Source organism: Sminthopsis crassicaudata, chromosome 6 (genome assembly GCF_048593235.1).
Source record: "Sminthopsis crassicaudata isolate SCR6 chromosome 6, ASM4859323v1, whole genome shotgun sequence".
NCBI lineage: Eukaryota > Metazoa > Chordata > Mammalia > Dasyuromorphia > Dasyuridae > Sminthopsis > Sminthopsis crassicaudata.
Window position 1 is genome coordinate 219166578 of NC_133622.1, and position 72089 is coordinate 219238666.

General features: G+C 35.6%; 1 pseudogene; it reads right to left on the reverse strand.

The window, feature by feature from the left end:
* Positions 1-48058: 48058 nt before the first annotated feature.
* On the reverse strand, positions 48059-50806 carry LOC141547336 (small ribosomal subunit protein eS1-like; annotated as a pseudogene).
* Between the last annotated feature and the right edge of the window lie 21283 nt (positions 50807-72089).

Genomic DNA, 72089 nt, shown 5'->3' on the forward strand with positions numbered 1-72089 from the left:
GGCTATGTGGTTTAAGGATTAAGATGGAATAAATCTTGAAGTATGGCAACCAACCAATTTGACAATTTGCATTAGTCTAGGTAAGCAATGTTCTCATAAAGTGGTAACTGTGAATGGAGAGGAAGGGATGCATGCAAGCAAGGGATCATGGTGAGTTGGGAATGGTTGGATAGTATAAGTGGGTGCTTATTTATGTGTAGGTTAAACAAAATGACTTGCCAAATCTTCCCAATCTGAGCTTCAGAGATTATGGATAACATTTAGAAAATGGTGCTTTCTACACAAAATCATATATACAAATTATAAATATATATGTATATATATATATATATGTATCCATATATACACACATGCAAACATGCATACACATATATGTGTGTGCATATGTATATGTCTATTTAACATTCTCTTAATGAGACCCAACTATGACAAATCATGGAATATGATTTCAAATAAAGTTACAATTGAAGGTGACCCAAAGAGCAACAGATTGCATAGACTGTGACCAAGGATGCCTTGAGTAAAAGACAAAGATGAGCTGTCCAAGAAAAATTAAAAGCATCCAGGACATTGATCTTCTAAAGAGAATTTTCCCCAAAGATCTGAATACAAAGACTTGCGTGAGTAGAGATGCATATCTATGACAAGAACACACATCATCAAAAGATCATGTGTTTATCAAGGTTCTGAAGTTAATTTAATTCTTGAATTGAAGTAAGATCAAAAAGCAAGAGATCTCAGACATTATCTCGTCAAATTCTTTTATTTTATAGACAAGAAGTCTGAAATTCAGGGAAGGAATTCAAAATGTTACCCTTCTCTTTAGTCTCACCTATTATGCAGCAGAAGTTACCTAATTAAGAAACTTTATATATGGATGGATGGCCTGATCAGAGGGAGGTGGTGAGACCATTGTACATGGAAAAGAATATAGCTATAACCAGGCAAGGTTCCTACTTTCAAAGAACATAAATTCTAATATGAAAAAAGTCATGCATGTCAATACATGAAATTAGGTGCTTGGTAAAACAAAGAGGAGGGTGAATTATTTTATGATGAATTCTATATGTAGGAATTAGTTAAAGAAGAAGACATTGTAGTTAAATGAGCATCTTACAATTTCAGAAAACCTAGACTACAAATTCTACCACGGCTATCAAGTAGGTCTTGAAACTGTGGATATCATTTTCTTCCAGACAGGAAAGAAGGAAGGGAAGGAAGAATATGTTTCTTCCCTATGAAATAAGAGAGTTGGACTTCTTCTATGTCTTCTAACTTCTGTTCTAAAATTGAATGTTGTGGCATCCTTCAAGCTTTTACATTTTTACATTTTATATTATATTTTGCATCACGCAAATCTTTCTATTAGAACTTAATCAATCAACAAACATTTATGCTCAAATGATTAGATGTTTTGCTTCCTAAAGTTCCTTTTATATTTTATGTCTTACATTCAACATGCCTTATGATTTTGACATCCTATTTTTTTGACCTAAGGTCTTTAGGTTTCTGAGTTCCATTGCCTATATTCTAAGGTCCCTATAATTCATTCAGTGTTCTATGAATTAAGATCCCTCCCAGATCTTGTATCCTAAGATTAATTTTTGCTTTGTTGTAAGGTTTTCATATCTCGAACATTCTATATTTTATTCTCTGACTTCCTTTCTGCTCACATATTCTATATTCTGTTGGATGAGGTTCCTTCGTTCCATGATTCTGTGCAACAGTCAGAAAATTCTACAAATTGTAGAATCACTATTTTACAAAGCAACTAGGTTCAGAGCTAAGACAGAGCTAGAGTTGCCCTCACCCTCTCTGAAACAAACATCAACTATATCTTCTAAAACTATCTAGAAAGCCCTTATAAAACTATGATTAAATTACTACCACTTTGACATTCTCCATGTTGGGCTGTCTGCTTAAACTCCAAGCCCTGCAAAATGCCAGAGCTTCATGAATATATTTTTGACAGTGGATGTATTTGTATGGGAAAGAATGGCAACTAAAAGTATTAGATTCAACTGGATGACTGTAACTCTATCATGAGAGCTCATTTCACAACACTTGAGTTAAAGCAGCAAGAGCTTAATTCTGGGATCACAATCTAAACAAAGTTTCTGACAGCACAACCTGCTCTGTAGCATGTAAACAGGATTAGGAAAAGTACTCTTTTTAGAAAAAAGGAAAGGAAGGACAAAGGAAAGGAGGAAGGGAGGGAGGAAGGGAGGGAGGGAGGGAGGGAGGAAGGAAGGAAGGAAGGAAGGAAGGAAGGAAGGAAGGAAGGAAGGAAGGAAGGAAGGAAGGAAGGAAGGAAGGAAGGAAGGAAGGAAGGAAGGAAGGAAGGAAGGAAGGAAGGAAAGATGGAAGGAAGGGAAGATGGAAGGAAAGAAGGAAGGAAGGAAGGAAGGAAGGAAGGAAGGAAGGAAGGAAGGAAGGAAGGAAGGAAGGAAGGAAGGAAGGAAGGAAGGAAGGGAAGATGGAAGGAAAGAAGGAAGGAAGGAAGGAAGGAAGGAAGGAAGGAAGGAAGGAAGGAAGGAAGGAAGGAAGGAAGGAAGGAAGGAAGGAAGGAAGGGAAGATGGAAGGAAGGAAGGAAGGAAGGAAGGAAGGAAGGAAGGAAGGAAGAAAGGAAGGAAGGAAGGAAGGAAGGAAGGAAGGAAGGAAGGAAGGAAGGAAGGAAGGAAGGAAGGAAGGAAGGAAGGGGAGGGAGGAAGGGGAGGGAGGAAGGAAGGCAGTGTTGTGCCCTGAAAAAAGTGATTATGGCCACTCCCTGACCATATGGCCTGGAAGAATTGAGTCAGGAAAAAACCTTGAAACTCTGGCCACTTTACATATCATCCTGTCATAAAATCTAGGTGCATTATCTGGATCCTTGCTAGAATAATTCTCCTTCCTTTTGAGTATTGCCCTTGGACTTGCTATCTCCTGCCCTAGGCCTCTTTATTTTAACCCCCATCCTATTAGGATTATATATATATAATCCTTTTGTTGTCTGCCCATCCAATGTCCTCACCCCCCTTATTTGCCTTTGTTTCCCCTATAAGATCTCATACTCAGGTTATGTATTCTGTTTGCAAACTCTTGTCAGCTAAAACCCCTATATGAGTTCCCTGCTTCAGTTCCTTGTGGACAAATGATTTTGAACATGAGTTCCATTCCATGGGCAAGTCTAATCTCTCCACATTAAAGCTTAAATATCAGTCTCTGACTTGCCTCAGTTTCTCTAGCATTACAGGAGTGAAGAAGGAACAAAGGGATATGGAATGAAGGAAGGAAAGAAGACTAATGGCTTAATATATTTCATAATAAAGAAAATTTTCCTTGCAGTGAAGATCTATTTCAGAGTTATAACTTGAAATTCTGATTTGGGGGCAAACTCAATTAAGTGAGATTAGCCAGTGTACCAGGCAAAGAATGGAGCTATAGCTATACTAAGTAAGAAAAGCACTCTGTTCCCTCAAATGTCTTATCCCTACTCTTATGAAAAAAAAACATCCCTTGATCCTCTGAACCCCTAATCATGAGAACAAAGATAAAAGGATTAACAAGATGCAAACAAGAGAAGTGGCAGTTCCCAGAAGCTAAACAAGGTTTTTGGTGTTGACAGTAAGGAAAAAGTAAAATTGGATGGGTCAGGAGAAATAGGCAATGGGAATGAAATCTCACTTACTATGTTGATGTTCTGCAACATATCTCTAAGTAATCCTGTCCTAGGTTAATTACGGTTTGTATTCCAACTGATGAAGCATCTATTAAGTGTCTATCATATGCTAGATTATGGATATAAAAAACCAAAATGAAGTGTTTGAGGTCCTCTGGGAACTTATTTTCTAATATACTAATGGAATACATGGGAGCCTACTGTGTATGTCATAACTCTATAAGAGAGATATTATAAGAAGTGTATTGTTGTTCTGTTTATATATAAGAAAAAAAGAGTGAAAGTGAAATAAAATTAAAGAGAAAAAGAGAGAAGGAGAAAGAGGAGGAGGAGAAAAAGGAAGATGAAGAGGAGGGTGGGAGAGAGGGGAGGAAAGGAGAAAGAAAGAGAGAGGGAGAGGAAGGAGAGGGAAAAGGAGAAAGAAAAGGAGATAGGAAAAAAGAGAGAGGAGGGAAGAGAAAGGGAGAGGGAGAGGGAAAGAGGGAGGGAGGAAGAGAGAGGCAGATTTTGGATAATAAAAAAGTGTTTTCATGAAAAGAGTGTCATCTGAGATTTGCTTTGAAGGAAAATTGAGATTGTACAAGGCACAAATGAGGAGAGTGTGCCAGTTGGACTTGATAACACACCACAGTTTATTCAATTTACATTCACCACGTGTTAGGCTGTGGTCCTTTGAGATACCTTCAATTCTGCTACCTTCTGAAATCATAGTATTCCATATTTTATAGCCAAATAACATCATTATGAGAATGTTGAGCTGAAGATATATTCTTGATGGAAGAAATTTCCTCAGGATTATTGAAAACAGTGTGCATTTTTCCAAATCATACCAAGCCCAATCATCTGCTCCTATTCCAATTTTTGCCCAGCTCATTTTCCTTCTAGATATTTGTCTATATCTATTTTTCAATCTATCTACCCATCCACCTATTCATCTACGATGGATATATGTATAGATAGATGTATGAATATCTATATCTATCATGTACATAATTTTGTTCTGTTTCTCTACTTATCTATCCATTCATTCAACTATCATCTATCTCTTTACCTATTCATTTTATTCTGTCTTTCCATCCTTCCATCCACTAAATGTTCTTTATTCATTAGGATTTTCTAGTACATATGAAATGTTTTGACAATTAAAAAACCAAATTTGAAAGACATCCACAAAAGTCTTTCTCACTGATGTATCATGATGACTAAAGGGCTTCACTAGGGTGATTCCAATGAGCCAGAAAATTTTGGAAATGGTCTTGACAAAAAGAGTATGCCTTTTGCTGAGACCAGATTAGCCAAAAAAGAGTGTGTCTTTTGCTGAGACTCGACTAGCTAAATGAGGAGAGCTTCACCATGAGCATGTTAGCTGTTAGGAGATAAATTGCATTGTTTTATCAAATCATGAAAGAGATGATAAACTGATGACTTTCATTTGGAGTCTTTCCATTTCAATTGGTACTCGTGATAATGTGGCATAAAAAGGGGGGGAAAGATTTTTGTGCAAATCCTCATTTTAGATCATCTATGAGCATTTATCTTAGTCTGGATGAAATGTTTGCAGGATACAAATAAAGTATAATATTGAAGAATCTGAATTATGTCAATGTTGAAATAAGATTTAGAACTATAATGCACCTCAGAGGTCAGCTAGTCATTAATCATTGAGCAAGTCATTTAATTCTATTTGCATCTGTTACTCAACTATTTAAAAAATAAGCTAAAGGAGGAAATGGCACTCTATGTCTCTGCCAAAAGAATTCCAAAATGGTTTCACAAAAAGGTGGATACAATTAAAATGACTGAACAAAAATAAAAATGATGGAGATGTGAAAATAAAAGCACAAATTAAAAAAAAAAAATCAGCCCCACATCCCTGGTTATTGAATCCAACAAGATGGAGTGCTCTGTGGACTTCTTCTGACTTACTAATTTCAAATGAAACAATGATATAAAATTAAGAGGATGGGAAGCTAGATGGTACAGTAGAGAGCACCAGCACTGAAGTCAGGAGAAGCTGAGTTCAAATCTAGCCTCAGACACTTAATACTTCCTAGCTGTGTCACTTAACTCCTCAGAATAATAGGAGGACAGCTTGTAGGTTCTCCTCAAAGAGGCAAGCAAAAGTATTGATTTTATTATGTGCCTAAAGATTACCAGAAAATACATTTAATAAGAAATTTGTTAAGTAATATAGCACATTCACAAATGAGATGTTATTTGTTAAGGACTGGCACATAGTAATCACTACATAAATGTCATCGTTATTGTAGTCATCATTATCATCCACAATGATTATCATATAATAGACCACCATGAAGGTAACAGTAGCCTACACACCAATAAAATCTGTTTCAGTGAATAAACAATCAAGCAATTAATTAGCAATTGTCTTTAAGTGCCTATGGCCACTGGAACTACATTCAATGCTAGCAATATAAGCAAAAAGAATGAAAATATTTCTACCCATAATGGAGAAATGGAGAAATTCTATAAAAACCTTGGAAATATAATTCAGTAAAAAGTAAGACTCTCAATATCAGGCTGGCAAATATGATACAAGACAAAATTTCCTTTAATTTAAGCTTTTAGTATCATAGAGAGGAATTTCACCAATAATAACTGGCATGCTGAGATTAGTATTGAGGCTAGTGTGGTTTTTGTTATTCTATGTCATATTCTATGAAATAATTTTTTTAAAAAAAGGACAAGAGATCTATGCTCTCAGAGATAAAGCTATTACCTTCAATGAGGAAATTACCACCCATACATACGTATGCATCCTCTTGTTCATGTCCTATTATAATAGGGTACAGGATCCTCAGCAGGTTGAGTCATTCTCTTTGGTTTTTTGATGGACATTAATGCAGCTTGTGGATTGTAGATTGGTTATAACCCCATCTCATTTCATGACTGGACCCTTTCTTAACTACATGTGTCTCTCTCATAATATTATTTCTGCAATTTATTCCAATATAAATTCACATTTCCACCACTTTTGTGAAAACATTTTGTTTTCTTCTAAATTGGGCTCAATTATTTGATAAAACATACCTCTTCATTTGAGTTATTCAGACAGCGTAAATATCACCATCTTGAAAATGAGTTATTTCTCTAATATCCTTGCCTAAACTATTCCCAACAAGTTATAGGGAATCATTTGCAATGTGTAAAACATACTTTCAGTAGAATTAAGTTTTTGAAGGAAGCTTATATATCTGTCACATTTGATTGTGTCAGAGACTTTATTCCTTCCTCATTATAGAAGAAGACCTTGACCCTCTGCAATAATCACTGGAGGGCAGGGCATCTGCATTTGTGAGGATTAATCCTGTTAGTTACCCACAATTCATAACTGTCCGGTACAAGTATCCATCTTGGTCTAGTATTAGTCACCTTAGAACTCAGCATTTAGAGTCTATACATACACATATACACATAATACACATATATACACATAATGTACATATACACATGCACACATATATACACATATAGCCATATATATATACATATATTTGTATATCTACATCTATATCTATCTGTATATACACATATATCCACACATGGAATTTAAAGTTAGAGGGAACCTCAGGACTCATCTAGTTTAATACCCTGATTTCCACAGAAAAGGAAACTCTAGCTCATAATATTCAAATAATTTCCCAAAGATCACATAGGTAATAAGTGATACATTTGAGATTCTAGCTCCAGGCTTCTGACTCCAGATCCAGAGAGCTCTCCATGGTACCATTCTGCTTCTTTAGCTTTTTTTCCCCTTAATTTCTTTATTAGGAACATAGCAGTCATGAGAAGATACAATATTTCAAAATAGAAGTAAGAAGAAAGGTAATTTAATATACATTATCCATCTTGAAATAAAATACTTCATTATGGCAAGACTCTCAATTTATGAATAGAATATCCTGTCAGATTATACAGCATCCGCATCTTCCATCACCCAACCCTTTCCTTTGGAAACTCAAACTGAAAGTTTAATTCACTTATGCTCCAAATTTGATAAATTGTACTAGACAAAATCTGATATTACAATTTTCATCATTTTTCACTCGATTCAGTTAAATTCGGCAAACATTATTAAGTACCAATTATGTATATGTGATATGCAATTAATGGAAATACAAAGACAAGAATGAAACAGTCTCTTCCCTCAAGGAGTTTACACTTTTGTAAGTGGGGACATCACTTTCTACACTATTTCATACATGAAAGTTATTAGTCCCTGACAGTGATGAAGGCCAGCCATGATTTCACTCTAAAAAATCATGAGGAACATCTAGCAGGACCATGATATCTAACTCCTCTGCATCTCTCTCTGCTTTGTCTCGTATATATACTCTATACCAGACTACAACAAACTGCTAGCCATTTTCAAAATCTACATTCTTTTTTCTTGCCATTGTATTCTTAGCACAGTAGCTGGTATTTAGAATAGCCTCTTAATAAATGTTTATTGATTCACTGTTAAAGCACATATTCCCTCTACCCACAGTTTTCCTTTCCAAGCTCAAGAACTCGCTATACCTGCCTAGAAGTATTTGACACATATAACAGATTTTGTCCTACCTCCCTAACACGTTCCTAGCAAAATATCTGAACTTTTAAAAACTGTATGAGTAGGACATAATGTTAATATCTGGAGGCTATGCAGGCTATTCATTTACATGAATCCCAAGTTATTCTTCTAATAATCTTGAAGAGTGCCATCAGTGCAGACCAACACCACAACTGTATTGCTGTCATTGTTGTGATTCAGGTGTTTCAGTTGTGTCAAACTCTTTGTGACACCATTTGGTATTTTTTTTTGACAAAGATACTGGGGTGGTTTGCCATTTCCTTTTTCCAGCTTATTTTACCAAAAAAAAGGAAACTGAGGCAAACAAAATGAAGCAACTTGCCAGGGTACCAGATAAAAACTTTGTAATGTGCCCACCTGGCAGTTACAATTACTAGTCTGCCCTAGGCCCAACAGAGTACCTTTGACCAGGGACCTTTGCAGTGTCAACTCTACCCGGCTCGCCTCCTCTGAGGACTTCAAAGGTCTCTGGCCACGATCTCTTGAATAGTAGTTTAATAACCGGTAGTGCACTCAAGAACAGCCACATGTAATCTTAAAATCCTTTATTATACCTACTCACATAATGCCCTGACTTGATGCCCTAACTTGTTGGTTCCCGAGTGAACACCTGGTCAGAAGACCCACGTGGCAATAAAACTGGCAAGTTTTATGAAGCAATGAAGCAATTTGCCAGGGATGCCAGATAAAAAATGAGGCCACATTTGAACTCAGAGCTTCCTGACTTCAGGCCTAGTATTCTATCTTTTGTGCCACTTAGCTCCCCCAGGTAACTTTATTACTAACTATATAACTGCTACACATTTATTGGATAATATATATGTGTATATGTATATATATATATATATATATATATATATATATATCTTTCAATTTCCTAATCTATCTCTTTTCTGTTCTTTGAATATTATCACATGTATGATTATTGGTTTTCGCATCCATAATCAAAAAGAAAAAGAGGAAAAAAAGACAAACAGATAATTTCTATGAAGGAAGATGAAAGAATCACTGATTTAAATCTGAGAGGGACTATTAGAAGTAATTGAATCCAGGTAACATTTTGATCTTGTTCTTCTGATTCCTAATCTCTATCATTACAGTCATTAAAATTATTTGTTACTTTTCTCAGACCTTCCTCCTCCCCCATCCCACTTCCACACATACATATGGAGATGAGAAGGGACTCTTCCAGCAAAAATGCTAACATCTCAATTTCTCTCTTTTTCACTCCACAGCATCCCAATCTCCTTTCAAGGAATCTCCAGCAGGTAAATGTAGCAGAATACTGGCAACCATCACATTCCTTATACAAAATTATTCCCAAGCTATCCCAGTTGACATCCATTGGTAATTCAAAAGGTTTACTTGTCTCAACCAACACTAACACTACTGCACATGAGAGGCGGTTTAATTAGGTTCTTGAATACTTGGTCACATTCCAGTGATTAACAACAAGATCAAATCCATTCTCTATCTGGGGAACCATTGCTGAATTTCCCTCCAACCTTCTTTTTAGGATTTTTTCCTCACAAGATTCCCATGAGCCATATGGGCTTTCCACAGAACTTCTGTAGTAATCAGTAAACCCCAGCGATAGTTTCAATTCATGATAGCTCCTTAGCTGTAGACCGAAAGTAAGTTCTTCTCTTTTTTTCAACACCAGAACTTATTATATATTGTAATAATATATTGCCAAAAATTTTAGTTGATGTTCAAAAAAGTAGAGCTACAAATAAAGAGCATTAAGCAAATTATTTCCAATTTATATATCACTTTTCTTGATTTTTTTTCATTTTTGTTGAAATTCCTTTCAAACACAATACAATTATCCAGGAAAACTGACATCTATAGATAAGGCTTGTATAGAGACAATGTGGTTATAGAAAAGAGTGCTGGCACCCACACAAAAAAGGACCATATATTTGAACATAAAAACCTCACAGTTAAATGAAGAAAGTCAGAAAGAGAAAATGCATACTTTTCAGATCATAATGTAATAATAATTACAGAGAAGAAAGGATTATAAAATATAGATGAGAATTAATTGGAAACTAAATAATTTAATGCTAAAGAATGAATGGGTCAAACAACAAATCATAAAAGCAATCAATAATTTCATCAAAGAGAATGAAAATATTGTGACAAAATACCAAAACTTCTGGGATGCTACAAAAGTAATTCTTAGGGGACATTTTATATTTCTAAATACTTACATGAATAAAATAGAGAAAAAAGAGACCAATGAATTGGGTATCCAAATAAGAAAAGATAGAAAAAGAACAAATTTTTAAATCCCCATTAAATACCAAATTAGAAATTCTGAAAAATCAAAGGAGAGATCAATAAAATAGAAAGTAAGAAAAATATTGAACTAATAAATAAAAGTAAAAGTTGGTTTTATTGGGGGGCAATAAAATATATAGTTAATTTAATTTAAAAAGAAGAAAACTAAACTACCAGTATCAGAAATGAAAAAGGATGTATTCTCCACCCATGAAGAAGCAATTAAAGTAATAGTTCAGAGTTATTGCACCCAATTGTAGGTCAATGAATTTGATCATCTAAGTGAAAAAAAATGAATATTTATGAAAATATAAATTAACAGAAAATAAAATAAAATACTTTTAAAAACCTTTTTTTAAAAGTTTTTTTAGAAATTGAACAAATCTTCAATGAACTCCTTAAGAAAAAAATCTTCAGGGTTGTTAAGGACCATGCCCAAGTGTGAAGGGGAAGGTCAGTTCTCCTAAAGTCCCTATAGCTATGAATAATAACACACTTGAAGGAATTGAAAATCAGCTTTTACTGATGCTGATGTTGCTTGTGAATTGGGAATGAAATAAATTGGAGGCAAGAGGGAAGAGGAAAGAGCTCAAAGAATGCAATTGCCTCTCAGTCTCCTTGTATCATTATCATCTCACATGAAGGAATCTATTCTGCTAGTCAGCCACTAGTAATGACTCCCATAGCACCCAATAGTCACTAACTAACAAGTTGCACCTATAACATAGGGCCAGATAATTTAAAGGTGAATTCTACCAAACACTTAAAAAACAATTAATTACAATATTATATAAACTATTTGGAAAAATAGGGGAAGAAGAAGTCCTGTAAATTCTTTTTATGATATTGGTACTAACCCAGAAAGAGCTAAAACAGAGAAAGAAAATTATAGGCCAATTTTTCTAATAAAATTGAAGCAAAATTCCAAATAGCATATTAACTAAGAGATCACAGAAATTTATCACCAGGATAATACACTATGACCAAGTGGGCTTTATATCATGAATGTAGGGCTGATTTAATATTAGGAAAACTATCTGAATAATTGATCATATCTATAAAGAAACTAATAGAAATCATTTGATTATCTCAATAATTGTGTAAAAAGCTTCTCACAAAATATGGCATCCATTCTTATTAAAACACTAGAAAGCATAGAAATAAATTGAATTTTCCTTAAAATTAATAAGCAGCATCTATCTAAAACTAGCAGCAAGCATTATATGTAATGGGGATGAACTAGAAGCATTCCCAATAAGATCAGAGGTGAAAAAAGGATGCCCAGTTTTTGCTACTATTGCTCAATATTGCACTGGAAATGTTAGTTTTAGCAATAAGAAAAAGAAGTCAGAGCAATTAAAATAGGCAATGAGGAAGCAAAATAACTCTTTGTAGATGATATAATTGTATACTTAGAGAACCTAGAGAATCAATTAAAAACTACTTGAAAAAATGAACAATTTTTAATAAAGTTTAATAAATGACAATTTAATAAATAAAAATAAAAATAAACTTTAATAAAATCAACCCACATAAATCATCAAAATGTATATATATATATATATATATATGTACATATAAATTTATACAAATATTACCAACAAAGTCCAGCAGCAAGAGATAGCAAAGAAATTCTATTTAAAATAACTAGAAAAAAAAAATTGAGAATCTACCTGCAAAGACAAATCCAGGAACTATATGAACACAGTTAACAAAACATTCTTCACACAAAGTCAGATCTAAACAAATGAAAAAATGTCAATTACTTGTGAATAGACTGAGTAAACATATTTTTTTAAATTATTTTATGGAGCTAGAGAAAAATGAAGACAAAATTTATCTGGAAGAACATAAGATCATGAATCAAGTACAATAATGAAAGAAATTGCAAAGAAAGTGGATTAATCATATGCAATCTAAAACAATATTTTAAAGAAAAAATCCTCAAAACTATTTGGTACTGGCTAAGAAATAGAGTGGTAAATCAATGAAATAGACACAGTAGTTACCAAAGTAACCTACTCTTTGATAAACCCAAAGACTCCAATTTCTGGGACAAGAACTTACTATGTGACAAAAACTAGCAAAAAATGGAAAATAAGCAGAAGGAGACATAAGTCAACATTTCACATTCCATACTAAGATAAGATAATTTAAATATAAAGGGTGATACTATAAACATATTAGGAGAGCAAAAATAGTTTATCTGTCAAATCTTTGGAGAAGGGAGGAATTTATGACCAACAAGAAATAGAGAATACTATGGAATGCCAAATGGATAATCCTGATTACATTAAATTTAAAAGGTTTTGCACAATCAAAACCAATGAAATTCAGATTAGAAAAGAAAGCATAAAGATGGGAAACAATTTATTCAACTAATATTTCTGATAAACGCCTCAATCCTAAAATATTTAGAGAAGTGAGTCAAATTTATAAGAATATAAGTCATTACCTAATTAATAAATGGTCAAAGAATATGAATAGGTAGTTTTCAGAACAAGAAATTAAAACTATAGGCATATAAAAAACTTTAAATGACTATTGATGAAAGAAATGTGAACTAAAACAACTCTACGGTACCACCTCTTATTTATTGTATTTACTAATATGACAGAAAAGGAAAGTAATAAGTGCTGAAGGGGATATGAGGAAACTGGGACACTAATGTACTGTTAGTAGAGTTATGAACTGATTCAACCATTCATGAAAGCATATTGGAAGCATACCCAAAGGGCTAAAATTTGTGCATATCTTTGACCTATCATTTCCATTATTAGGTCTACATCCCAGAAAGATCATAAAAAGTACATATGTACAAAAATATTTGTAACATCTCTTTTTGTGGTGGCAAAGAATTGGAAATCAAAGGGATGTCCATCAATGGGGAAATGGCTAAACAGATCATGATATATGAATTCAATGAAATATTATTGTACTATAAGAAATAATGAACAGGTGGATTTCAGAAAACGTTGGAAAGCTTTGCATGTACCGATATTGAGTGAAGTGAGCAAAATCAGGAGAACATTGTACAAGAAATAGCAACATTATATGATGATCAACTATGGTAGACTTAGCTCTTCTCAGCGATGGGATGATCCAAAATAATTCCAAAAGATTCATGGAAAATTTCATCTACATAGAGAGAAAGGACTATGGAGTCTGAATGCAGACAAGCATAGTATGTTCACTTTTTAAAGAAAATGTTTTGTTTTTCTTTCTCATTTGTGTTCTGATTCTTCTTTCATACCATAACTAATGTGGAAATATGTTTAACATGATTTTACTTTTACAGCTTGTATCAGGTTGCTTGTTATCTAGGGAAGGAGGAAGAGAAAGAATGGGGGGAGAGAAATTTGGAACTCAGACTCTTACAAAAAATGAATGTTGAAAATATCTTTACATTTAATTGGGAAAAATAAAATACTATTGAGTGCAAACATAAGAAAAGAAAAGAGTGCTGAATCTGGAATCTGGAAAATCATAGTAGAAGTCACTTTAGAAGTCATCTAGAACAATCCCTAATTTTGCAGATAAGTAAACTGAAGCCAATAGAGAAGTGACTTATCCAAAAATCACAAAAGTAGCAAGTTGTATGGTACTAAATTTATAGCTAGAAGAGACCTTAAGGTGATCTAGTCAAACCAGCTCACTTTACAGATGAAGGGATCAAGATCCATTAGACTTGAACATTAGAGTTCATTAAGAGAAGGAATTGTCTTTTTTTTTTATCCCCAGTATGCAGCATAGTGTACATAGTATGTACTTACTAAATGTCTACCCATTAACTGCTTGACTGAAGTCAAGAAAAATGAAATCATTTGCCTCAAGTCACTCATGTAGTTAAGAGACTGAACTGGGATTTGAAGACAGGTCCTCTGACTTCTTTTAGGCCACCAAAGATTTAAATCTCATCTCCAGGACTTATGGTTATGTCATCCCAGGCACATCACTTAACTTTTTGATCCATGATACAACACTATTGTGATATGATGATAATGATGATGATGGTGATATTATGTGTAATTATGCATCCTTACATATGAGAAAACTGCATGAGCACAAATGTTGTGGCAAGAGGGAGAACAGGAACAATCTAAGGAGAGTTTGAGATCAATGACCTGCAAAATATCTAAAAACTCTAGATTTCTTTCAAAGTGGTTTATGTGAAAAGTAATAAAGTCAAATATGTCAGGGGTACAGATGAAAAAAAAAATTATCCTATCTTTTAAATCTTTTTTTAAAGCAGATTTTTTGCATTTACAATAACCAACATACATAAATTACCTCTAGGCCTGCAGCATACTTTAGATGCAATATCATACTGGAGCTCTTTAATAACCTGTGAGTTAAGAACTGTTATTGCTGTTAATTGTCAAATGAGAAACTGAGGTACAATAATATTGAATGACTAGCCCAGTCCTTACACAGCTAGTAAGGATGTAAGGAAGGATTCTGCCTTAGCTATTTCTGACTCTCAATGTTAGGTAACTTCTGTTAGAAATTTTTTTTGTTTGTTTTGTTTTGTTTTGCCACCACTACTACCATTATCATCCATCCTCCAAAGCAAATGTAATCTCTTTAATCTTTTTAGTAGAGTTACTACTAAACTTTTCTAACAGTAGTCCCTAATAGCAGACATTGGGTATTTGGGTTTTATGCATTGAATATTTTATAGTTATTGGGTTTTGGTTTGTTGGTTTGTTGGGGTTTGGTGCTATTTGATTTTATTGATGAAAGAACTTTTTTCCCATAGCTAAAGATTAATTACAACTATGAAATTTATAATTGCAGGGAGATTTTTGGGCACACTGAAAAGTTAGTTATTTGCTTAAGGTCACATAACCGGTATGTGTCCATGTATCAAGTTGAGTTTAATTCAATGATAATTTTAATTATGAAATCAGTTTTAGTAACTTTAAACAAAAGAGAATGTCTGTCTTGGCTTATAATTTTTTTTCCTAAGAGCAAATCTGTTGGAGTCTATTGATAATATAACAACAGGAAGCAATGAATTTTTTAAAAACCATTCCTATAGCCACAGAGTCTTCAGCTATGAGAATGATCCCACTAAAGAGAAGAAAAGTTGGAAAGAGATACCTACCTTCATCTTTTTAAAATGTTTTGTAAAACAAATCTTGATATAGATGAACCTTCTTTGCAAAATATTTATTTTTATAGTCCTGCTTGAAATCCAGAGAAGTGCTTTGATGAGTGGATCAAAGATGATTTGGTTTCTGTGGCATGTACTAGTTCCAATTATGCCTGTGTATGGGTTTGTGGCTTCTCTCTGCAATAATCTATTTTTTTTAAAAATCCAGTTCCAAAAACAGTATTTCCAGTGAGCAGCAAGCAGAGAATTTGTTTTGTTTTTATTTGCTCAATGATTATCAATGGAACATTTTAGAGGTGTAAAATTGAGAGACTCTAATAAAGCCATCTACCATCTTTAAGGAGAGATTTAAGAGAGATGGGAAAAATGTGTTGTGCCAAGGCCAATGATGGAATCTACATTTTTAGGTACAGTTTGGGTTTTAAAAGTTATCTTTCAAAGATGCTCTTATGACTTTAGTCATTTTCATTTTTACAGCTTGGTTCTGGACCTTTTTTCAAGGTCCAACTCAAGCTAAAACTCCTCCATGAATAATTCTTGAATACATTAATTAATCAATTAACAGAACCTACTATATATCCTAAACAATGGAGATACAAATTTACAAAAGGAAAATAGTTCCTACCTTTCAGTTTACATTGTCTCAGAATTGACAACATATATATATATATATATATATATATATATATATATATATATATATATATATATATATATATATATATATATATATATATATATATATACATAAGTATATAAAAATAAATATGAAATACTTAGGATATTAATTCCTACAAGGTAGGAATTGTTACTACCATTTACAAATGAAGAAATGATGCTATATCACAAACACATAGTAGAAAGCAACAAAGGCAGGATTCAGTTGTAGGGGCTTCTGATGATTGGGTCAATGTTCTTTCACCTCTCCTGTAGATCACTCTGGAGCTACAAATAACCTCTTCCATATAGGTTAATGATTCCCTCCTTCTTATCCGTTATAAATGCAAAAGTGGTACTAAGTAAGACTACATTACAGTTATTATTGTAGCAAAGATCTACATCCAAATTCCTCATTTTCAGGCAAAGAATAACCCCAAAGAAGGTCAGTTTTGTTATCAGTAAAAATCCAGAATCGATACAACTGAAGTACAGTCTTGCTGTTAAGGCAAACTAGATAAAACACTTAACGGAACACTGGGCTTTGAGTGAGGAAGACCAAACTTTAAATTTGAGCTCAGACACTTTTTAGCTATGTGATATTTGACAAGCCATTGCCTCAACTTTGCATCAATTTGCTAAACTATAAAACAGGGATAATCTTAGCACCAACTTCCCAGGTATTTTTTTTCCCCCTGAAGCTGGGGTTAAGTGACTTGCCCAGGGTCACACAGCTAGGAAGTGTTAAGTGTCTGAGACCAGATTTGAATTCCGGTCCTCCTGAATTCAGGGTTGGTGCTCTATCCACTGCACCACCTAGCTGCCCCCCAGGCATTTTGTAAAGATCAAGAGGTTAACATTTGTAAAATGTTTGGTACAATGCTTGACAAATAGTAAATGCTTAACAAAAGTTTGGTGGTTGTTTTTGTACAGTCATTTTTTAGTTACGCTCGACTTTTGGTGATCCTATTTAGGATTTTCTTGGGTTATTATAGTGATTTGCCATTTCTTATTCTAGCTCATTTTATGGAAGAGAAAACTGAGACAAGCATGGTTAAGAGACTTGTTCAGGACCACACAGCTACTAAATTTCTGAAGTCACATCGGAACTCAGCTCTTTCTAACTTCAGGCTGGTTTCTCTATCCATTGCACCATCTAGCTGCCCTAAAAAATATCATAAAATCAAAGTGAAACATTCTAGGTAGAGAGTTATGGGTTCCAAATGTTGCAAACCTTGTCCAATGAGATTGGGATCTCATTAATTGTTCAATTGTTTATTTTAATTATAAGGGAAAATGTCAAGGGAGAAAAAGGAAATATAAAGAAGGAGCAAGAACAGCAAAGCAGGAAGAGGCACATTTTTTAAAGTGAGGAAAGCTGATTGTGTTCTAAATGGAACAAAGATACTGAGTTTCAGAATTTCCAAGAAGATATTATACACCTGGCATCACACAGCTGGAGTTGGCAATCTTAACAATTTTGCCTCAAAGTCCTATGGGAGATTGGGACAGGATGCTGTCTTATTGGCAGTAAAAACCGTTTGGTCTGGCTGAAGTGAAATGAGAGTTGGGATATTGTCTGCTGGTGATAGTCTTAAGTTACAATCATAAGAAATGAAACCTATTCATAGAAACAAAGTTAGAGGTAAACCAAGTAGGCTAATGAGGCCAGATGTACTCTACAATTTCACAGCAGATAAAAGATAGTTATAGGCATCCCTGGAAGGGCATTTATGATTTACTAGCCAGATGCCATTAGTTGATTGCTATATTTTAGATGAAATACTGCTTTTTACTGGAGGAATTCACTTGAAGAAAGGGAAAGGCCCTAAGGTAATCCATAACAATATCATTACTTATTTCATTAAAACCTAATAACTCCTCAGCATGGACTCTCAACAATCACTTTCCTTCCCACATGTTTAATAAACGTGAGCCCACAAAGTATTTATGTGACCACATCATAGACCTTTGGGGCTGGAAGGAAGCTTAAAGATTGCTAAATCCAATATCCTCATGGTGCAGGTGAGGAAACAGCCCAAAGGGGGAATTACTAAGGAAATGATGCTAAGACAATGGAGTTGAGAAGCCAGCTAGTTCAGTTCCCTGTTAGTTGTGATACAGCTTTAAGGACCTGCCCACAAGATATGTGTCTGATTCACTATTTAAACCCAGGCCCTCTGGCTTCCAAATTAGGTGCTCTTTTCACTGTGCCCAAGATTTAGAGCTTTCTAGATGATAAGACATCACATTAGTATTTATATGATGCTTGAAAACTTGCAAAGTATTTAGCATATATTATATTCTAACACTGGCATCATCTTTTACATGAAATTTTGCTGATCATCCAAACTGCTATGTCCTTCCTAGTCTTCTTGAATTTATCTTATATTTGCTCTCATTATCTGTATTAAGTTGTGTTTGTTTTGTTTTGTTTTTTTTTAACTGAGTCTCCCTCTCTGACTAGACTAGAAGTTCTACCCAGAGCTACCCAGAGGCTCAATTTCTAACTGCGTTAGGAGATTTGATCTGCTCTATTTTCTGACTTGGGTTATTTAGCCCCTACTGCCCCAGAAGCACACATACACACACACACACACACACACACACACACACACACACACACACACACACACACACACACACACATTTCTTGGAGAAAAAAGTTTTTAATACAAGCAACTGAGTCCATGCAGCTCAGAACTCCAGAGGTTAATACATCCATTAATCTTGGCATCTCAGGAAACAAAGACTATAGGTGGGGCCCACTGAACACACCTATTAAGATTTATTCTGCATACACTATATACACTACACATACATACACACACACACACACACACACACACACACACACACTGACTAATAGGATCATTTTCTTCTTTATATTGTTAGAATCTGATAGTGAATTGATGGGACAGCTACATGGTACCAAGGATACAGTGCTGGGCCTGGAGTCAATAAGATTCATCTTTCTGAGTTCAAATCCAACTTCAGATATTTATTAGTTGTGTGAACCTAAGAAAAAAAAAAAATCAATTTCCTCAACTGTAAAGTGAGCTGGAGAAGAAAATGGCAAACCATTCTAGTCTTTGCCAAGACAACTCCAACTATGCTTATGTAGAGAAGAACATAAATGAGCAACAACTGAGTGAACTGAGTAGATACTTTAAAAATGCTAGTTAAATTGAATTGAATGACCCTACTGAGGTAGATAGTTTCATGTTCCCCATTTGACAAATTATGAAACTCAGGCTAAAACATAAAAAGTCATATCCCAAACCCTACAGCTAATGAGAGTCTGAGGTAAGATTTGAACAAAAGGCCAAGCTTTGTCCTCTATCCATTGCACCACACTGCCTCGTTATTTACCCCTTTTCATTTTACAATTGAAGAAACTTGGGCCCAGAATGATCAGAGGCAGCTGGCAGTATAGTGAGTAGAGCACTGAGCCTGGAATCAGGAAGATTGCTCACTTCTTTGCCTCAGGCCCTTTAACTTTAAAATAGAGATAATAATAACAACCTGGCAGGGTTCTTGTTAGTATCAAGTGAGATAATATTTGTAACAAAAAATGCATACCATAGTATCTGGCACATAGTGGGCACTTTATTCCTTGCCCCTTCACATATTTATTTAAAACCCCAAACTCCAAAATGGTAGACATAGGTCTACCTAAGGCCAATCCAGAGCTCCTTGTTCTATGTCCTATCTATCACATGATTTCTTATCATTTTTCTAATCTAGTTTGAAATAGTATCTACATTCTCTATAATGTTTCACAAATCCTCCAGTGTGGGCCTTGGGCGAGACACTTAAATTCAACATCCATTTCCCCAGACATGAAATAGAGATGGTGATGTCTGCTTTGCCTGCCTTGCAGTGTTATCCCGAGGCTCCACTGAAATTATGAATGTGAAATAGTTTTGGAAAAAAACAAATGCAAATAACTGTCAGCATTCCCAGGGTGCTTGATATTATACCAGATATGAATTCCAAGGAATTATACAGGGTAGAGACCAGCATTTCAGGTCACTTTTGTTATCGTTTAGTTATGTTCAATTCTCTTTGGCCCCATGAACCACAGCACACCAAGACTATCCATGGAATTTTCTTGACAAAGATACTGGAGTGCTTTGCCATTTTCTTCTTCAGGGCATTAAAGAAAACAGGATAAAGTGACTTGCCCAGGACTACACAGTTAGTAAGTGTCTGAGGTCAAATTTGAACTCAGTATTTTCCTGACTCCAGACCTAGTGCTCTACCCACTGTGTCTTGAGCATTTCAGGCCTTAATCTTGTTTCTACTCCTTCAATATCATGTAGGTCCAAGTGGACCTACTCTAGAACCCTTTTGATGTTTGAAGTGACCTGAAGTTAGAGAGAAACAAGCAGGTTCCAATACTCTGATATCATTCACTCACTTTATTCCCTTTATCCATTTCCCCTTTTAAATCCCTTCCACTGTGCTTGGCAATTCCGGTGTTTCTTTACCATGCTTACTCCATGGGTGGAGACAGACTATGTAAAAAGACAGACTCCAAATAAAATGTGGTTCATCGGGGACAGATTTTCAGCTAGTTTGTCTGGAATGTAGAATGCAAAAGGAACAATAATCCAAAGTACGGCTGGAAAGGGGGCCGGGAATCTGACCATTGAAGGCTATCACTGCTGAGCTAATGAGTTTGTATTTTATTCTAGAGGCAATAGGGTGTCACTTAAGGCAATTATTTTAATTAACTTTCAATTTAAAAGATTTTTGAGGCAGAGAATAGGATGGTGAAAACTATATTTTAGGATGATTGATTTGGCATCTGGGTTGAGGTTGTATTGGAACCAAGAAAAACTGAAAAAGAGAGGCCAATCTATTATATATTGCAATAGTAGAAAATGAAGTTTTCAAGATGTAGTGTAAAAGTAAGAATCAGCAAGATTTGGAAACTGGTTAATTGTAAGGATGGAGGGAGACAGAAGAATCAAGAAGAATCCTGGCCTTTCAAAGCTAGGAAATTGGAAGCAAAAATGATGTATATCCTTAATAAAAAGGAATAAATTTGGGAAAGAATTATGGCATAGTACTTACCTGAGAGAGAGAGGAACTAGACTCAAATCCCAAACCTGAAAGGGTGTTCTAATGGAATCTAAAGTCAGGAAGACCTGGATTCAAATCCCACCTTGATCACAGGCTGTGCGATCATAGACTAGGCACTTAAAATCTCTGGGTCTCAGTTTTCTCATCTGTAAAATGGTGGGGGTGGATTTGATTATCTTTGATTCCCTCCCAACTAAAAATAAGTAACTTTAGCATCCTTTAAAGAACACTTGCTGTATGTGTAATCTGAGGCAAATTGTTTAATCTCTGCAGGCCTCAGTTTCAATCATAAAAGAGTTGGACTAGATGATCTCTAGTAAAGCTTTACATGTCTAATAAAATGACATGATAGATTGAAGTAATGCAGTCTCAAGCTTCCCCTGCTGCAGGTGAATATCACTTTTAGAATGCTGGCAGGCTGAATAATATTTCCCATGCTCTGCATGTAAATACAGTTCAGTGCCAACCTGGGCCCGATCCCCAGACAATACTTCTAATGAAAATGCAACCATAGAGGGAGAAGCCAACAATCAATCAATAATTCTGTGTTTATTGGGCACTTTCTGTAGGCCCAGCACTGGGCTGGGGACCATAATATAATTTAATAGTTCCCTACCTAGTCATCAAAACAAGACGTTCAATCCTTCAGCTGAGTTAATCAGTGCTTGAGGTCAAGGTGAAAGATGACTGGGAAGAGCCAGAAGACCCAGCAGTAAGAAGATACCCAAGTAGCCTATCAGTGTAAAATGCCCTGAGCACATTCCTTTGATGAGGAGAGATCCCCAACCAATGGTCATCCAACCTCTCCCTGAAGACCTTCAAACAAGAGAAACTCACTATCTCCCAAGACAACTAATTATATATTTTTAATATCTTGAAAGATTAGGCAATTTTAAAAAATTCAAATGTAGTCCATATTATCTATCCTCCCAGCTTGATTCTGCCTTCCAGAGGCAGGCAAAACAAATCCCTGTTGTCAAGAAAAGCCCTTCCAATACTTAAGACAGCTAGTTTGTCCACCTTGTGCTTCTCAGAAACACTTACTAGCTGTGTGAGCAAATCATTTAACCTCTGCCTGCTTGCCACAGTTTTCTCCACTGTACCTACCTCCCAGGGTTGATATGAGAATACAATGAGAGAATATTTGTAAATATTATCACTCCCCTCCTCTTTCCTTCTTTTCCTTCCTTCTTTCTTTCTTTCTCTTCTTCCTAACTTCTTCCTTTCTTTTTTTCTTTCTTTTCATCTGTTCTTCCCTCCCTTCATTCCTTCATCCTTCTATCTGAACATCCCATCCTCCCTTCTTTGATTTCTTCTTTTCTTCATTTCTTCCTCTCTTTTTCCCCTCTTTCTCATATTCTTTTCACCTTTCCTTACTTTCTCCCTTTATTTTTTCTTTTCTTTCTCCCTTCCTCCATTCCTCCCTCTTTTTCATTATTTCCTTTTTTTCTCCCTCCCTCCCTTTTTCCTCTTCCCTCCATCCCTCCTTTCCTTCTTTTCTTCATTCCTTTGCTCTCTTCTCTTGCTTCCTTCATCCCTTCATCCCTCATTTCCTTCCTTCTTCCTTTCCAACAGTTCTTCCCTTTCTCTCTTCCTTCTTTCCTTCATTCAGTGATGTAGAAGACCCAAACTCTGAAAAGGTATACTTGAATCTAGGTCAGCAAGATACTTATAGTTAAGCATATATATACTTAATACTTAGAATGGTGATGTAATGGTTCTATGGAGAGGTACTCAGTGTGTAGTAATGTAATAGTACTGAACTATTAAAAGGCTGGGAGAACTAGGAATGGGCCTCTTTCTTTCAGCTACAGACACTCCATCTTTGACCAGCCTTGTGGCGATTGTCTTGCTTTCATCATTCCTCCACTAAGACTGGTCCCGATATCCTCCAGAGAGCTAGTCCAGACATTACATTTCTCCCCTCCCTTCCTTCTCTTTCTCTCCTTCATTCCTTCCCCCTTCTCTCCCTTACCTCTTCAGGTGAATTAATAAGTCCTTAAAGTCATATGAAAGCTGACTTACACCAGTTCTCTGAAAAACCTTGGGCTCCATCATCAGTTCGAATAGAAGGCCAGAACAGTACAAGTAGCACAGAAAATGGATTCATATCCTGGTTTTGCCACCTACTTCCTATGTGACTGTGGACCTGCCACCTAACTTCTCTGGGACTCAGTTTCCTTTTCTGTAAAGTGAAGGTTTGAGCCTGATGACTATTAAAGTTCTTTTTCACTCCAACTCTAACTTCCTAATATATAGATCCCATGTGCTTTAAGGAGAAAACTCTATGTTCCCACTGCCAGCTCCTGGGTCTCAGCTGCCAAAGACAAACCCAATTGAGAGCATTACTAGATTAGGCAGGTGGACAGCCAGTTCTTGGCACTGGTGTCTGGAGAATACTCTTGGGTTTTCCTAATGAATTAAAATAAGTATTTAACTTCATCCTCCCCAGAGACCTGAAAAATGTCCCTTTCTCTCTTTTAGAATTGTTCACTGCTAGAAGGGGAGGAGGTTATATGTGTCATTTTTCTTTCTTTTTAAATTAAAAGTGTAAAAACATAACATAAACAGGGCCCTGGAAGTGTCTCTATTCCAGAATTTGCTAGTCTCTCCTTTCTTAATTAATTCCCCAAGTGACAGGTTAGCCAACTTTAAACCAGAATTCTCTCCATACCACTGGAATGATGATTAAAAATAGGTCATTGTTCTTTGGAAAAACAGTTGACTCCAAGGAAGGGATTTTTTTTTTCTTTAAATGAATTTTTAAAAATGCAGCTGCTGTGCTAATTGGATCTTTTAACTGTTGTGAAAATAAGCTATCAGATATGTAAATGTAGTTTATGAATCTGGCAAATGAGCCCTCCCTATAACATCTCTGGCTGCCTCTCCGGTGGGGCTTGGCCATGAGATTGCTGTTCACCTTTTGGTTTTTGGATTCCTCGAAGTTGCCTGAGCCTGCCAATTGAGGTTGCATTTTGGGCTCCCTAAGGGTGGCTTCTTTCCCTGTCTCCCTGGCTTACAGGCTGCTTCTGATCTCCTCTGAGGGGAGGCAGATTGCCCTGATTTTGTGGGGGAGGAAGCTCAGTGCCAGCCTGCCACACATGCTCATCCCCCACTGAATCTGAACTTAATCAATCAATGATCCATTTATAAAATGCCTACTATGTGGTGGGCATTAGGCCAAGTGTTGAAGATCCAACTATATAGAATACAGCAATCCCTATTCCCAATAAGCTTACATTCTAACAGGTGAGACAACAAATTGAATATTACATTTGATTCTCATACTGACAATAGGGATGATCGCACCCATTTACAAATGAAGTATATCAGAAATCCTTGCCACATAGATTACTGATAAAATCAAGGAGATAGCATATGTAGATGATTTGGAAGACTACAAAAGAAATGGTAAAAAATAGAGAGGGACAACTCGCATAGTGGATAGAGGTTAGGGCTTGAAGTCAAATCCCTTTCCAACTTTCTATCTTTGTGATCCCAGAAAAGCCTCTTAATTCTGATTGTCACTTCAAACAAATCTTCAAAATAAGGTATAGATGAGTAGTTAATCTGCATGAAGGTGGGAATTTCCACACTGGAATTATGGGATCAAAGATCTGACTCCCTCCAAGACCACCATCCTCCCCCCCACTCCACAAAAAGACTATTATTGTTGCTCTCATTATTTCTCACACACCGAATTGCTATTTGATTGCCATTATATATCACATTGCATGCGTGAAATGAATGGATGTTTTTATATGAATCAGAATCATTTCCAAGAAATTCCAGAGTTCTTCCAAACAATGTAATGGAAAGAACACTGGCTTGGGAGGCTAAAGAACCATGTTTGAGAATTTTGGATAATAGAATATTGAATTTGTAATCAGAGGGAATTAGTTCAGATCCAAGCCTGACACTGACTGTGAGACCATGGGCAAGTTGTTGAACATTTCTGTGGCTGTTGTCTTACCTGTAGAATAAGAAGGCTTTAAGGCCTATAGAAACAAAGAGAACTCCCAAGGTAACAGAAACTTTAGTGCTGATGGAGGAAATAATTAAGTTCTACTCAAATCTCAAATGTTTGGGGGAAATGGGGGATTTGGATCAATTTAATTTTTTACAGTTTCATTAAGGCTTGGGAGTTAGGGGGGAAAACATAGTTGACTTTTGAATCACAAAGATTCTAGGATAAAAACTTTTTAAATTTGGATCAGGAAAGAGATTAACTTAGAATCCACTGATTTTACAATTGAGGAAATTGAGTTTCAAAGAGTCTAAATGAGGTGGTTGTTGTTTGTCCTTCCTTCTTGAATAGGACCATGCTTTTAGGGAGGTGATGCATGACATGCAAGTGAATTGGATTTAAATGACAGAGGGCTGTGCAAGATCACATGCCTCACATTTCCCTCCCATAGTCATCTGGGTCTAGTCGAAAAATATAGATCAGGATAATTGGAGTTGGCCCTGGATGAAATGGGAGACGTTGACTTTTTTTTTTTTCCCCCTGAGGTTAGGGTTAAGTGACTTGCCCAGGGTCACACAGCTAGGAAGTATTAAGTGTCTGAGACCAGAATTGAACTCAGGTCCTCCTGAATTCAGGACTGGTGCCCTATCCATTGTGCCACCTAGCTGCTCCGAGACGTTGACTTTTTTAACCTAAGGTCTTCAACAGATTTGTATAAGGCCACAAGAAAGGAGTACAATTAGCACATGGAATGAGAAAATTGTGATTGTCTCCCCAAAATAAAAGACTGCAAATATTTGAATCTGGCCTTTGATTATACATACAGCACTTCCTCTTGATTTAACTCCTGTTCTTGGATATATATTAGCTACATATCTATAAATCATTTGACCGCTCAGTGCCCCAGGCAGCTTTTTAATACTATCCTTTATAAATAAAGTACCAAACCTACATAAATTGAGAGAATTTTTTAAAAACTGGGAGTTTTGTACATGGATTAAATCACAGATTCTAAGCATATATTGCCCTTTCTTGAAAGAAGGGGAAATAATAAAATTTACACTTCCTACCTCACAGAATTGTGACCTATAATAAATTGAAAAGTGTTATAATATGTATTAATGTAATAATTTCTCATTTCCAATAAAACCAACAAGGAACAGAGATAAAGAGATGAATAAAGTGGCTCCAAAAGGCATACAAAAAGCAGGAGATAAGTACTCTTGTTGCCTTTCATCATATCACTTCAAGATGGATGTGGATAAAGGAATTCATCAAATCCAGGATCTGCTAAAATTCTCTACTTCCTTCCTCTATCCATTGTTAGCCCCACAAATACAAAGCAACAGGTCAGTTTCATTCTTCAAAAATTCAGATAAAGATCAGCTCTTTCAGAATATCAGATGACCTCAATGGAAGCACCTATCCTTGTAGTGAGCTGTCGTCTCCAGATGCTGCCGGATCGCTCTCTGGGAAGAGATCTGCTGTGTCTACTCAAATCTCTCAGACAGATTCTTCTTCCTGTAACGAACCGTTGTCTCCAGGTAGTTGCTGTTAACTCTTGTCCAAAGAAGTGACTTCCCTTCCTGCAGAGAGCCCCGTCAGGCCTGATGTAATGCAGAGAGTCTTCCTCTTGAATCCTGGTTCTGAATCTCCTCCAGCTCTTGTCCTTCTCCAGGCCGATCTCTTCTCTGCGCCCAGCGCTGTCTCTTTTTATCCTCCCAGAGAATGGGCGTGGGATAATGCAAGGGCTTCTGGGAAGAACCACCCCAGCCAATGAGCTTGCCCCCTCTATCAAGTCAACCTGAGTTCTCACCTTGTAATTGTCCAGAAAACCTCAGTTCTCACTTAGTAATCCTAACATCTCCCTCTTTCTTTTGATTTAGAACATAGGACAGTCATGACCTTGAAACATAAATCCATCAATATGGGAAGTATTACAGATAATTACATAAATGACCTTGAAACATAAATCCATCAATATGGGAAGTATTACAGATAATTACATAAATTACATAAGCATATAGTAACATAGTAACATAACGCATGCTAGAAGTATATAACATAATCAAATAATCATAAATTGAAAATTTATAAATGTCCATAAGTCCATTGTCCATTATTCTCATCTTGTGTGAGGAAGTCCAATGATTCCTGCTGGTTTTTAAAGTTCTTTAACAGTCTTCTTATTATCCATGCTCTTTCAGTGTCAGATGTTTCTTAGATCTTCTCCTTTATTTTGAGGCCTTTCTCTTTTTCTGTCTTTCTCTGATGGACAAGGCGAATATGACTTGTTGGCACCCATCTGATTCCTTCTCCTGCTGAAGAAATACAAGCAAACCCTCTCTCCCAGGCAGTTAACCTATCTAATTACCTTCTATTTACCACTTTCTAAATCTCTTCTCATCATCTGGCAATTACATTGGAATTGTTTGCACTGGACACAGCCCTGTTGGTTTAAAAGGCCTATATTCTCCCCAAATGTAATCCATTTTTGCAATCTGATTGCCTTTTGACTCACTTATCAGGTAATCCCTTTCTGCCATGTGATTGCTTTTCTGCTGGTTGATTAAATCAGAGTCCTGGCCTTCTAAAGGCTCTTTAGGTGTAACATCAGCTGCCATCATGCCCCAAGTCTTTTTTGCCTGGAGCCCTGGATCTGGGCCCCTCATCCCATTTCCCTGAATTATTCTACACTCTGATGCCCAATGGAGCCCTCTGTTGCATTTTGGACATGGGGTTTTAGGTCTTCTTTCACCCTGTCTTCTCACTCTATCTCCATATTTACACTGAGCTCTTAGATGTCCAATTTTTCCACATTGAAAACATCGCCGAGTTTCTCTAGAAGGCCCTTGCCAGGAGGGACCCTGTCTTTCCACATTCATCATTGTCCGGGTGTAAAAAGCATTTGTTCCCACTGTAGCACAGCGTCTTATGATCTCCTCTAAAGGAGCATCTTTGTCTAATCCCCATATAATTCTTTTGCAAATCTCGTTGGCATTTTCCTTAGCCAGATGTCTGGTCATTATTTCTGTAGCTGAATTTTCTCCAATAGTTCTTTTGACAGCAGTTTGCAAACGTCCCACAAAATCTGCAAAAGGTTCATTGGGACCTTGCTGTATTTTAGTGAAAGCCTCTCCACGATCTTTCTGTCCAGGAAGGACACCCCAAGCTTTTATTGCAGCCTTAGCAATTTGCTCATATATTGTCATGGTATAATTAATCTGTTCCGAATTCTCTCCATACTGACCTTCACCAGCTAAGTGCTCAAAAGTGAATTGTGTGTTAACTCCTATTTCCAAATTGCATCTGACTTGAATTTTACATAATTCATGAAATTCCGCAAGCCATAATAAATTTTCTCCAGGTTCCAGACATGTCCTTGCTATGGATTTCCAATCATTCGGAGTTAGGACTTCATAAGACAAACCATCTAGTAACATTTTGACATAAGCTGATGTAGCCCCATAAAGGGTACAACCTTTTTTCAAATCCTTAATTGTATTCAAATCTAAAGGTGCATATCTTCTCCTTTTTTTACCTACAGAGTCAGTATTTTCAATCACAGGATATGCATGTATAAAATCACTTATATCCTGTCCTTCTCTCTTAGCTTTAACCAATGCTTTTTCTAATCTTGTCATAGGCTTAGGCTTCTTCACAGGCAATTCTGTTTGTGTTTCTGCCTCTTCCCCTCTTTCTTCCTCCATCTCTGAAGGTGGGGTTGATGTGGGCCTGTCAATAATCTGTTCTCTAGGCAGGGTTGAAGCTTCTTCAAGAGAATCATACCATAATTCCTCATTTAAATCCTCTTGCTCTAGGGAAAGATCTTGATCTTTCCTTTTTTCCTCACACTTCCTCCTCTGTTCATTTTTAGAACTTTTCCTTCTCCTACAACTTGCTTGATAGTTTAAGGCTAATTGAACTATGTTGTAGATATAAAATACTTCTGCAGAAATTGAACGAGGCCCATTTTTTGCTTGAAATTCTTTCATTTCATATCCCACTAGCTTCCATTTATCTACATCTATCTTTTCTTCCTCTAAGAACCAAGGGGATATGCGTCTTAATGCAGCCAAGAGTTTAGCAATCTGTACCCAGGTTACAAGTAAACTCTGCTCCTCAATTATCTTGATTATACTCTCTATAGTACCACTCCTGAATGGAGCTGAGTTTGCGTCTGGGGCTGAGGTTGAGTCGGCTGAGGTCCAGGGATTGAATATAGCTAACATCTGCCCCATTTCAGCTATAAGAGATTCCTGGTTTAGCCCTTAACAAGTTAAGTTCCTTATTTATCTATTAGCACGCTCACTTAATCTTTAACAAAGTTTCCTCGTTACTCACGGTTCTGGGTCAGAGAGACTGAGATCTAGATCGGAAGCTTTTCCACTGGAATCAGGACTGTGTCTGTCCCTGTTCGGGCGCCATTTTGCAAAGGTCTGGTCTAGCTCCTCTTGTCAGGATAAGCAAAAGTCCTTGCCCCACGTTGGGCGCCAATTGTAGTGAGCTGTCGTCTCCAGATGCTGCCGGATCGCTCTCTGGGAAGAGATCTGCTGTGTCTACTCAAATCTCTCAGACAGATTCTTCTTCCTGTAACGAACCGTTGTCTCCAGGTAGTTGCTGTTAACTCTTGTCCAAAGAAGTGACTTCCCTTCCTGCAGAGAGCCCCGTCAGGCCTGATGTAATGCAGAGAGTCTTCCTCTTGAATCCTGGTTCTGAATCTCCTCCAGCTCTTGTCCTTCTCCAGGCCGATCTCTTCTCTGCGCCCAGCGCTGTCTCTTTTTATCCTCCCAGAGAATGGGCGTGGGATAATGCAAGGGCTTCTGGGAAGAACCACCCCAGCCAATGAGCTTGCCCCCTCTATCAAGTCAACCTGAGTTCTCACCTTGTAATTGTCCAGAAAACCTCAGTTCTCACTTAGTAATCCTAACATATCCTAGTGAGTGATTCCCCCAGAAAAGAGATCCAATTTTCTCTTGCTCTGTCCTCCAGTTTTTCCAATTTGAACTATGGTGAATTTAGAATGATGAGCCCCATCCACATGAAAAAGGAGATGAAGGATGACTGTCCTGGATTTGCAAGGATCAAACACAGTCCTTAGATGCTGCCTAAGATGTGAAGAATGCTTAACAGATGTTATCAATTCCCAGGAAGCCTCTCAACATCTTTGAGGGAGGGAGAAATGCAGTGGGCAGGTCCTGAAAGGAGGGAGTGAGCACTATTTTTAGCTCCACAGAAGGAAATTAATGTGTAAAGAGGAATTTACCCAAGGCATCCACAGCAGATCCAGGTCAGGAGGACCAGGGGTATGCTGGAAGTAAAACAGCTGTTTGTATCCCCTGCCCTCCCACCTCCCCATCTGTGCTTTTCTCTTTTTTGCTTCTTTGACCCTTCCCCAATATCCTGGAATTGTCAGATATTTGGGGCATATAGCCAAGTTTACCCACCCTAGACAGACTATCCTTTTTCTCCTTTCTATTTCATCACACACCCTGTGTTCAGGTCTCTTGGAATCTAATTGGGGGGAACAAATTTAGTGGTTATTTTCGAACATAACAAACTAATTAATACTTTACATGTTTTCATAAAATCACTTATCTTATATTTTATATTATATTATATATTATATTCATATTATATATAACTGGTATTTTTTCTTTTTGTTTTGGCTCACTCATTTCACTTACATCTGACATTTGTGACCTCATTTGGAGTTTTCTTGGCAAAGATTCTGAAGTGTTTTTGCCATTTCCTTCTCCAGTTCATTTAGCAGATGAGGAAATTGAGACAAACAGGCTTAAGTGAATTGCCTAGATTCATACATCTAGTAAATGTCTGAGGCCAGATTAAAACTCAGGAAAATGAGTTTTCCTAATCCCAGGCCTGGAGCTTTTGCACTGTGTCACCTTTATTAAAATTGGAAAGGATTCAGAGATAGCAGAATTAGGGTTTTTAATCTGGTTATCTAAGATCTATGAATTTGTTTTTATTTTAAGTAATTCAATGACTATAGTTCAATAAAATTGGTCGGCACAAAGATAGTCCCATTATGGCATAGTGTCCTCTGTAAATGAATTTACAGGCCCGAAAACCTAGATTGATAAAAAGGATTATTGTAGGGATTTAGAAGTAAAGTTTAAGGTAGAAAGACACCAGGGCCAAAGGTGGTCGCTGGGTGGGCAGGAACCCTTACATGGCCGGAAGGATACCATGGGGGAAAGAGCTCCTGCAAAGAGAGAGCTCCAGTCTGCCTCTTTTATACCTAACAGGGGCTTGTGGGTGATACCCCAAGTTCCTGGTGGGGTTTTGGATAAGAAAGAAACTGTTTGTGGGGGTTGGGGAAACCTGAGCAGATAGTGGGGACAGGGAAAACCCAAGCCAGCTCAGATCCAGTGGGGGCTGGGCCCGGATATCATTGGAATTCAAAAGGGTGCTTTTTGACCAGGATTTGTGAATCAAAGGTCAGCCATGGGGGTTGGGGAATCAGAAAGGAATCTTAAAGGGATCTCAACCCCCATCATTATGTGTGTTTTATGCATTTAAAACTACAATCAGGCCCAGATTAGTGAAAAGAACAAATTTTCTGAGGTGATTGTATGTGTTCAAAGTTGTGCTGTTCAAAGTTGTAATTATGTAAAATGTGATCGTTGATACCAACTCAAGTAGAAATATGCAGTGCAAATTTGAATAATTCAATACTATTCTGAGAAAGGCTTTACCAGATTACCAAAGGGGTCCAACTTCTTCACTTACCCCAAGAGATACTATGACTTGCATGGGATCATACACTATATTCAAAGACTAAGGTTGCAATTCCATTTTTTGCCACCTGAATAAATTATTTAGCCAATATATATCACATCTCTGCTGTAAAATGAGAGGCTGTTAAATGGTCTCTGAAGACCCTTTCAGTGTTAAATGTATTGCTACAAAAATCCAGTAATTATTCATCTATAGCACTCCTTTTCTCTCCTTTCCTTCCTCTTAGTACTTGTCCCAAGGACATTGTTCTCCTGAATCTTTACTCAGGGAGATATAGTCACAGAGTGTGAGATTAGAACACTCAGTTGAGAATCAGGAAACTGTGAAGTGATTCCTGTAGCATCTCAGCCTTGAGGGCCTTTTGTTGAAAACATTTCACTCATTGGTTGCTGTGGTTCATCCTTCCTTCTCTAAGAGTACTGAAGATTTCAAAGAGTGATATCTTGAGAGTGAAATGGATTTTAGTCAAATAGAGTTATACAAAGTAGTCAAACTACCTCTCTCTTCCAGACTCATTGAAGTCCAGTAGCAAAACCAAAGTTAAGACAACCCAGTGGATGACCTTGACATCTTTGATGTCTGACCAGGCTCTAAGCACTCTGCAACTCTCCTTCAGCTGTGGGAGTTTCAAAAAAGTATTCTCATTTGCCCATTTCAGAGGAGATAGCCTTCACCATGCTTGGGGTAGACATTCTCCTAATTCACTAACAGTTTCAGGCCTGTAAATTACCTTCCACCTGATCTTGCTCATCTGCCAAGATGGTTTTACCCAGGTGTGGCTGCTGTACCTTTTTGGAGCCACAAAAGTCCTCACTCATTTATAATAAACAACAGTATAGTCTCATGAAAAAAAAATTCAGGTCCCATTTCCATTATGAAATTAATGTAACTTGGGACAAACTACTGAAATTTTCCCTATATTTCCATCACTAGAGATAATAGAACCCTGTGTGTGTGTGTGTGTGTGTGTGTGTGTGTGTGTGTGTATATATATGTATATATATATATATATATATATATATATATATATATATATATATATATATATACATATATATACACACACACACCTTTCATACAGAATAGTAAAAGTATAAGCAAAATATCTGTGTAAGAAAGCAAGCAAAAGGAATTATTATTATTATTAAGGCTAAAGAGGACCTCAGGGCACAAGCTTCCCTGTGAATAACAGTTTCTATTTCTAGAATGTATTCTATTAACACCTTTTCCCTAATTGGTCTTGATAAACACTTTAAAAAGTAAGGTATGATCCTGGGGTCCTGACAGTGTATACAGTTTGTTGTCTACAAGAGGAATATCTAAGGCCCTGATTCCTAAAACTGAGTTTATGACAAGATAATGTTACAACTAATTTGAAGCACCAGTAACTTTCACCTAGAGATATATAGAAAAGGGGATTATTCATAGGACCACAGATTTAAAGCTAGAGGAGTTTAGAGAGGCTTTTGATGAGAGTTTCCCCTTTTTTCTATATTAGGAGAGTGAGGTCCAAAAGTTTAAGCAATTTGCCTATGAAGCATCTGAGGCCAGATTTGAATTGAAGTCTTTCTGACCTGAAATCAATGCTCTATTACATTATTCCCTCAGTTGGTGCTCCCCATTATATCCCACTCCCTGGATCTGATTCCCTTACTCACCATGATCTGGCCTCCTGTTTCCCTATTGTGTTCCCCAGAGAATTTGAGGGTCAGGATCTGGAATAATCTGCTATGACAAGGGAGATTAGGCTAGATTCTTTAAGAGAATGGGGCTACCCCATTCCCACTATTCCCAAAAAGGGTTGGTGAATTTCCCACTTATAAGTGACCCACCTAAGCATTCAGATATTAATTTTTTTTTGGTGCAGGTAAAGTTTATTCCTTTACTCTGAAGCTGTTGGGGATTTCCAGGCTTATGGTGTGTGAGACCAAGCGTAGGTATAGTAAAAGAATTTACTCAAATTCAAAGTAAAAAGTAAAAGTTTATTTTAAATCACCTAGAGATCTCAGTGGACAAGAACTCCCAGATGGGATTAGAGAGTTCTGTTTTTTCTGCCCCCTTTGGTAGTTATATGATCAGGGTTAGGTCTTGAGGGCTTTTGAGATAATAGAGAAGTTCGGGGTTTGAATAGGCTTCAGTAAAGTTATAGAAAGTTTGATTAGTGATAGTTCAAATCTATAGAAAGCTTAAGTGGTAATACTTAACATTAATTCCGTTCTATTGAAAGTTAAGTAGGAGTACTTAGCTTTAGTTCAGCTCTATAGAAAATGGGTAGTGTCAACTGAACTCTATAGAAAGGTTAATTAGTGGTACTTAACAGAGGTGGGATCAGGCTTCTAGGCAGAGATAAGGTTAAAGTCAAGGTAACTTCTGGGGTCTCCAACCCCAGTTTCCCTCATCAGAGCTACCCTATCAATGGTGTCATGAGATCATAGGATTAAGAGCTAAATCATTGTACACAACCCAAAGTGTGTGGGAAGGAGGGGTGAAGCTAAATTAAGTAACTTTATCAAGTCTAAATTCACATCCATTAAGATATGTTTCTTGAGATTAGACACCTCCTTGCTTTTGTAATCCCAGAGTTGAACATGGAAATTGACATTTAGTAAACACGCCACAAATAATACACAATATACAAACAAAATTAATAAATTTTCTTTCATCCAATAAGCTCTTTATTCACCTATTCAATAATTCCTTTATATCACACCTTGACCAATATTTACAACTTCTATGGCTTGATACAAATATTTTCACTTCTTTGGAACTCTGCTGCCTTCTCTGTAAATTAAGTGGATTGGACTAGATACCCTTAAGGTTCTTATATCTTTTAAATCTGTGATTCTATGATACTAAGTGGAAGAAGACATTTTTCTACCTACTAATAATGAGGGAAAGGAAAGGGGGAACCCCATTTGTTGGTGCATAGATTCCATGAGGCGCAGTGTCCCCTGTAAAATGAATTTACAGGCCCAAAAACCTAGATTGATAAATAAAAGGTTTATTGTAGGAACTTGGAAGTAAAGTTCAGTTAGAAAGATGCCAGGCCAGAGGTGGCCGTTGGCGGGCAGGGACCCTTACACGGCTGGAAGGATACCATGTGTTGGCTGGGAAGGCTCCTGCAATGAGGGCGTTCCAGCTTATTTCTTTTATACCCAAAAGACGATGGGCAGTACCCAGTTCTGGAGGGCCAGTTAGCCCAGATCAGGTGAGGGATGGGAGAAGCTGAGCTGAGAGTGGGGGGCTGGGCCCGGATATTCAAAGGGTGCCTTTGACCAGAATTTGTGAATCAAGGTCAGTCATGGGTTGGGCAATTAGGAATCTTAAAGGGACCCCAACCCTCATCACTAATAAAAACAATAGAAAGAGATAATCATCATTTTTCCCCTTCCTGGCTGAAAAATGTTTCTCAATACTCCAATCAGCAAAATGTTATTGTCATAAATAGGCCTACAGAATAAGACACTTCCTCAGGGCACTGTTCCCTGAATTCAATAGAGGTTACTTGTTTGAAGCAAAACTGCTATTGGGGACAGCAAAAAGGGGGAAGGGTAATAGATTTGTACATCAATGTCATTTGGAAATGAGCTGACATATGCAATGTTTTGATCCACATTCAGAAATACTGGTCTTTATTCAAATCGTCAGTAATATTGTGACAGTCATTCATTCTTTATTTCATTCATTTATTCGGTTTTTGTCCATTTGTTAAATACATTAAGAATATAGAGTGTTGGTCCATTACTTGATTTGTGAGAAATCAACTGTTCTGAAGTTCCAAAAAAGGAAGATCCAATACTCTGTACCTCAAACATACAAGAGTCATAAAGAGTGAGAGCTTTACCCTGGGAGATGGAAGTTAGATGAGGAAACCAGGAGATCCAGGGATAGATCTGCACCAACCCCCCATCCAAAAGAGCAGCAAGGGATGGATTCTGACTTGCCCACAAAGCCTTAAAACAATAAATAAGGCTATAGATCTAGGTAAACCAATGAAAATGCCTACTACAATACTATAAAAATTAAGAGATTTTCAAAAATTCAAATTAGGGGGAAATTTCATAGTATGTGAGCAGAGATTCAAAGGGGGGAAAATGGATTTTCCACAAGAAAAATATAAATCAAGAGTTTTAATAAAAAAATTAAAAAAAAAACTCTGGATGAATGGAGGAAAATAAAGACCTTAGAATTAAAAAAAAAAAAATCTTGTTATCACAAGTAACATGATCCCTAAAAAATGAGAATAATCCAAACAAAAAATAAATTACTCCATTGAAAATTCTTCATGAGATAATATTTTGCCTCTTTTGTTATTTGCTTATTTTGTGTTTTTTCCTCACTTTTTTCCCTTTGTGTATGATTTTTTTTTGTGCAACATGGCAAATGTGGAAACATGTTTAACATATATTCGATTACTTGCTATCTAGGGGAAGTAGGAGGGGTAAAGGAGGAAGTAAAATTTGTAACACAAGATTTTGCAGAGATGCATGTTGAAAATTATCTTTGCATGTTTTGAAAATCAAAAGCTATTATTATTATTTTTTTAAAGAAACTTCTTCATGTGAGCTTTCACCTTGAATAATGAAGCAGAATTCAGGATAAAGAAAATTAAAAGGAATTTTGTTTTATTGAGACAGCAATATATGTACAGATTGATCACTGGAAATGGCTTCAAGGTAGGGTCATGCGTAATGTGATAAAGTCAATTCAAATAGGTCAACTTCAACAAAAATTACCATAATGATTAATATTTGTTCATGTTAATAATATTTATGAATGATAATAAACTATGATAAAGACTATTATCTAAAAAATGAACCATATCTTTTGAGGACTAGATGATGAAGCTCAGCTGATGGACTCAGTTTGCAAAAGAAACATATATTTATGGTCCTGGCCATTTTGTGATTTTTTTTTTCTTGACTTATCAATTAATTACAATGATTCTCTGTTCCCTTCTCTGATTTTAATTGTTGGGGAGGGAGAAGAATGATGCCATTTTTTTAAAAAGAGGATCATTGGGGCAGCTAGGTGGCTCAGTGGATAGAGCACCAGCCTTGAATTCAGGAGGACCCGAGTTCAAATATGATCTCAGACACTTAACACTTCCTAGCTGTGTGACCCTGGGCAAGTAACTTAACCCCAGTCTCAAAAAAAAAAAAAAAAAAAGAGGATTATTAAAGCACTTTAAGTTCCCAAAAGAAAATATAAAGGAGTTCACAAAAAGGCCAGGACAAAGCAAAATAATGAAGAGTTTAATGGGTAATATATAGTATGTGTATAACAAGTGATAAATACATACATACACACACATATATATATAAAACTATATGTGTATACATATATGTTTAGGTATATATACCACATATATGAATTCACAATTTTTAAATGTATTAAATGAATAATAAACATTCAAAACTTTGAAATTCAAATAAATAAAAAAAATTAAAAATTAAAACTTTAATTAAAAATTTGCTAGAGGAATATGCTCTTGAAAGTTCCAAAAGGTAAAATTAATTGAGACCAGAACTCACTCCCCTTTCCAAGAAAAACCATAAAAGTTGGTAATAGGTGATGTAGCAAGTTGATCTTTTGGGTCAGGAAGGCAGCATTTGTTACCTAACTATACCATCAACTTCTCTCTCCCTCTATGTCTACCTGTAGCCAATTTATAAATACAAGAATTCAATTTTCTAGGATCATACTTCCCCATCGGTAATTATACTGTTATTCTACTATCATACCTGGTTAAATTAACAAGATGGAAAGTGAGGCCGCGCAGTAGGACCATGTGTGGTTGACAGAATAGTAATCTGCCCTGCTTTTCCTGATAGTTTCTGTATCTTTGTGCTATGTGTGTCCCTGAAAAAAACTTGTCCATTAGACTACAAGCTGCCTGGAGCTTATGAATATAGTGAGTGTGTGACTCCATGAATGTATCAAGCAAGGTCAATGACCAAAGGATGCAACAAAATTTATCGAATAAAAGTAATGATGATTCTGTCTCATGAGGTCAGCAATATCTCCATCCTTCATTTTTCTCATACGTATGTGTATCAGAGGCCATAGGAACTTAGAATTAAGTATCCTGAAACTCTAATAGTAAAAATAGTAAATATTTGTTATTGTTTGCTGTTCATCCTTCATTTTCAGAGAAGACGGAAACAAATATTAGGACCAAAACAAATGATGAATGATGGATGATACATTGACTTTTTTGTAAACTGGATTTAAGAGAGGCAGCACTGCCCAAAGTCACCAGTCTTACCCTCTCTTCCAGAGTCGTAGAAATATAGTAACAGGACAAAAGTCAGTAAGATGACCTGGGATGCAATAGGTGCCCTTGATGCCTTCTATGTCTGATCAACCTCTAAGCACTCCTCAGCACCTGCTTCTGCCATCTTCATGGCTATCAAAATAAATTGTTCTCATCTATCCATTCAGCCTAGAAAAGTCTTCAAATGCTTGGGTAGACACTCCCCAACTCACCAATGAGTTTGATGCTTGTTGGTTATCTCTCCCCATCATTTCATCTAGTTTGTCGAGACAATTCTTTATTTTCTGATCAAAGACCAATGACAGACTGTCTGGTAATTACATTTCCCTCAGTCATGAGTTTCACAGAATATAACAGTAAAAAAGAATCTCAAAGAAATCTAGTTCAATTCATAACTAAACCCAAATCCCTTTATAAGATATTTAACTGATGGTTACAAATATTTTGCCTAAAACCTCTAGCTGACAGGGGTTCTCAAACTACAGCCCGTGGGCCAGATGCGGCCTGCTCAGGATATTTATGTGGCCCACTGGGTTATGACAAATGGGCTGAGGGACAGAGACAGAGTGGGTTTTTGTTTTTACTGTAGTCCGGCCCTCCAACAGTCTGAGGGACTGTGAACTGGCCCTCTATTTAAAAAGTTTGAGGACCACTGTGAGAAAGCAACAATATGTTGAGGCAATTTACTTACATTTGAATAATTCTAATTATAGAGTGTGGTTTTTTTCTTACTAAGTGTATTTAAATTTCTCTGAGGGATATTTTAACCCTTTTGGTGCTTTCCAAATATCAATATTTATTGGTCTTTGATTTTTTCCATTGTTTTTTTCAAGAAAGTTGGTTCTTTTCATCAGTCTCTGTTGCAAAGGGATTATGAAACTTAGTCTTCAACCTCAACCCCAGAGAGTCAGAGACCAGCCAACAGAAAAAAATGCATTTATTTCCTTTCATATAGTTGGCTCTTTCAGCCCTGCCTTAGAACCTCAGAGATGGAAACAACTACTGGTTGAATCTCTACCTGAATGAGAATTTTTTCTACAATCCTCCAGAATTCTCTATGAATAGGCATTGAACTACTACTGAAATATCACTACTGTATGAGATAAGTATTCATTTGGGGGTCACTCTTCCTTGCTGAGATAGACTGTCTTCTCTTTTCTTCCTGCCCAAATTTACCTTAGTAGGTAAATTAACAAATTCAATCAATGAGATTTGTTTGTTCTCTTCCCTTCTCTTTTTCTTTACATCTCCACCCAGTGTAATTGGAAAAACAAATAAAGTCTCAATGGTAGGAGAAGCAGGGTTCAAGAAAGTCCTAGAGATATAGTAACAGGAAGATTTTGAGACTTTGACAATATTCTACTCTACTTGAATACAATTCAGGTGCATTAGGATAATGTAGATGACTGAGTTCTGAATAGTTGGTACCCTACTTGACTATACTGGAGATAAGTAGAATTTCCTTTCAAATATGAAGTTAAAACTTATTTTAATGACAGAGTGAAATATGCAAAAGTCAAGTTAACCAACAGGAATTTATTAAGCACCTACTATGTGCCAGGCACACTGTGCTAAGCTGTGAGTCTATCCCCCCAAATAATCTTTTCCTACTTTTGAGAAGTTCACTATCTAATGGGGCAAAGATAATATTCACACAATTGTGTGCAAACGATATAAAGGATAAATTGGAGATGATCTCAGAGAAAAGCATCAGTATTAAGGGACAGAGAAAATATTTCTTGTAGAAAGTATTGCTTAGTAGTATTGATGGTGGTGGTGGTTGTGGTTGTTAATGAAATTAGAAAGAAGTCGGAGAAACCAAAAGGCAGAAGTGAAGAAGAAGGATTTCCAGTGAAAGGAGGATTTGAATGCCAGTCCAAGTAGTCTGAGATTTTATCCTAAGGGCAATGAATAGTTATTAAAAATTGTTATGGGGAGGAGTAGATAAAAATGTTATAGAAGCACAAATCTAGTAAAAGCAAGTAAGATGGATTGGAGAAAGAGTCCAGAGGCAGGAAAAGCTGCTTGGAATAAAGAGAAAATGAACCAATGGAGAGCATCAGTATTCCTCATATTTTCAAATTTGATTCTGGTTTTGTATCATAGCAATCCTATTGCCAATATAATACAGATCTACATTGCCTTGAGCCTCCCATTTCTGTCCTAAATGCCAATATATTAGACACAGATAAACCAAGTTCACTAATAGATTCTGCATTACAGAGGGAACAATATCAACAGAAATATCATTTCATTTGAGATTTCATGATATCTGCCTTCTTTAGTATGCCAAAGTTACTACAGGCCCATATTTAAGACTCCTTAAAACATATTGTGTAGCAGAAAATCCCTGTAGGTTGAGATAAGCAACATGGGTCCTGAATCCTAGCTATGAAAGGACTTTGTCTCAGGGATATTTCAGCTCAGAAGTCTGTAGGTATTTCACAGGGCATAGAAAGAATCAGTTTAGTATAAAAAGTAGTATATGAAACTTGGAATCAGAAAAACTTAAGCTTTGTACTTCTTAAGCTTGTTATCATTGGTAAACCTATTAACTCTTCTGAGCTTTAGTTCTTCCAGCTGTAAAATGGGTCTGAAATTCCTGACATGAAGGATAAGGAGGACCTAAGATAACTAGATGGCTTAGGGATAGAAAAAGATCTAATTTCAAACCCAGATTTAGATACATATTAGCTGTGTGACCATGGACAAGTCATTTGATATCTGTTTGCGCTTGTTTTCTTCATCTGTGAAAACAGAATAACAATAGCACCTACATCTCAGGGTGGTTATAAGAATACAAGAAAAAAAGCACTTTGAAAAAGTGCCGTGTAAATATTAGGTCATTTGATTGTTCATTTGTTTCAGTCATCTAACTCTTTGTGAGCCCATTTGCGGTTTTCTTAGCAAAAATATGGGAGGCAATTGCCATTTCCTTGTCCAGCTCATTTTACAGATGAGGAAACTGAGGTAAACATTATTAAGTGACTTGCCCAGGGTCATGCAGCAGTATATATTCAAAGACAGATTTGAACTCAATGAAATGAGTCTTCCTAACTCTGGCACTCTACCTACTATACCACCTATCTGCCTCAAATCCTATTCTATGATTAGTTTATACAAATAATTCCTAAAGGTGATATATTAACTCTACTTTCTTACTTATCTATGATCATTATTAATCTCTTATACTATTATTTAACCATTTAAGATATTATTAATTCATTTCCCTCCATAGAATGTAAAGTCTCAGAAAAGTCTTTGAGAGTTATACAGAATGTTGAGGGATAAAAAAAATCTCTCCAAAATCACCTAGCTACCATTTATTTGTCAGAGATAAGATTCTCTATGTGTGTAATACAAAGTTAAATTCTACAAGTATAAATCATTACATTTTACAAATGAAAAACTGAAGTCCATGACAGGAAGTGATGTGTATATGTGGCTGTCTTTGAGCACCAGATCTGGGATTTGAACTCCAAAGCACTCATTTTAATTTCAGCACTCTTCCACAGTTTTTCTTTATGTTCACTCACAATGCTCTGCACACAATAGGTACTCAATATAGGGCTGTTGTTGAATGATGTTCTTATCATTTCGTTTTTTTTCACAATGGGCTATTGCCATTTTTAAGTGATTTTTCTTTATTTTATTAGATATTGCCCAAGTACATGTAAAAAATTAACAATAATTTTCAAAATTTCAAGTTTGAAATAATCTCCCTCCAGTATGCCCTTCCCCACCTTGAGAAAGTTAGCAGTTTGATTTTGATTATACATGTGAAGTCATGAAAAAAATAATTTTCATTTACCCATGTTGCAAAACAAAATACATCAAAATAAAACATTAAAATAAAAGATAATAAAAAGAAATATTATTCAATCTACATTCAGATTTTATCAGTTTTCCCTTTCTGAAGTTGGATAGCATTTTTATCATAGGTCCTTTTGCATTGTCTTAGATCACTGTCTTGTTAAGAGTAACTAAGTCTTTCACAATTGATTAGTACAATATTGTTATTACTGTATACAATGTTCTCATGGTTCTGCTCATTTCACTTTGCATCAGTTCATGTAAGGCCTCTCAGGTTTTTCTAACATTCTCTTGATTTTCATTTTTAATAGCATAATAGTATTCCATCATATTATACCACAACTTGTTCAGACATTCTTCAACTGATTGACATCTCAGTTTGTAATTCTTTGAAATCACAAAAAGAACATCTATAAATATTTTTGTACAAATAGCCCCTTTTTCCTTTTCTTTGTTCTTTTGGTCACATAAATCTAGTAGTGAGATTGCTGGTCACAGAGTATGAACAGTTTTATAGTTTGGAAGTAGTTCCAAATTGTTCTCCAGAATGGTTGGACTGGCTCCGGCATATGTCATTTTCCTTTTCTACCATGTTAGCTAATGTTATAGATTTGAGATGGTATCTCAGAGTTGTTTTCATTTGCATTTCTCTAATCAGTACTGATTTAGAGCATTTTTTCATGTGACTTTTAATAGCTTTGGTTTCTTCTACTGAGAACTGTTTCTATATCTATGCATGTATTGAATTTAACATATATTTTACCATGTTTAACATATATTGGATTATTTGCCATCTGGGAGAGTGGGTAAAAGAAGGGGGTAGGGGAATTGAAACACAAGGTTTTGCAAGGGTTAATGTTAAGAAATTATTCATGCATGTGTTTTGAAAATAAAAAGCGTCAATTAAAAAATGTACTTGAGAACTGTTCATACCCTGTGATCAATTGTCAACTGTTGAATGATTTTATTTAACAAGTTTAGTTCAGTTTCTTATGTATTTGAAAAATGAGGCCTTTATCAGAGAAACTTGCAACAAACATTTTCCCCAGTTTCCTGTTCTCACCTAATCTTAATTGCATTAGCTTTATATATGTAAAAGCTTTTTAATTTCATGTAATCAAAATTATCTATTTTACTTCTTATAATCCCTCTGAAATCTTATTTGGTCATAAATTTTTCCATTATTCACTGTGTCAGATACCTGACAGGTACACTTTCCCATGCTCTCCTAATTTACTTATATCATCCTTTATGTCTAAATCAATTTTCCATTTTGACATTATGTAGGTAGTTAGGGTGAAATGTGGGTCTATACTTAATTTCTACAAAACTGCTTTCCAGATTTCCTAGCAAGCTTTATCAAGTGGTGAAATATTATACAAAAAGCTTAGTTCTTTCAGATTATCTAACATTATGGTTATTTAATACTGTGTATTATATACTTAATCTATTCCACTGATCTACAACTCTATTTCATAACCAGTACCAGATTATTTTGATGATTAACAAGTTGTAAAATGGTTTGAAATCTGGAACTGCTAAGACCCCTTTCTTAATTTTTTTTCATTGATTCTTTTGACATTTTTTTACCTTTTATACTTTCAGATAATCTTTTTTACCTATTATTCTTTCCATTTCTTTGAAATAACTATTTAGTAATTCAATTGGTATAGCACTGAATAAGTAAAAAATTATTATATTGACTCAATTAATATTTATTCAATTGTTTTGATATGATTTTATTTGTGTGGAAAGAGTTTTGTAATTGTGTTTAAATAATCCCTGAGTTTGTCTGGTCAGGTAGAGTCCCAAGTATTTTATATTGCCTGTAATTATTTTGAGTGGAATTTTTCTGTCTATTCATAGAGGGTTTTGTTGGTAGTTTATAGAAATGCTGATGATTTATCTGGTTTAATTTATATTCTTTATTTTTGCTTAAGTTGTTCATTGGTTCAACTAATTATTTTAAAGGTAATTCCTTAGAGTACTCAAATGATAACATCATTATCATCTGCAAAGAAAAATATTTCTTCATTGCTTATTTTTATTCCATCAATTTCTTTTTCTTGTCTGATTGCTCTAGCTAGCATTTTTATACGATACTTAATAATGGTGGTGATAATTGACCCATTTAGTTTAAGAACAGCAACAAAAACAAAAATAATAATAAAATAATAATTAATAATAACAAACATTTATAAAATTCTTAATATGTGTCAGGCACTGTGCTTTCCAAAATGTTATCTAATTTTAACAATCATAAGAATCCTAGGAGAAGATAGGTCATATAGTATGCTGTTTCACTCCTTAGGGATTTCCCAGGATCCCCAACCCAAAGGACCTCTTCCTAAATCAAATTTTCTCTCATCATTCAGGATATATAGAAAAGTCCTGAACAGTTTCACAACATTCCTCCCACTACACATCCATCTCCATCTCTAGAGGATTCATCATAGATTTCTTCTTAAAATCTTTAAGTACTTGCACACACACACACACACACACACACACACACACACACACACACACACAAATAGTCACTATGAGAAGAGTAAATCATAGCAAATTTTTCAAATGGATAAAGGAATTCTTTAGAGGTACCAAGTTGGAGGTTGTCATGGAAACTTTTCTCACTTCTTCCCACTGTTTTTGGCAAGATTTCTTTTTTTATTAAATGATGGAGAGGGAGGGAATTCTTTAATGCCCTCATTAACCATATCTCTATTGCCATTTGTATCATTTTTTTTCAGCATCTCATAGGCCAAGCCTTCAGCTCACAAACACCCTAACCCAAATGCAAACTTTAATTTATTGGTTCGATTTATCAATATCTGTCCTCTCTACTCTTTTTCCACTACTTTTACCTTCAGCCCATTATCTCAATATAATCTACTTGGACTGTGGCAATATAGCCTGCTAACACTCTCTCTAATTCCTAGAATTCATACTATTGACAGATTTAATTTAAAGCACTGAACTAGAGGTCAGGAGGATTCCAAGTCTGAATTTCACCTCAGACAGTCATTAACTTTGTGAACCTGGGCAAGACATTGACTATTATGTGCCTCAGTTTTCTCATCTGTAAAATGCAAATAATCACATCTGTTACACTTGCCTTATAATATCAAAGTGAGGGATAAGATAAAGTATGTAAGTATTTTGCAAATTTTAAAGCATGATATAGATGTGGGATATTATTATCATCAATAATACTATTAGTATTATCAATACTCTATTCAGACACCTCCACAAGGTCTTCTTTCCCTCTCTATTTGTTTTTTTTTCTTTTCTACCTCAAATTACCCTGACATATATATATGTATGTATATATATATATATATATATATATATATATATATGTCTCACATCTATTTAAATATTATATCATCTCCTTCCCTAAAATACAAGCTTTTTGAGGGTAGTGACTATTTTGTTTTTATTTTCCTCAGTGTTTAACAATGACTTGATCATAGCAGGAGGCATGTCATAAGTAAGAAAAAGGCGCATAAAAAGTTTTTATTAAGCATACTTATGCCAAGTATTAAGCATATAGTATGCCAAGTACTGTTTTAAATACTGAAATTATAAAGTCAAAGTGAAACAGACCTAGGCTCAAGGTCTTAAAATGATCTTTGCTAAATTGAAATGACTTGAATATGATTTACATATTAACTTAAATATTGGATTACTGGATTTCAAGATAGAAATGATCTTAGATATAATCCAATCCAGGAGTCCTTATCTTGGAATGATTGTCAGTGGGATCTGTGAACTTGAGTGGGAAGAAGCAAATCATATCTTTACTTACTTAAACTTTTATAATTTTTTTGTATTTTACTTTATGAATTTAAAAAAGTATTATTTTAAGAAGGAGTCTATAAATTTCCAGAACACACACACACACACACACACACACACACACACACACACACATACATACATACACACCTGGTCTGATCTAATCTAATCCCACAAAAACCCAATTTTATGTGGGGAGTCAGAAACTCAAGGGTGTTGTTGATTGTATTATGTAAGGCATCATAGGTTATAAGTAGATGGTGAATTCATGTATGTATGTGTAGATGCATGTGTGTGTGGATGGATAGATACAGGTACGTACGCATATATGTATATTTATATACATACATAATAAATAATATACACATACAGACATACATACACATTCTATGAAATAGACATTGCAATGAGCAAATAATCTGCAAAAACAGTTGGGAAGAGAATTCTTTGTAAATCTTAAAGTGCTATATCAATATAATATATGTATATCTATCTACACACATGTATATGCATACATGTGTATATGTGTTTATTGATAGATATATAATGGGTAGAACTTGAATATTGGTCAACTTAAATTTATTAGGAGAAAAAGTCCAATATAATAAATAAATAGTTGTTGAGTAAGTCAAGATTCTAGTTTTGATTACTGTTGCAAAATTTTGTTTCTGAAAGGGAAAGAGCCTCAGGAAATTCCTATTATAATCCTGTTATCCTGTCTACTAGCTGACAGTATTTTTTTTTATTATATATATATATATTTTTATAATATTATCCCTTGTATTCATTTTTCCAAATTACCCCCCCTCCCTCTATTCCCTCCCCCCGATGACAGGCAATCCCATACATTTTACATGTGTTACAATATAGTCTAGGTACAATACATGTGTGTGAATATCATTTTCTTGTTGCACAATAAACATTAGAATCCGAAGGTACATGCAACCTGGGCAGACAGATATTAGTGCTAACAATTTACATTCACTTCCCAGTGTTCCTTCTCTGGGTGCAGCTACCTCTGTCCATCATTGATCAGCTGGAAGTGAGCTGGATCTTCTTTATGTTGAAGATTTCCACTCCCATCAGAATACATCCTCATACAGTATTGTTGTTGAAGTGTACAGTGATCTTCTGGTTCTGCTCATTTCACTCAACTAGCTGACAGTATTATGAGTCTGTTCATTTCTTCTTCCTGGGTGCCAATCAAGGGTCCTTCAGCTCTCCAGGACACAGGAGGTGCCTTGTAGGGCATTTTTGTCCAAAGTCTATGGATAGAGCATGCAGGCAAATCATGAACCAGTCAGTCAATTGATCAGTTATGAGTCACTTTATGAAGGATGAAAGAAGTTTTTTGAGGGGAGAGGGAAAGATGTCACCTGAGCTGAACTTTAAAAAACAATCAGGATTCTAAGAGGTAGAAATGAGAATGCAAGATGACCAGAAATAGAATACCAATTTTAGGAAAGAGATAGAATATAGAGAGTTTGAAGGACAGTAATGTGAAATCAAGATGAAGCCTGATGTGGAAGGTTCTAAGTTTTAGGCTGAAAAGTTTGTCCTTAAACCTGGAGGCAATAGGGAATAGGAAAATAACATCTTAATAATACCTGTATCTGTCACATAGTAAGCATGTAATAAATGTTTCTTCTCTCTCCATCTCTTCCTTCCTTCCTTCCTTCATTCCCTCCTTGCCTTTAACAAATGTTTCTTCTCTCTCAAGTCTTCCTTCCTTCCTTCCCTCTTTCCTTACCTACCTTCTTTGTCCTCCCTTCTTTCTTTCTTTCTTCCCTCCCTTCTTTCCTTTTTTTCCTCTCTCCCTTCTTTCCTTCTTCCTCCCTTTCTTTCTCCCTCTCTCCTTTCATTCTCTCTTTCCTTATTCTTTATTTTATGATTTTACAGCAAGTTTATTTTTAGAGAAATTATACATTTTCAGTGGGTAATATCAGACCATTTATGAAAAAACTTTCCAAGCAGCAATTACTGCCATTTTGATTTATCAGTCTTAAGAAAACCATCACAATGATTTTTTTAATTGTTCAACCTAAATAGTTCTTATTTTAACAGATTCTTGAACTGGTAGTTCATAGATATGAATCATTTCTAATTTTGTGTCTATTTAATCTTCAGAAGGTTTTCCAGGGCCACTATCTTCATTATACAGTTCCATGATGTTTCCCAATTCAAATTTGGGCTTCTTGAGCATCTTGACTTTTCGAACACATAAACCATGGAAAAGGTAAATGGACCAGAGTCTTTTCTATGTCTTTTCCAATGCTGTCTAGAATTGATAAGTTCCTTTAAGTCATTTGCCTGTACCTCTCAAGTCATGATTTCCATTATTTTCTTATGAATTAATGGTCCTGTTAGTGCTGAGCATAAGAGATCTAGTTGTTTCACTTTTTGGTAAAACCAACACAAAAGAGTGGAGCAAGTAACCATTAGTAGTTTGGACATCAAGATGGGCTTCAATCATGATTGTTTTAATAGTTAATGGTTTAATAGTTAATAATTCGCTTTTTAATCCAGAATGCATCTTGTCTATTCTTTGAAAATTATCCAAACATTTTTTTTACCTTGAACATATTCAATACTTAGCTGCAAAAAACAACCTTATTCTGCATAAGACTCACATCAAAAACTTCACTCTTGTGACCATCAGAGGCTATTATTTTGTTCCTTGGCTCCTTATAACTAATGTCTTACCAATATTGTGAATGTTAAATATAGCTAGTGTTTTTATATAATGCCAATTCTTCTTTGAAAAGGGATCAACCACTTTCTTATTGGCTCCTTTTTTGCTGCTTTTGGTGAGGAGCTTATTCTTGCCCACTACCACAATCCTATTCTAAAAACCAAAAGTCCTTTTCTTATTCTTGTGATTAAAATGATTTCCCTAAGTAGCTACCAATTATATTTAAATAAAACAAATATAAAATGCTGTATAACTATTAAGCAGCTTTGATGTTTACCCTAAAATATTCCCACAAAAGGGAGAGTATCTCAAGTCCCTTCCAAATAAAATAGTAGCAATAATTTCCTTCATGAAACTTGCTCCTAAATATATTTTCTGGTATTTGTCCCTGTACAAATTTCCTAGTAATATATTTTTCTTTAAAGGCACCTCTAATGATCAAAATGGGTGTGGGCAGAGTTTTGATCTACTATCCCCAGCTAGCCCTGGTCTTTATTACCAATCATCCCATCAAGTGGCATAAGCATTAGTCACCATGCTCATGTTCTCTGGACCAATGATGGTGATGATCAAAAGTTCCAGCAGCATAATGGGAACAGTTAAACAGTATTCTACCACAGGTCTTTAAGGACCAGTCTAAGAACAGGACATAATAATGTCCTCAGTGAAATAGCCCAAACTCTGAGTGGATGGGGACTCTTGGGAGGTGAAATATTAATTGACTGCTGACTCATTGGGTGACTTGGCCAATCACTTAACCTTGGTGCTTTTCTGATTCTCCATTTAGGAGATGGAGACAATCAATTCCTGTCTCAGGCTCAGGAAAGCTGTTTAAAAGGGTATATGTGAATGCATGGAGCTCTCTGGAGGAGTGTGGCTAGCTGTGGAAGAGTTAATGGATTGACTGCCTGGGGCTGGTTAACTTAATTGCCATTTTTTCAGCATTACTGAAACCAGAGAGGCCAGTCCTAGCTGGAAGTATTTATGGCCATTTTCTCATCTGTGCTCTCAAAGCAGATCATTAAGGGTAAATTCATCACATTTATTATAACAACAAAGAATTTTAAGTGCTCCCACCTGAAACTATTATATTGCCTCTCTTTTGAAGATTAGGATTTTTGTCCTCCCACAATGGACAGGCACCAATAACTCTACTTTACAGATAGTAAAACTGAGGGTTGAGAATCCTCACATCCACCAAGGACCCCTGTGGGAGGACAGAGGGGAGGAGAAGGGGGATCAAAAGCAAAGATAAAGTTAGAATCCAAGACTGCCTGACTGATCTTCTTTTCCTTAGCACTAGATTTCAATACTCTCCCTTTCAACTTGTAAGTTGAAAACTTGTAAGTTCAAAATCTCAAAAAGGTCAGAAAAACAACTTGTTTTTAAGGTAAAGCCAGACAGTTGACTAGTAAAGCTCAATGCTGCTGATTGGACTTTGCTAGGCTAGTATGGAGAGAACCTTGAAATCTTTAGAAATCATAAATCGTCCAACACAGCTCCCCACCAGGAAGTATGGCTTCCTTCCAGACCATTACCTCCCAGGAAAACCTATTTCATTTTGAAGAGATTTGAAATATTATAAAATCCTTACATATATTGAGCTGGAACCTGCCTCCATATAAGTTCTACCCATCTGAAACTCATCTAAGTAACTCAGTGCTATGGTAGATAGAACACTGAACCTGTTGTAGTTCAGCATCAGGCATTTATTGGCTGTTTTATCTTAGAAAAATACTTTAACTTCTCTTTGCTTCAACTCCCTTATTTGCAAAATAAGGACAATAACAGTACCATACTCCCAGACTATAATGAAGATTAAAAAAAGTCAAGTGCTTGATGAATCTTAAAGAATAATATAAAAGCTGCTGTTATTACTAGTAGTATTGCTGCTGCTTAAGTTACTACTAATATGTTGCTGCTGCAGCTACCAGTACTGTTACTGCTACTGCCTGCTACTACTAGTATTGTTACTATTGCTGACTACTCATACTTTTGCTGCTGCTCCTGGTATTGCTACTATCAGTACTGTTCCTGCCCAACAATTTGCTGATTACTGATGTTGACTGCTGCTGGTGCTGCAATTACCACCAGCATTGTAACTACTACTAGTACTATTGCTGTTCCTGATGACTGTTGCTGCTGCTGTTACCACTACTATTACTAACTGTTGCTACTGACTGATTGTTAGTTGCTACTATTAGTATTATTACTTCTGCTGACTACTAGTATTGTTGCAGCTGCTGACTACTGCAGCTATTGTTACTGCTGACTACTGCTGTTGAGTGTTGCTGCTACTGCTAGTATTGGTACTGCTACTACTATTATTACTGCTGCTGCTGGATCTTACTACTGCTGTTGACTATTGTTGCTATTGACTACTGTTGCTGTTGACTACTATTGATCACTGCTGCTGCTGCAATTACTACTACTACTACTGTTGTTACTGCTACTGCTCTTGCTGCTACTAATACTGTTACTGTTGCTACTATTAGTACTGTTTCTGCTGCTGCTACCACTACTGTTATTGCAGGGGCTGATACTACCAATACTATTACTACTTCTGCTGCTATTGCTGCTACTAATAGTTACTGTTGCTCCTATTAATATTGTTTTTGCTGCTGCTACCATTAATACTATTGCAACTGTTGATACTATGAGTACTATTACTACAGTTGACTAATATTACTAGTACTGTTACTGTAAATGACTACTCATGCTGTTGCCACCACTACTACTGCTACTGTTGCCATTGCCTGATCTGCTGACTACTGTTGTTGACTGCTAGTACTGTTGCTGCTGCTGACTACAGTTATTGCTTGCTGCCTACTGTTGCTGCTCCTGCTTAATTACTGCTATTTCTGTTGTAATATAACTACCAAATCTTCCTTCTGGAGTTAAGCCAAATAAATCTTGACAGACTTCAGGTTAAACCTCTTTAACTTCATATGACATGGATTTAAGAGCTCTGATCATCTTGATTTTAAAAATTATTTCTAGTATGTATTTATTTTTACTTATAATATTTACTTATAATTGATATACTATTAGTAAGAATGTATCTTAAAGACACCAAGGATGTAGGGAAATAACACATTTGTGCAGGAATATTTATAGCAACATCTTTTTATTTTGTTTTAACACAGATCTGAAAATAAAATAGGTGTCTATCAGTTGCAGAATGGATGAGAAAGTCATGGCATCTGGATGTCATGAAATATTATTGCATAATTTCAATTCATCATCTAAATAAACTTAATGGATTAAAAGAAATATGGAAAGATTTGTGTGAAATTTATTATTTCACTTTGTTATTGAAATAACCTTGGAAGGTACAATTATCCAAATAAGAATTAAGATGTATAATATATTTCCCATTAGGAAAACAAAGAAGACTGAAGTCAGGAAGATTCATCTTCAAATCCTCCCCCACCTCAGATACTTCCTGTGACTGTGAGCAAGTGACTTCACTCTGTTTGCCTCAGTTTCCTCATCTGGAAAATGACCCTTAGAAGGAAATGGCAAACATTTTGCCAAGGAAGCCCAAAATGAGGTCACTAGGTCATTTAGCTTTCTGAGATAGAATTTGAACTTTCACCCAGAGATCTAGCCATTGAAATACCTACAGGAAAGTTCCTGCATCAGATGCCAATTTCCATCTGAATTTAGAGAACCCCAGAACTGGCAGGGTATCTCAAAAGCAATCCAAAATAGCTAAGAAAAGAATCTCATTTTCACCACTACCATCATCATTATTTTCTTCTTTTCCTCCACCTCCTGCTCCTCTCTTCCACCTTCTTTTCCTCTTCCTCATCCTCCTATTTCTATTTCATCATCATCACCACCACCATCAGATTCATCATCACAAACATTTATGTATCACCTTAAGGCTTAAAAAGCATTTTATAACCACATTACCTCATTTTATCAACTATCAACCTAAAAACTAGCTGTTATTATCAGTCCCATTTATAAAAAAGTATATCAAGGCATAAAGAAGTCATTTGACTTGCTTAGGGTCACACAGCTAGGAAGTATCTGAAGCCTAATTGGAAGTGAGGTCTTCAGGATTCTGCCCAGTCACTTAGCTGCCTCTTATGAACAGAAAAGGTCATCCAGACATATTCCCAGTATAGAGAGAGATGTTTATTTTTCTTTCTCATTTTTCCTTTTCTTTTCTTTTATTCTTATTCTTTTTTCACAACAGGACTAATTAGCAGATCAGTCAATGGCAACAGTACTAGTAGTAGCGGCAGCAGTAACATTAGTAGCAGCTACAATAACAGTACTAGTAGTACTAGTCAGCTGTAGCAACAGTACTTGTAGTATTAGTAGCTGCAATAGTACTAGTGGTAGCAGTAGCAGAAAAGTACTAATAATAGCAACACTAACAATACTAGTAGCAGCAAACTAAGGCACCTTATTCCACCATTGGAGCTCTGATTATTAAGACATTTTTGTTTTTGTGAATTTTTTCTTCCTGATAAACTAAACTATCCAATATTCCACTTTTTCTCATTATTCCTAGCTTCTGAAACCAAGCTGCATAAGTTAGATTATGAAAGATAAATAAAGTCCTATAGCAATTAATAAAGTTGCTGAGTAAGACAGAGACACCCTAAGGCATGGGTGAATTGGGACAGGCAGTTTTTTTTTTTTGTAGGACTTCTGTCTAGACAACAATTTTTATTAAAAATGTATTACAAGTAAATAGGGTCATGTGTAATATGAAGTTTTATCAATGAAGACAGGATAATTAACTTAAAATATTCACATCTGTGATTTAAACATTGAATTGTAGAGGAAATTGCAACTATATTCTAAGGGCGACCTTAGAATTGTGTATATTCTAACCCAACAATACCATTGCTATTACAAAGTGATTATAAAAAGGGGAGAAAGACCCACATGTGCAAAAATATATTTTTGTGATGGCAAAGAATTGGAAATTGACTGGATGCCCATCATTTGGAGAATGGCTGAAAAACTTGTGGTATACAAAGGTAATAGAACACTATTACACTTTAAGAAATAACAAGACAGTTAGTTTAAGAACAACCTGGAAAGAGTTACATGAAGTGATGTTGAGTAAAATGAACAGAGCCAGGAGAACACTGTTCACTTAACAGCAACATAATAGGCTTGTCTCTTCTTAGAAATACGGTGATCCAAGACAATTCCAAAAACTCATGATGGAAAATGCTGACCATATCCAGAGAAAGACCTAGAGAGTCTGAATACAGATAAAAGTATCTTATTTTCACTATTTAAAATGTGTTTTATTTATTTTTCTTTCTCATTTTTTAGTTTGTTCTGATTCTTTTTTCACAACAGTACTAATATGGAAATATATTAAACATAGGTTATATGGGATGGTTTGCTGTCTTGGGGGGAAGAAGTGAAAGAAGGAAGAAAAAAATTGGATCCCCAAATCTTACCAAATGAAATGTTTACATGTAATTGGAAAAATACTATTAGTTGAAAAAAATACTATTTAGTGTGTGTTGGAGGGGAGGAATTACTATGCAACATCCATTCTTCCTCCTGTTTTTTAGGCTTTCCCAGAGAAAGAGGCTTAGTTCATTCTATATTACCTTCAAGAGCAGCTGGAGTCAGGAAGGTTTATCTTACTGAGTTCAAATCTATACTCAAACTTACTAGCTATGTGACCCTGAATAAATTACTTCATCCTGTTTGTGTCATATTCTCCATCTGTAAAATTATCTGGAGAAAAAAAAAAGACAAACCACTCCAGTATCTTTGCCAAGAAAATCCCAAATTGGGTCACAGAGTCAACCATAATTAATATGACCAAACAACAACAATACTATTTCCCCCACATCCATCAACATGCCACAAATAGTTATAGCTTCATTTTCAGGAAGTACTTTTGACACCATTTGATAGCTCATACCCCTGAAGTTAGATTACATGGATTAGCTGCTATCAAATATCATTGTTCAATGATATACATCCAATTAAAACTGAAAATCTTGCCCTTTTGTACAATAGGATGTGTCACGATGAATGAAAACTTTATCACTGATCAAAATTCTGTTTTAAGTGAAAAAAGACCCTTTATTGAAAACTCTGATAATGATATTTGTTTCCCTGAAATAGATTTAAAGTCACCAAACTCTTTCTGTAAAGGTCCAGATAATAAATATTTAGGCTTTACAAGCTTAGAGGCAAAATGGAAGTATTTATGCAAATACTTATATAATAAGAGAAAAACAAATTTCCAGAAAATTTTATTGTTGAAATACAAAATATAATAATGGTGAGTACATTTTGTAAATATGGGTCTACAAATAAGAGGAATGGAATTCTTTATAGAGAGGAATGATTGTTTGAGTTGATAGATTCATCCTAAATCACTGTACATTTATTTTGCATACTGATTGGTTGGTGGTTATCCTTTATTATAAGGACAACTGGGTAGTATGGTGGATAGACTTCCAGTCCTGGAGTCAGGAAGGAAGACTCACCTTCATAAGTTCAAATCCCCCCTAAGACACTTATTAACTGAGAGTAAATCATATCAGCCTGTTTGCCTCAGTTTCCTCATCTGTAAAAATGACCTGGAGAAGGAAATGGCCAGTATCTTTGCCAAAAAAACAACCCAAAATGAGGTCAGGAAGAGTCAGATGGGACTGAACAACAATAAATTTGCCTCTAAGTCTATGTACTCATCTATGAATATGTTATAAGCTCCTTGAAGACAGTAACGATCTAGCTCTTTGTATCAGTATCTCTATCATCTAGCATAGTTTCTGACATATAACAGGCTCTTCATATGTGCTTATTGATTGAGTGCAGCATTACTATGATCAATTCCCAATTTGTGCCTTCATAGCATTCACAGGGAATGGCACATATGCAGCTCATAATAGTAGATTTTGATGAATACACAGTCAAGATACAAAAAGCTCAAAAAAAAAAATAAGTAGAAGAAAAAACCAGGGAAGATGTGGTCCTTAGCTAAACCTTTAAGGGAAAAAGAGAGACTGGGAGAGGAGGAGTGAATTCTGAGGTTGGAGAATTGACTACATAGATACATAGAAGCAGAATATAGCAGGCAGGAGGACAGCTCCCTATGCTGCCTGGGTGGAACATAATGATATCAAATGATAGTTATCCTCTCCCTATCTTGGGGATTAGAATTGTAGTATTCCTGCAACCTAGAAAATTCACATAAAATTTTTGGCTCTCCTTTCATATCAAAAAGAAGTTTGAATTTTATATTATTTTTCTTTCATGGGGTGTTTACGGTACCTAATTATAAAATTTGGGTTAAGTATTTGGTCATAGACTCTGTGTTGGATGCTGGCTTTTCCATGTCATCTATGGCTTCTATAAAACTCCCCCTCCCCAAATTCTCATTTAATATAACTAAACCTTGATGTGGAAAGTCTTATTGAGAGATAATGTAGTTATACAAACAAAATGTAACGGAAGAAACTTTCACATAAATTAGGAAATGAAATAAATCCAAAGATGTCATAAAAGCTGTCAATTTTCTGAGAGTAAGTATGGCATCATAATCAGAAAGCTATCTCTGGAGTCCAGAAGAACTAGCCTTGAATTCCTACCTCTGACACCCTGTGGGATTCTGGATGAGTTCAAACTTTTCAATGCTCTAGGCCACTCTAAGGCTAAAAATCAGGGAGGACATTAAGACCTGCATTGGTAGAGATAAATTTCTTACTTTAGATTTCCCCAGACCAATGAACTCATGGGTCTAATCTCTAGACTAAAGCATTGCTATCCTTCATTAATGTAAAAACTTTCAATGACTTCTGACCTATTATTGATTTTTGTCTTGTGTCCTATTGATTATGTCTTTCAATAAAGTAGCTTAAATAATTCACATGGTTGCTTAACTAGAGAAATCAAATTAACTGAATTAATTTCAAAAAGGAGTGTTATTTATGTCTGTGCTAGCTTCCAGAACATTCACAGAATTTTTGGTTTTTTGTTTGTTTGTTTGTTTGTTTGTTTTTAAATAATAAAGCATGTTCAATTATACTGTTTTCATTTCAGATATATATTCTAGGGAGAGCAAAAAGGACTATATAAATAAAATATGCCACATTATTTTTTACCTTTTTCTCTTTTTATGTTGAATTTTTCTTGTGTTTCATAATATAATATGAATTCCATAGTATAAGCATATAATTTAAGAAAACTATTTTAAAAATAAACAAAACTAAGAGCTAGTTTTGTGAGAAAAAAATGAACAAAATAGAAAAATTTTTAGTTAATTTGATTAGAAAAAAGAATGAAGGAAATCAAATTGTTTATATTAAAAATGAAAAAGGTGAACTTTCTATCCCTCAATGATGAGGAAATTAGAGAAATAATTAGGAAATACTTTGCCCAACTTCATGGCAATAATTTTGATAATCTAAGAGAAATGGAGGAATATTTATAAAATATAGATTGTCCAGATTAACAGAGGAAAAAGTAAATTTCTTAAATAATCCCATTTTAGGAAAAGAACTTGAACAAGCTATTATTCAACTCCCTAAGAAAATCTTCAGAGCCAGAAGGATTTACATGTGAATTCTACCAAGCATTTAAAAAAACAATTAATTCTGATACTATGCAAACTTTTTGGAAAAATAGGGAAAGAAGGAGTCCTACTAAATTCCTTTGATGACACAAATATGGTGATAATACCTAAACTAGATCGGTCAAAATAGATCAAGAAAATTACAGACCAATTCCCCTAATGAATATTGATTCAAAAATCTTAAATAAAATGTTAGCAAAGAGATTACAGCAAGTTATCCCTAGGATAATACACCATGACCAAGAAGAATTTATATCAGGATTGCAGGACTGGTTCAATATTAAGAAAACTATTAGCATAATTGATTATATCAATAACCAAATCAACAAAAATCATGTGATTATCTCACATGATACAGAATAGTATTTGACAAAATCCAATGCCCATTCCTATTAAAAACACTAGAGTTTTCTTTAAATGACCTGTAGCATCTATTTAAAACCATCAGCAAGCATCATATGTAATGGAGATAAACCAGAAGCATTCCCAATAAGGTCAGGGGTGAAACAAAGTTGTCCATCATCACCATTACTTTTACATTTACATTATATTTCAATTACATATTGTATGACAAATATTAGGTTTTGCAATAAAAGAAAAGGAATTTAAAAAATAGAATAGGCAATGAGGAAACCAAATTATCACTCTTTTGCAGCTGATATAAAAATTGCTGGGGAAATTGAAAAATAGTATGGCAAAAACTAGTCCTTAAACAACCCCTAATATCCTAGACCAAACAAGGTTCAAATGGGGATTCATTATTTAAGCATAAAGACTGATACTATAAGCAAATTAGAAGAAAAAGGATAGTCCATTTGTCATATCTGTGGAGAAGGAAGGAATTTGTGGCCAAAGAAGCAATAAACTGTGAAAACATTCTATATCCAAGGTTTCTGATAAAGATCTTCTGTCTAAAACATATAGAGAATTGATTCAAAATTGTAAGAATTCAAGCAATTCTCCAGTTGATAAGTGGTCAAAACATATGAACAAACAATTTTCAGATGAAGAAATTGAAACCATTTCTAGTCACATGAAACATACTCTAAATCACTATTGATCAGAGAAATTTAAATTAAGACAACTCTGAGATACCACTACATACTGTTAGGCTTGACTAATAAGACAAGAAAAGATAATGATGTGGGAAAACTGGGACACTATTATATTACTGGTGGAGTGGTGAACTGATCCAGCCATTTTGGAGAGCTATTTGAAACTATGCCCAAATCAAACTGTCCATACCTTTTGAACCATCAGTGTTTCTACTAGGCTTGTATACCAAAGAGATCTTAAAGGAGGGAAAGGGACCTACATGTGCAAAAAAAAATGTTTGTGGCAGCCCTTTTTGTAGTGGCAAGGAACTAGAAAATAAGTGGATGCCCATCAGTTGGAGAATTGCTGAGTAAGTTAAGGTATATGAATGTCATGGAATATTATTGTTCTATAAGAAACAATCAACAGGATGACTTCAGAAGGGAGTAGAACCAGAACACAGTACACAGCAATAGCAAGATTATGTGACAATCAATTCTGAGGGATGTGGCTCTTTTTTAGGCAATTCAGCCCAATTACAATTGTCTAGTGATGGAGAGAGCCATCTGTACCTGGAGAGAGGACTATGAGGACTGAGAGTGGATCACAACATGGTATTTTCCCTTTTTTTGTTGTTTGCTTGCACTTTGTTTTATTTCTCATTCTTTCCCTTTCTGATCTGTTTTTTGTTGTGCAGCACGATAATTGTGGAAATATGTATAGAAGAATTGTACATGTTTATCATATATTAGATTACTTGCTATCTAGCAGAGGGGATGGGGAAAGGGAAGGAAAAAAATTGGAACACAAGGCTTTGCAAAGATGATTGTTGAAAATTTTCTATGCAATTGTTTTGAAAATAAAAAAGCTTCAAGGAAAGAGAGAGAGACAGAGATAGAGACAGAGAGAAGGAAGGAAGGAAGGAAGGAAGGAAGGAAGGAAGGAAGGAAGGAAGGAAGGAAGGAAGGAAGGAAGGAAGGAAGGAAGGAAGGAAGGAAGGAAGGAAGGAAGGAAGGAAGAAATCCTATAGATGTCCTATAGAAAATAAAAGAGGGAAAACACTGGAATTGAAGAATTAAGGAAATCTGTCTGTAGAAGGTGAGATTTTAATTGGGACATGAAGGAAGCCAGGAACATTACAGGCACTGGAGACAGCCAAAAAATGCATCTAATTCTCTTTCTTCTAAGTAACATATAATAAAAAAAATGATGTTCCAAACCCAAATTTACTATTTCTGAAGTCTCAAAGAGAGTAATTGATACAGCGTAGGGGATATAGTAGATAGGACACTAAGACTGGAATAAAAAAGATGAGTTCAAATCTGACCTCATACATTTATTAGCTGCATAACCCTGTAGACTTAATCTCTGCCCATTTCCTGAACTGTAAAATGGGCATAATAATAACATCTACCTCCTGGGACTGCTCTGAGGATTAGATAAGATAAAAAAAATACTTAGGACTGTACTTAGCCTATTATAAGTGTCTTAAAAATGCCTGTTTCTTCCTTCCTAAAGTGCTTTGTCAAGTTTGCCTCTTTATGTAAATATTAGCTTTTATGAGTATTATGTATCCATTGTATTCTTCATCCCAGGCTGAGACAGTGGGAAGAATAACAGACTGAGTAGGATCAAGACAGGTGGCAATTATACCTGTCCTATGCACCCATCCTGCTATTGGAGAAAACATCTGAGAGTCCTTTAATCAAGTCACTTTTTTTTGACTAGAAGAGGACTTGGCAAGACCACTTTTGTAGTGTTCTAAGGCAAAAGTCAACTCTGCTGAAATGACGATTCTAGAGAACACAGGCCAAAAATCATTCCTAGCACATGCTCAGAGGCTCAGTAACTATCTAAGTCTGATAGAGAATTATTGGGCAACACCACATGAAGCTTCCTTTCTTTCTTACCTTCTCCTGATTTGAGGTTTGATGAGAATAGGGTGTGGGGTATGGGTGAGGATGAGGGCTAATTTTAATTTCCTCGGACAAGTTCTAACAACTTATCATGATCCAGTTAAGAGTGGAGAATCTAAACTCTAGGGTTGAGATCATTCAACGCAGAAACTTGGCCACCAGTTACCTCAGATTCAAATTTGGAGATTTTCCCTTGAGTCCTACTCCAGTAGAGATCTTAAGCCTAGACATCTAGTTAGCTAAGCGCTTATAAGCCAGGACAATTGGTTGGATTAATTTAGGTATATTCACTTGTTCCCACATTTCATACAATAGATTACATAGATAGATAGATTATATATACATATATATATGTATATATAAACATATATATGTACATACACATACATATATACACATATATATGTATATAGAGAGATTTATATATACATATCTATATATTTATTATATAGGTTTATATATATATATAATAAATTGCACCAAATAAGGTAATATTTTCTTAGTTGTCCACATCATTCATTGTTTTGTTTTGCATATTTCACTTCTATCTTAACAATGTCTTGTGTACTAAAGCATGGAACCCGTGGTATTGGGATAAGGATAATCAAGGACTACCAACTAGAGCTAAGGATGTACTAAGGTACTTCAGAGAGAAAGGAGCAACTTGAAAGCTTGAAGGAGGAGAACATGATCATCCTAAAGTCCAGATGAATAAGAAGAGAGATGACTTCATCTGAGCTTTCAAAATATGACTTCACAGGTGCCTTGACCATAGTAGGTACTTATTAAATGTCAGTTGAACTTCAATTAATCATCTAACTATCTAATTGATCATGTAATAATAACAGACCTTAGGAAGCCCTAGTTTCCTCTCTCTATTGCATGACCAGAAGGACTTGGAGAATTAATCATATCATTGACATTGACACAGCTTTTGTGTCTGAAAGAATTCTCTTTCTAGAGATGCTTCTTTTTAGAAGACAGAAAGAACATCTATAGAAAGTCATCTATTCTCACATATGGTCAATGAGAAGAATTCAAGAGCTAGATGAATGTGTTCAGTTTTCTTTCATCATTATTTTTATTTATATTCAGAATTATAATGTGGATACTGAGAAGATACAAGGTTGTCATGAAAATCCATAGTGACAATGACGGGAAGAGAAGGGAGAGGAAGAGAAGGGAGAAGAAGAGAAGAGAAGGGGAGAGGAAGAGATGGAAGAGAAGGGGAGCGGAGGGGAGAGAAGAGAAGGGGAGGGGAAGGAAGGGGAGGGAAGAGAGGGGAAAGGGAGAGGAAGAAGGGGAGAGAAGAGAGGGAGGAAAGGAAGAAAGAAAGAAGGGAAGGGGGAAAATTAAACAATAGAAAGATGAATAAGTAAATTGGGGGCATCCACAAGCTGAAATTCTATATCATAATTACAACTGATAAGTATTAGAAGTCCAATGAAATCTAGATGGAAAAACTTTTAGGAAATAAGGTAAAGTGAAGAAAGTACAACTAGACAAATAAAAACCACACTATGATTACATCAGGGAAGATCATCAACAAAGAATGGACAAAAACTTGAGAGGGAATTAGAGAAGAGAATGAAATTATACTTGTTGAATATGGGATTTGGGAAGGACTGGACTTATGATTCCAGGGGACTGTCCCAAGGAAAAAACTCTATCTCCCAACATAGGCCTGAATCTCTTGGCAACTTATAAATTTTACAAAGTGTCTCAAGCACTGGGAGCGTATGCCTTTTCTTGTAACCCACAGCCAATTTGTATCTGAAGTGAAAAAGGTCCTCCTTCCTTTGAGGCAGACTGTGATTCCATTCATGCATGCTGCCTTTTGTGAAGTGAGAATAATTTACATAGATGTAATTACTTACTAAGCATATTTAATTTTGCATATTGATAGTCAGTGTTACATATTATGTCTTGCAGGTAAGGGAACTCCTACTTAGTGCAGATTCAGATTCAGAACCTCTCTATAATTTATAAGCAGAGACATGTCTGGGGCCCTGAAAACTTAAGTGACTTATCCTGGGCTAAGTGTAGTCCAATGTTAAATGTATAAATTTAATAATTCTATTATCATTTATTATTAAAATTTATATAAATTAAAATTAATTTAATTTATATAGTATATACAAATACATTTAAATTAATAAAGAACTGTAAGGAACATATGATATGCTCTTATGATCTTCAAATCCTGGGGTTAGGCTCAATGGTTCAAAATCAGAGTTATACCCCATCTATGTCCTCTTAGCTTTACAAAAATCTCATCCATGTCATTTCTTAAATCCTCTATATAGGATGTCCCAAAAGTCCTAATGAAGGTTTTACTTTAATTAACTTTACAAGTATAAATGCTATAAATTTACAAAGAAACAATATTTCAAATGTCATTTTTAGAATTTTTAAAATACTGATTTTTAATTAAAAATTAGTCTCATCAGTATGTTGTGATACATACATAGCTCTAATAGATTTTCGAACTTGTGAAAATTTTCATCAGCTGCTGATCTGCAACTGAAAGGATCTCATTTGTAAACCCAGATTTTGGATCATACAAGAAAAGAGGGTAGGAGGAATACAGGACAGTTTTGTTTTGACACCTCAAGAGAAAATCTAATGGAGCTAGGTCATGTACTATAATAGGTGACCAAGCCAGTAGACATTCTCTATAGATATACAAGGTTGACAATGTCATGCAGAAACCATAACACAAATGCAATCCATAGTGACAGGGTACCTGTCTTGTTAAAATTAAAAATTAAAATGCATTATTCAAAATTTACAAAAGTGAGTAAATGTGAAAGACATTTAAGTATTCAATTTGCAAATGATGTTTTTATATGATTATAGCATTTACACTTGTGATGTCATTAAATCTTAAAACTACAATAAGATTATTGGGACACCTTTTAAAAGATCCAGTTTAATTCACTTCAGTTTGAAAATAAATATCCCACGTATCCCATAGAGTGAATTTTGCTTGTTAGTTATACAAAAGAAAGACCTTTCTACACCAACAAAAGGAAATTGCCAACCACTAGAGAAGCGTAGTTTGCAAAAGGACATCTAAGACATAGGGTGTTATTTGCCCAGAGAACACATTTCCTTCTGATACCATCTATACTAAAAATAATTATCAAATTAACTGCTTGTGTTGCTTGTTTAATTCTCCCAGAAGGCAAAAGTCACCTTAGGTGAAGTCCAGAGATCTAAAAAGAGACAATCGGATTAAGCATTCAACTGTCATCATGATTTAGACTTTTTTGGAAGGATTTTTTGTCTCCTTTGCTTACATCCATCTCCTAAGCCCTGAATTCTCTCTTGTCCCCCAGAAACCTCTTTATCATGTAGATATCAGCGTAAATAGTTATTCTAATACATCAAGTTGGCATTTCTCTCCTAGCAAAAAATGGGGCAAATACTTGCCAGTGTGCACCCACAATGCTCATAATGACCACACTTGCAAAAAGGACACCAAGTAGCCAAAGATAGGAAATCAAGTTCCTCCTTCTGTGTCTAGAACATGTGATTGCATATTTGGGACTCAGTCTTACAAGACTTTCTAACATCCACATCCAGTCTGTGATTCAATATGGCTACCAATCATGTCAAGATCATGGCTAAATAAGAAATATTAGTGCCAATTGATTTCCAAGAAAATCTTTTCCTGTAGCAAAGGCCTACACAACAGAATTTTTTTTTTCTTTCCAATCAAAAAGGAAATCATACATTGCCTGTTTCACTTTTACCAAATGGTTAGAAGAGGAAAAAGTGTGACCATGGATTAAAATGGTCCCACCTATTCTTCTTCTTGGAGTGTAATTAATGCAATCATTTTCAGAATCTATTGTTTCCAAGACAGTCATTATGAGCAATATACAATGAGAACACCATCTCAAGGGCATTTTACATGAGGTTAATCTATCACGGGTATGGATCATCTGTAATCTCCTCCATATATTACTGAGTGCATTGAGGTTTATAAAAGGTTATCTGTGCCATCAACATGAAATACTTTGTGACAGCATCACTTAAAATGTGAAGCCTCAAAACAAATTCATTAAGTGGATTATATCTTCCTGCCAACCTCACCCTTTTCTGATGGCTTCTCAGACCACTGATTCTGATTAGTTCTAATTTTGGATGCCATCATATGTGTGTAGTTCATTTTTGTAGTTCATATGTGTAGTTTAGTTTTCTCTCCTCCTTGATGTCACTGCTTTTCTCTGCCTCTTCAATGAGGCTATGGAATTGTCTTCTTTTGTCACCTCCTTTCTTTCTCTCCCTTTTCCTCCCTCACTATTCTCTCCCTCCTAGATCTCTGTTTCAGCATCTCTATCTCTGTCTCTGTCTTTGTTTCTCTTGTCCCTCCTCATCTGTCTCTCTGCCTCTCTATGTGTGTCTCTGTCCCTCTCTGTCTTTCTCTCCCTTTCTCCCTCCCTCCCTCCAAACTCTCTCCTTTCTTTCTTTCTTTCCCTCCCTCTCTCCCTCCTTTCCTTTCCTCCTATCTCTGTCTCTGTCTCTTTTCTGTCTGTCTCTTTTCTGTCTGTCTCTCTCTGTCTGTCTCTCTTTTCTGTCTCTCTCTCTCTCTCTCTCTCTCTCTCTCTCTCTCTCTCTCTCTCTCTCTCTCTCTCTCTCTCTCTCTCTCTCTCTCTCTCTCTCTCTCTCTCTCTCTCTCTCTCTCTCTCCCTTTCCCCAAGGAGTGATAATACCCACAGGTTTGATATAATTTTATTGAGTTGTATAGTCTTGCAGGTAAAGAGATCTGACAGTATCTAAGCCACAGAATTCCCTCAGAGAATGAGGATATTAGATTTATGTATGGGAATTTCCCAGCATGTACCTAGGCAAGAACTCATGTCCTAGACCTAAGTTAACTCCAAGTGCTGCAGTCCAGGTGAGTGAAAGGAAACACTACTCAGTTTCTACCTGGGAATAACCTACAATTGGTCTTTGGAGTAAGTTTCCTCCTTTCTTGTGAATGACACTATTTTTTGTATCACCTTTAGTTTAATTGCCATTTTTTAAATCACAGTGTGTTCTTGAATTAAAGATAAATCAATTAGGAAAAGACAGGTTAAGAAATGAAGGATACTTAGTAGTATAAGAATAGACAACAAAATACCAGGCTGATTGGATAAACCCTTCCAACATCTAGACTAGAGCGAGAGAAGCATTCTCACTCATAAAAGGACAGAACTAAAGATAAGAGGCAGCCAGGTTTCTGACAGTCAGAGAGAGCTTGGAAGTTAACCCTGATTATCTTCTGGTGTTCATGACAGGTGATATGAGCAATTATTTGAAAGAATGTCAACTGAATAAGCACAAAAACAGCTTGAAATTGCCCCTCTGTTCCACCCTCAGAAAAATTCAATACAACAAACATTGATTAGACACATACTATATGGGAAGCAGTTTGGGAATAGTAAATACATATCCATCAGTTATGGTTTCATCAGCCTAAAGAACTCCTAGTCTAGGAACTACCTTCACCCATGCACATTGTAATAATCAATAATTTTGTAGATGAGTTCCAGGGATGTTACATGACTTGTTCATGAAAGATTTAATTGCAACTCAGGTTTTCATGGCTCTAAGCCTAAGATTTTGTTATTGTTCTATACCTCTACAAGCAGTCAAGCAGTTAACTAGCATTTACTAAGCTATGTGTCAGGTTTTTTTTTAAAGTACTAGATCTACAAAATGCATCTTCTTAAGAAGCTTAAAGTCTAAGAGGGAGGGAAACAACCAGCAAACAATCATGTATAACAAAATTATATATGGTCAATTATACTATAACACAATATATGCATTCCTAAAAATCATCATGCTATGCTAATTCTCTCATTAAAATTCACATGACTTATGAGGAAAATGGGGTTACAGGCACAACATTTAACTCTATTTTTGCTACATAGTAGAGCTTTAAAATGTAGGATGGGGGCAGGTTATAATGGATTTTAAAATAACTGTAATTCATGCATGTTTACACATGAATTCTAATCACAATACATATATATATACAAATAAATCTATCTGTATCTATATATGTAGACATACATATATACTCAAATAAATGAACTTATATTCTTTATTGTTTTTTCCCCCCTAAGGCTGGGGTTAAGTGACTTGCCCAGGGTCACACAGCTAGGAAGTGTTAAGTGTCTGACACCAGATTTGAACTCAGGTCCTCCTGAATTCAGGGCTGGTACTCTATCCACTGCGCCACCTAGCTGCCCCTATATCCAATTCACCTCCTGACTAAAATAAAATCTGTATAAGCTTTTGTCCTTTTGTTCTTTCAGAAAGGTTCTACCTTTTCAGGTAGGGATCCCTTACTGGCCAGCTCAATCAACTCTTGTTCGTTCCTAAATTTATGATATTATGATTGGTTTATGGGTTTGATTTAGGGTCTTGTTTCTCATTCTAGTTTGTGGCAGCACCAATAGTTTTACCCATAATAGGGTAAGAGCAGCATGCATTTAGAATTTGACGTCATTTAATTTAACCCTCTCATTTTAGAGACGGCTGAGAAAGTTAAATTGACTTGACTAGACACAGATCTTCTACAAAGTGGGAGAAGTCAACTTGGAACAAAGGTTTCCTGACAGCAAATCCATCATTGCAAGCAATTCCAAGATTTCTGTTACTTTTTTTTTTCTGGCAGTGAAGAAGCCAGCATTGTCACCTGGAAGGAGTGTTATAGGAACTGATGAGGTTTAGTACACATTTGGAACTGGTGAGAAACTCTTGTTTTATAATGACAATAGTTGCCCTTATGCTTTTAGTTTTAATGTTGACAAACTGTCTTTAAATTGATCCTCACAAGAATTCTGTGGAGTAGGCAGGACAAGAAGCCTGTACTCATTTTATGTATAATACAGGGCCATCCCACCTCTCATCTTCCCCATCCCTCAAGCCCACGACATACATGGACAAAATTTGATATAGGGAAAAAAAAAAAAAAACTAAAAGAGCATTATCTTTTTTGGCTCATTAAGCTCTGAATCTAGAGGGATTTACTCTGGGAGATTTCCAAATATCTCCTTGAGACTTGGCTTCCACAATTGCAAGTAACAAGGTCCCTAAGTCTCACAATCTCTCAGGGTAACAAATGCATCTCACATAGTAGACAACTTTTATTTTACCTCACGAAAATGCAGCTGTTTCAAAGGACTCACAGGATACTATAAATAGGTGCAGAAAAAACACAAAACACCCTGAGAGCTGAACTTGGGGTTGCTAGCAGGGTGACAGCTTGATATTATAATGAAATCCCTCTCTCCCAGAGGGTCTTTAACAATCTCACCTACTTTAGACTCCAAACCTATTTGTTTGAATTCTCCCAAAAAGCAAAAGACATTTTGGGCTGCTAAAAGGGTAGCCACTTCCCCAGATTTACACTATTTATTACCCTTCTCATTTTATATCTAGGTCCCTAAACCTGGAATTGCTCAAAAGGTAATCCTAAAGGCTAGCACTACCCCCAGCTCTTCCTATACCCCACTACTAAAAACTTCTTCCTTCTAGAATCATATTAATTAGGTATTCCTTTTAGAGATTCCCTCCCTGATACATGAGAATACTGTCATTAAGCTCTCTTATCGAAACATGTAGACAAAACCAGGTGGAGATATCATGATATTCCATTACTGTCCCATTTTGTAGCCTAGAAAAATTTGCTTTTGAGTTTTCTGGGTCTGACTCTGTGCTTAGAAAGCTACGAGTAACCAGATGCAACTTTCATGTGTTTGTTCTTCAAGAGAGCCATTAGAGGTTGCTAGTCAGGATTTTGTACATATATAAGCTTTCTCAATTATTTTAACCATCCTCCCTTTCTCTCCCCCAGAACTCTTCCATCTCCATATTTCCTCCCCCATACTCTAGAGCATCTTCTTAACAAGTAAAAGTCAAAAAGGAGTAACATCTCCACCGACAAAAGTCTGTTATCTCATGAATTCCTGCCACCAGAATCAACTTGAAAACAACCCTAGTCACTAAAATGCCTCTTTTAGGAGGCACAAGTAAGTCCCTCCAAACCAGATAATTTACCTTTTCTAATACTAACCTATATTTGCCTTCATCCTCTTGAAGGAATATGGCATAGTAGATAGAACATAGCACTTGGAATCTGGATGATCTAGATTTGAATTCTGCTTCATGCCTTTATTAGCTGTGTGGCTCTGAACAAGTCACTTAACCACTTTGACTCAGTTTCCCCACCTGCAAAACAGGGATAATAATAGCACCACTTCACAAGCTATAACATACTTTACAAATTTTGAAGTGCTCTGTAATTGTCAGCTATTGGGATTAATTCTTTACGAGATGTCAAAGAGCATACTCATCTTTTATAGTGCAAGATAATTACAAAAACCCCAGACAAAGGTTAATCAAATTTATTAAAGAAAACTCCCCAAATCAAGCCCCCATTTTATACAGAGAGGCAAATAGAGGTTCAGAGAGGTTTAAGGACTTGTCCAAGGCCTCAAACTCCTTCAAAGCTCAGCACAGACACAAACTTTACTTGATAAGTTTTTTTCTCAAATATCCATTGTTCTCCCAGCAGGAAAAGACTACTCATTGACTCCCTTTCTCCAGATCTTCCATCTTCCAGTCTTTCTATCAGGACCCGAGATTCTCTTCCTCTCCTGCTTTTATTTGGATTTGTTATTAAAGGTGACATGATGACCATATCATTCTTCAACCAATGGTTGGTCTTAATCACTGAAAGGAATTGTTCTCATATAATGAAAATATTACTTGGTATAATTCCAATTTTAAAATTTATTTCATAATTTATTTTATAATTTTATAATTAATTTTATATTTTTTTATTTTATAATTTTATAATTAATCCTCTTTCTGTGATTAGATCATGGGCTTTGAAGAACTAACTCTCCACAAAATCAAAGCTCCCTGAGGGCAAAGACTATTTGAATTTTGCTTTTGTAGGCCTACCACCCAAAACAGCACCCAGCACATGGAAGCTCTTGATATATGTTTGTTGATTAGAATATAGGTATGCTAAATAACCAGTTGATAGTGGCTCAGGGGATCCAATTATGAAATTGGAGTATTGACACTTCAGAGAGCAGCAAATGCTACAATTAGGGTTTTCTTTATTGTTTTGTTATTTCTACATTTAAGAAAATGAAGGAGAAAATTTTAATGTGCAGATTACATTTAAAAGTATATCTTGGAAAACTTACATGAATTGATGCTGTGTAAAGTGAGCAGAAACAAGAAAACAATGTCCATAGTAGCAGCAACAGTTGTGTGATAATGAACTATGAAAGACTGAGCTTTTCTCAGCAATAGAGTGATCAATGGCAATTGCAAAAAACTCATGATGTTGCCATCCACATCCAGAAAAGAAATATGGAGACAATGCAGACCAAACATGCTATTTTCACTTTTTTCTTGTTTTTTTTTCTTGTAGCTTTTCTCTTTTATTTTGATTTTTCTTTTACTTGTATGCAAATATGTTTAACATGACTGTACTTGTATAACCTATATCAAATTACTTTCTGTGTTAGGGAGGGGAAGGGAAGGAAGGGATGAATGGAAAAAAATTTGGAACTCAAAATCCTACCAAAATGAAAGTTGAAAATTATCTTTACATGTAATTGAGGAAAAAATAAAATACTATTGAATGAGGGGCAGGGAGGTGGGAAGTGTGTCATGCTTACATTTTCCCTCAGAGCACCCATTGTTCAAGATTCAATTGATCTCATCTGACTTCAAATGCAGCAATTCTACTTCACCAGAACAATGTTCTATTTTATTAAAGGAGAGGTGATTCATCATCAGGCTCCAGGAGATTCTAATAGAACTGAACAAAGCACAGGTCCAGACTTTCAACCAAGTTGGAACCAAAGTGGCTGGAACTTTTTAAGCCCAGAACCACAGCTGCAAGGGGGACCTATATTTATTGATCCTCAATCATGGATCCATATCTCCCTTGCACCTTCCCCTTGAAGTGTATTTCTTGCTTATTTTCCCATTTTCTCTGGCCCTCTTCATAATGGGAGAAAAAGTTGACACTATAAAAAAGTATTTGTCCAAAGTAGAAGCACTTATTTCAAATGCAAAACTAGGGGTCCTTTACTTCATAGATAAAACAGAAAGGGACAGTTAATTGAGTTAGAAGCTTTATACCTAAGGACATGTTTTAATCAATGAAAGGAAAACACTGGAATTAGTTCCAAAGACACAGAATTAAAAAAGAAAGAAAGAAAGAAAGAAAGAAAGAAAGAAAGAAAGAAAGAAAGAAAGAAAGAAAGAAAGAAAGAAAGAAAGAAAGAAAGAAAGAAAGAAAGAAAGAAAGAAAGAAAGAAAGAAAGAAAGAAAGAAAGAAAGAAAGAAAGAAAGAAAGAAAGAAAGAAAGAAAGAAAGAAAGAAAGAAAGAAAGAAAGAAAGAAAGAAAGAAAGAAAGAAAGAAAGAAAGAAAGAAAGAAAGAAAGAAAGAAAGAAAGAAAGAAAGAAAGAAAGAAAGAAAGAAAGAAAGAAAGAAGAAAGAAAGAAAGAAAGAAAGAAAGAAAGAAAGAAAGAAAGAAAGAAAGAAAGGAAGGAAGGAAGGAAGAAAGGAAGAAAGGAAGAAAGAAAGAAAGAAAGAAAGAAAGAAAGAAAGAAAGAAAGAAAGAAAGAAAGAAAGAAAGAAAGAAAGAAAGAAAGAAAGAAAGAAAGAAAGAAAGAAAGAAAGAAAGAAAGAAAGAAAGAAAGAAAGAAAGAAAGAAAGAAAGAAAGAAAGAAAGAAAGAAAGAAAGAAAGAAAGAAAGAAAGAAAGAAAGAAAGAAAGAAAGAAAGAAAGAAAGAAAAAGAAAAACCAGTCTGATCTCTTTTGTACCTCTGATTCCAACCTGGAAGATGAAGGATCAAGACAGAAACATAAAGTAGAAAGTCTAGGAGAAGCCTTATTTCCAAGAATGAAATTCCCTTTTAGGAGATTGGCTAAGTGATTTCTGAGAGGGAAGTCTGGAGCTGACTGTTCCCAGTAGCTGACTATCTGGGATGTAATAATAAAAAAAAAAAAATGATGCTCATATTCAGCTTCAAATGGCTTACTTGTAAATTCAAGGGAAAATAAGGGTTTTCCAGAAGGAAAACATATATCATGTACAAATACATGAATATGTACATATGTGTATATATACAAAAGTTTAAAAAAATCAAGGGATAATTCATGAATTTATTAGGGCAATTTCTTAATCTGCACCTTGGTATTCTAGTCCTAACTTTAATATTAATGTGGCTTAGATTTTGGATTAGTTGCTTCTTACTGGGCTTCCCTTCCTTATCTGCAAATGGGGAGACAGGATAAATGGATGTTATAAGGTACTTTCAAGCTCTGACCTTCTAATAGTCTATGATTGCATTTTTTCTAATATTTTATATATGTTCTAATATTCTATATTTTCTATTATTATAATATTCTAATATTTTCTATATGTTGGCTTGAATTTTCAAATTGTCTATGGAGCCACAGTTCTGGCTCAAATCTTATGGCTCTATGACTGAGGTCCTCACTGAACCACAGATTTTCATCTATGAAATGAAAGGCTTAGCTTCAACAGCCTCTGAGTTCCTTTCCAGCTCTGGTTTTATGATATTATGTTTATCTTTCTCTATTTACTTGTATTCATACTCATAATGAAAGTAAGAGCTTAGGGAGAAAAGCTCCTACTTCTAAATCCTATGAATGCTAGCTCTGCCCGTTATGATTTGTGTGATCTCAGGCTCTCTGAGTCTCAGTCCTTCATTTGTAAACTTAAATTCATTGATCTACAAAATCCATTACAGCTCTATGAATGATAACACTCCAATCCATGCAACAGAGCATTTA